The 72,089-nt window shown below is 40.1% G+C and overlaps 3 protein-coding genes across 3 annotated transcripts in view; all 3 read right to left on the bottom strand.

The window, feature by feature from the left end:
- c9orf72 (C9orf72-SMCR8 complex subunit) overlaps positions 1 to 1,434 on the bottom strand; it is a 14,511-nt gene extending 13,077 nt beyond the window's left edge. The window contains exons 1-2 of the mRNA XM_034857951.1: positions 1,194 to 1,434; positions 1 to 17 (exon numbers count right to left, since the gene is read on the bottom strand). The exon at positions 1 to 17 is cut by the window's left edge and continues 481 nt beyond it. The gene's annotated coding sequence lies outside the window, so the exon portion shown is untranslated. The remainder of the gene's footprint in view (positions 18 to 1,193) is intronic.
- A 17,187-nt stretch (positions 1,435 to 18,621) lies between these two features.
- Positions 18,622 to 52,990, bottom strand: lingo2b (leucine rich repeat and Ig domain containing 2b). The gene is made up of 2 exons (XM_034857947.1): positions 52,691 to 52,990; positions 18,622 to 22,183 (listed from the first exon to the last, which is right to left on the bottom strand). Exon 2 carries the CDS (start codon positions 22,138 to 22,140, stop codon positions 20,272 to 20,274), a length of 1,869 nt encoding a protein of 622 aa, XP_034713838.1. The 5' UTR covers positions 22,141 to 22,183; positions 52,691 to 52,990; the 3' UTR covers positions 18,622 to 20,271.
- Positions 52,991 to 67,946: 14,956 nt separating this feature from the next.
- eif4eb (eukaryotic translation initiation factor 4eb) overlaps positions 67,947 to 72,089 on the bottom strand; it is an 8,624-nt gene continuing 4,481 nt past the window's right edge. Inside the window, exons 5-7 of the mRNA XM_034857960.1 lie at positions 71,608 to 71,721; positions 68,829 to 68,968; positions 67,947 to 68,741 (exon numbers count right to left, since the gene is read on the bottom strand). Of these exons, the coding sequence (XP_034713851.1) occupies positions 68,627 to 68,741; positions 68,829 to 68,968; positions 71,608 to 71,721 (369 nt within the window). The 3' untranslated portion in view covers positions 67,947 to 68,626. The remainder of the gene's footprint in view (positions 68,742 to 68,828; positions 68,969 to 71,607; positions 71,722 to 72,089) is intronic.

Here is a 72,089-nt window from a genome sequence, read left to right on the forward strand (position 1 = left end):
AGAGAATTATAATAAACCTACATCATAAACACAGGAAACAACAGTCATCAGTTCTTGGTAAAAATTTTGAATTGAAAATGTAATTTCAAAAGGTTCCAAAGCAATCCATCTGACTTGCCGCTTGTAACTGCACAATGATCAGAAATACCCATTTTCAGCTCACATTGTACAATAAATCTAACAAACCTAAGGCTTTAGGAGGAAATGAAAGTGATCCTTTAGGTTGTTGTTTAAGTCAGCTGATACTGCTTAGACCAAGCCAAAAGCAACTTCTCTTTTTCCGACACTATTCCTTTTCAACAGAAGTAACAATGTCATGCTTTATTCATTTTGGGGCAAAATATCTGTAAAAAGGGATATCCAATTTGCCTTTTCCAATCCTTATCTGGCCTTCTGTGGAATTCCGCATTCATAATTAATATATTTACACTTAAGTTAAGTAGAAATTGTCATTTCACTTTTCACTATATGCTACTTCTCTACAGTAGGTATTAACTAAGTTAGGTGGTAACAGACCTGGGAATTTGAGGGATATGGCAGACATTAGATTGCAAGGCTAGGATAACGTTAGGGGAAAGTTCGCTAAAGGTTGCAACGTTAAGTTAACGTTAGGGGAACGTTCTCTTAAGGTTGCAACGTTAGGATAACGTTAGGGGAACGGAAGAAAATTCTCAGATTAACCAAAACACAACCAAACCTAACCTTCAGGGAACATTCCCGCAACCAAAAACGAACATTCCAAGAACGTTCTGGGAACCAAAAATGGTTAGCTGGGATAGCCTCATGTATAATACTAAATTAAGAAATACAACTGCTACTTAATTGAGAATATGTATGTCCAATTAAGCAACTACAGTTCATTTAAGGGTTGTAGTTGTTGTGTTGCCAAGCAGCTATCCGCAGCAAGCAATGCGGGATATATTGACCGAATTTGGTGTTAAATGATTTAACGTTACACAAGTAGCTAAGACAGAAGGTAGGGCGTCCGTCTCAGATTTACGTATTGTAAACTCAAGTAACAATCTATGGGGGTTAATGTATATCTTAATGGCATAATCGGTAAGCAGTAAGGAACCATATAACTTTAGTGTTTGATATTGTGTAGCCGGATAACACAGTTGTGGTGAAACCAGCCTTGCTAACTAGCGTTAGCCAAACTAACAGAGCCCAGGAATGACATCGCAATGACTTACGTGTTCGGCTTTTTGGTGCTTATTAATCGCCACGCCGCAGCGTTTCTATAGGAAGAGTTTTCGATGTTCCCGACAAGTCATCATTACATTTTTTTTGTTATTGCCAATGTAACACTTAAAGCGTGATTAGCCAGCTACAGTGTTTTCGTCTTCAACACACTTCCTAGTACGTCAGCCCTACGTCAACCACTCATAGAGCTGCACAGCGTCCTCTAGCGAACGAGGCGTGGCAGTGGGCAGTGAGTCATGATGTGATTTTCAGTCCAGTCGGCCACCTGCAGAACATTAGTCCCATAAGTTAACGTTAGGCTTAGGTTCCTCTACATGGAGCCTGGTCATACGAATGGATGTATTTGCTGCCGTTTAATTTCACCCTCATAGGGTAATTTCATTAATTAGACAGCCCCCCCCCAAGCCTTTAATCTACCACTGTAAATTACATTCACATTTCCCATAAGTAGCCTACTACTGCAGCAGGCAGACCGCCTCCAGGGGAACCTTCACTGTATCAACAGGTGTCAATGTGATTGTGTTATTTTCCTTGAGAATATATAGTATGTGATATTTTCAAATGTACAGGGTTTTTTGAAACACCCTTAGTTCTTTTTTACCTACAGAAAATTGGGAATCTACCTCTTTCACACATCAAAAGAGCACACACAAAACAGATTTGGCTGAAAGTGTGTGCAACACAAAGCAGCTATCCAGTTAGTCCCTCCAATCACACAACGGTTGAATTAGGCTTCTGTCGGACCACATTTACGCACAACAGTTATACATAGTTATCTACACACTGTATACACACTTGAGGTTACACCTAATTCACAATGTTATTGCTAATGGTCTCAGTGAGACACTAATGAGATGGCTGACGCTGTTGGCTCTGAATGGCTCATCAGAGTGAATTCAAACATCAATAATAACAAGCCATAATCATGTAACACATTTACACAGAGAGTTGAAAATTGTATTTTCAGTTGTGATACCACAACTGACGCCTAGGAAGCTCACAATGATGACAAGATTTTACAAAGTTCCCGCTCCCGGCCAAGAAATAGTTCGACACATAACGCTCTATAAAAAAACAGAAAAAGATCTCAATTTTTTGACTCATTACCCAAACAGCATGCTACGTGACAGTTAGTGAGATTTAAAGGTGCTGGTATGCGGACCTTCAGACAGAGCCAGGCTAGCTGTTTCCACTGCTGTCAGTCTTTATGCTAAGCTAAGCTTACGAGCTGCTGGTTGTAGCTTCATATTGAACGGAAACATGAGAGTAGTTCCAATCTTCTCATCCAACTCGCTGCAAGAAAGATAAAAAGGCAATTGTACTGTCTTTCGGCAAAACTAATTATATCCAGGCAGCAGTTAAAATTAAGCTTTGTTGTCCCTCCATTATTAGGAACTTGTTTTAAATAATACTGAACATTCTTTGACACATTCACGTAATTTCTATCATACCATTCTTTGTTTATTTCCCTCTATCATTTCCAAATGCTCATATTATTTCTTTTTTTTGTGGAAGTAATTTCCCAACATTTTCGGTGTCCTATCAAAGATCTGCTCTATTGCCTCCCTATCCCTCTATGACTGATTTTTCATGAGCCACAGGATTAACAAGACACTTAGTCCTCTTATTTCTACAGAGCTTAGCAACAGAAAACTTGGACAATCTGTGGACGGTCAACCTACAAATCTGCTTCAGCCAAAAATTTTAAGGTCACTGACCATCAACAGTCACTGCAAACTGTTTGCTATACCCTCTGGCCATCGTGCTAATATGATTGCACTCATTGCAGCCTTACTACTGCAACAGAGGGGAGCGGCTTCTAGGGTGAACATTTGTTAAAAGTAGCCTATCTACCTATTACCTCTGGCATATTTGTAGAACCCTTTCAAAAGTATAGGGTATTTGTTTTTAACCACAGTGACACCAGATTAAAACACTTTAAAGGTCCAACGACATGGTGCTCTTTGGATGCTTTCATATAGACCTTAGTGGTCCCCTAATACTGTATCTGAAGTCTCTTTCCCAGAATTCAGCCTTGGTGCAGAATTACAGCCACCAGAGCCAGTCCCACAATGAGCTTTCCTTAGTATGTGCCATTTCTGAGTCTGTAGCTTTTGAGGAGGAGAGGAGAGGGAAGGGGGGCTCGTTTGAAAGCCATGATGTCTCTTTCTCATGGGTGGGCCAAATTCTCTGGGCGGGCAAAGCAGAGAAAAGGGAGGTAACGTTACTCCTTTTGACCTCACGAGGAGCAAGATTCCAGATTGGCCAATCTGAGCTTTCATTTTCTCAAAGGCAGAGCCGGATCCCCAGGGATTGGTTTACACCTATCACCATTTCCAGCCACTGGGAGAGCATAGGCAGGCTGGGGGAAGGATCAATCAAATTGTTTTACATTAGAGTGCCTTTTCCCTTTCTGTTCTAATTTTTTTCATCTTCAAAAGCCCCCGTCATTTCTGGATCTTTTCAGAGTGCTTGGCTCTTTCCAGTTCACACACATGCCATTTTAGTTAATAAATAATTTTCAAATACACTTCTTCTTTCTTTGTATTTTGGGAAAAATCCTACCTTTCTTGCCATGTACCAGCCACCTGCTGTATGCTGGTATGTGTTTGGCATGATGATAGGGTGGAAGAAATACATTACATATTAGATTTACCTATTTAGGCTGCATGCGTTGGCTTTAGACCACCACATGCAATCAGACTCTCTAACCACCCACAGTCTGAACAGACCCGAACCATAACCAACTTACTGGCAGCGTTAGCCAGTGTAATGGTGTTACTTTGTTCCTTGCAGGTTTTCTCACAGCAGGACCAATGCTTGGATAATCATGTATGTCGCCCACAATATCTGTGTCTCTAAGTATCTCTTTTGGAGGTCTGTTACTTCCCACCTGCTTCAGTAAACTGGAAATTTGGATTTTCATCATCACACTAAATATTAGATGTAAAAAAATAACTGTATGCCTACATGACATTGTGCTTGGAAAGTGGGACATAGCCATTTCTTATTACATTGTTGTGGTTAAGGAATGGAACAGGAAATATGCATATTTGCTTTCTTGCCCAGAGTTGAATGAGAATATGGATACCACTCTCATATATGTTAAAAAAATATGAAGCTGGAAATGGGGAAACAGCAAGTCTGTTCATGGCTTAAAAAAATTGAGGGATTTATAGGAGCTGATGGGATAACATTTCACATGAGATTGTACCCTGTGTGACAAATATAAAATCAACTTGATTAATTGATTGATTGATTGATTGATAGAACAAGTTACTCCTCGTCTGTTAAGATTGTGTTATTGTATTACTTTTCAGCATCTCTGATTTTTTTAGCCTAATTTTTCAATGTAAACTGTTCTCTTTGACAGTAGAAAGGCTCTTTTTAAATTTGTAGTATTTTTTATCTTAGCTCATTATCCCACTTGGCAAGCAGACTTTAGTACCGTTTTCTTCATGTGCTGCCTATTTTCCATTCACAGTCTATTTCCCCCCCATTCACAATGGATGTGAAAACACTGGTCATTTATCCAAACTTCAGTAGTCCTGGCTCCAAATGATGTCGTATTTTTTGTCATGATGATTACTCAATAAACAAAACCTTCTGTTTCACACTTTAACACATAATAAGCTGTATAGTTGTAAATCCACCAACTACCAATGCTCTTTCCTGAGCAAATGATTCTATAAGAAGTACACTTAACACAGCACTCTACATATATACAGTTGACCTAATACATGACTGGAAAGTGTGTGGGTTAATAATTTATTTAGACCTACATAAACCACTGCATTACTGATCATTTTTAGGCATGTTAGTGGCATGGCTCTATGGATGGCAATGTTGGTCTTTAAGTTGATTGGTCAAGACTGAATTATCTCAACACAATTGTTTGGATTGCCATGACATTTTGTACTCTCATTCATGGTTCCCAGAGGATGACGCCTAACCTTTTTGGTGATCCCATGGTGTTTCCTTTAGCTGGACTATGTTTCATACCATATATAAAGACTTCAGTTTTCAATACAATGTTTAAATGTTGAAAATACATAGATATTGAAAACAATTCCTAATAGATATAAAGCAGCTCTGGGTGAGCATCATAAACTTTATCTAAACATCCAATGGGTTAAAAGTCCCATGGCATGACAATTTCCCTTCATGAGGTTTTACAACATTAATATGAGTTCCCCCAGCGTGCCTACGGTCCCCCAGTGGCTAGAAATGATAGATGTAAACCGAGCCCTGGGTATCCTGTACTGCTTTTGAGAAAAGGAAAACTGAGATGGGCGGATCTTGAATCTTGCTCCTTATGAGGTCATAAGGGGATCCAAAGAGCATCCAAAGAGCACCATGTCATGTGACCTTTAAAGTGTTTTTAATCTGGTGTCACTGTGGTTATAAACAAAGACCCTCGAAGCCTCTAACCTCAGTTGCAGTAGTAAGGCTGCAATGCTGTTCACAGAGTGCAATTACATCAGCAATTACAACCTGACCGAGCGAGTAGAGTGGTTATAGCTTCTTAGTCTTGTTCAACTGTGAACCTGACATTTCTGAGCAAAATCTGAAAAAACAGTGATAATGCTGCTCTTTTCTTTTGGCTTGGAGACAAATTCCCTGTGATAACACTAAATAGCATTTCAAAATTATCGTTAATCATTTTAAATTCAAATAATTCTCATTATCTCATTTTTCTAAACTTAGCTATAAGGTAAGAATGTTAAATCTTCTAGTTTTGATGAAGAGAGTCAAGACACGTAATAGCATCTTGCTAAGTCATTTCTAATGGATCTCTGATGTGTTTGGCACAGTAAATACCTTATGAATTGCTAATTCAATTTGGATTAAACACAATTCAGTTGGGATCTTAAGTACAAAGAGCTACATTGGAGGACAGAGTCTTGATCTGTGCTAAAAGCTCTGAGGTTATGGAGTCTGGCTGTGTGTGTCTGTGTCTGTGGTTTACTTCATTAGTGACAGTGTTTTTGCTCAGGGAGACGTGATTGAGAGAAGTGACAGCACAGCATCTCTTTTCATCTGACATTAGACAGACGGGCTCCTGTCTCCGCCCAGGCCGGCAGCTTGATGCACGCCGCCAACATCCATTAGGATCGGTTTAACATCAGTCCTTTCCCCACTAACCTACATGGCCACCAGAGCAGCCTCTGGGGCCTCCATGAATCCTAGCTTTCCTCATTCTGCCACCCCACTCTACTCTCTTTGTGAAATAACCTACCTTCCCTCACATACCCTGTGTCCGATCTGAAAATATCATACATATTGAAGGTAAAGGTAGACACGCTGGGTATTTGCTGTGTTGGGCTCATTGACATATAAGATTAGACAACATAAAACCCTGACATGAATACACATTGCAAATAGGGTGGGAAGAAGAACAAAAATGAAGATGAATAAGTATAAGGAATTATCACAAAGATCCAAAGTCTGTCACGCTCATATTCACAATCAGCAAAGGCTGATCCTGCCAAATCCAATTACTCCACAATTCTTACAAAAAGGGAAAAGTATGGACAGGCTACCAGGCCATAATAAGCCTGATGTCTATGTATAATTTCAAAAGCAGGATCCAGGTTTGAAACAAGACACAACAACAACAATCCATTTGCCATTTAAAAGAGAGAACTTCAAAGAACCTAATTTTCTCTTGCCCAGCTGCACTGTGGCTCGCTGCCACGGGCCAATTATTATAATGAGTTAAATAAAAGTACTTTGAATAGACAGCTGAACAGCCTAATACTGCAAGCTACTGTATGGAATCTGTTTTAAATACTGTCTCAAAGACTAATCATGAGATGTTTGGGTGATCAAGGACAGGATATTTAATGAGAGTTTATGCATGAGTATCAATACTATTAATTTAATAAACTTAATGTGTGTGTATTTGTCAGTAATAAATAATAATAAATAACATATGGGATATGATGCAGTATCAGGAACTTGTGTAAGTGATATAAAGAATCTTAGATCCCCTGGGTTGATACATGTTAAGCATCATCAAATGTAACTATGAAATGTTCCATTACAACTTGGTGTTATTAATAAGGCCAAATTACTAAAATAACTAGACAAACTAGAAAAGGCTACATTTTCTGAAGAAAAATGGAAATTTGCAGTGGCAGTTGGCTATAAAAACAGGACAAATACTGAGAGAAGCTGAAATGACAACAACAATTTAAATGACATAAGTGTCACCTTAAGTGTGTCATTTGAATTGTTAAAGTTCAGTTAACGTATTAGTTTAAGTGAAAGTGTTTTGGGTTGAAAAGTGTAGACCTGAAATGATTTTAAAATTCCAGTTTAGGGTAAATAGGGTAAAGGAGTGAAAGAGTTAGTTGAGATTTAAACTCTGAAAGTAATTGGAGTGTCAGTAAGCCGTGTCTTATAAAAATGACGAGTACTCTGAATTCTGTTTTGAGGAAAACCTACTTTTTCCTGGATTTCTTTTTACCTATAACAATTGTAATCAAAGTCCACGTTGAAAGGCTGAGCAGTGAGGAGGTTGGGGTAGAGGGACAGGTCAAACAGATGCAAACTTTCAACCAGCAGGCTGCTGTTCGTGTCTTGTGTGAAACCAAATGTCAATGTTGACTTCTTCTAACTTACGTACGCAGCCTACGTAACGTACTAAACATACTTACGCAACTTTGTAACAAATGAAGGCTACCTATTTTAATCCAAACCACAATCTCTTCCTGAACCTAAGAAGTAGTTTTGTTACGATTCACAATGTCAACCACATGATCAAACCCGCTACTGTTGCTTGAACGAGGACGTGTAATCCTGGGGAAAATATGTTTACCTTGAAACACAATTTTTGTGAAACAAGCCGATCATGATTGTTTTTTGGTTAGTATCCTGTCATCCACTGTCTTTACCTCTGTGAGTTGATTCTTAAAGACGCGGCGAGCTCAGAGAACAAAGCGACACGAAGCATGGTTCTGTTCACAATGTTCAAAAGGTTTAATGAGACACACAAGGATATCCACATTTTCTATCAATCGCTCCATTCACTCAAGATGAGAACGAGTCTCTTGGAGAGAATATGGTACAAGGTTAGTTCACACAGATAAATCTTAAAGAAGAAAAACAGATTGCTGAATAGTTAAAACTTAGTGACACATTCCACCCTTAAACAAGTCTGACAAAAGTGTACTTCTGATCTTAGATTTTTGTATGCATTGCTTAAGGTTTGATCAAGTTACACTTCAAATGCATCCAAAAAGTGATCTTTATGGGTTTTTTTAACGTCACACATACTTGCCTGTGTTTTTATCTTAGCTGCTAATATGTCTTTTAATATGTGCTGTTGTTGCAGAGGTCATGCACTTTGCATTTATGGCTCAAAGGCACCAGTTATTGTCCAGACAACACCTACTTGCTGTGTTTGTGTTGGGATTTCATGCCCCACATGTGCTCATCATGCTTTATTTGCTCTGCCTTAAGCTGCGAACCCTTTGCACACCTGCCTCTGCTCAACAACTTTGCCGTGATTATATCATTTGTTTATACTGGTGTTTTCTGGTTAGCTTCACATGCAAATATGCAATTGTATGCTCAGTTGACTATCTGTGGCTAACATTTGTTTATTCTACATCATTGGATGTGATGGTCCATGATGCAAAGGCTGTGGACATGCTCTTTTCAGCCAATTTCGAAGCTGCCTACTCTGGCTTTGAATCCCACACACTGCACCAACTCAATGGTAGACTGGAGATTACTGAGCCTGCAAATTATACCGAAAAAAATTATAAATGCCCCCAGTTTTCACAAGCTGAACACAAAGATCTAAGACTTTTACTATGTAAACAAAAGGCTTATTTTTTTCATATTTTGTTCACAAATCTGTCCAAATGAGCTTTATTTGACTTGTCATTTGTCAAGATTATCCATCCACCTCATAAGTGTGGCATATCAAGATGCTGATTAGACAGCATTATTATTGCACAGGTGTGCCTTAGGTGGGCCACAATAAAAGGCAAATTTAACACGTGCAGTTTTACTGTATTTGGGGGGGGGGTCCAAAATATCTCTCTCTCTCTCTATGATGCTCACAATCGATGGCACTTTGGAGAGCTGTTCTCTTCCCGGATGAACCCTAACCCAGAACAAAGATTCGCAATGAGACAAAACAGTTTTAGAACGTTGCAGGGAAAGTTGCAGGAACCGGCCCATCTCAGCTCGACTCCAGCTCTTCAAGTCGCAGAGGCTGGTTTTAGAATGTAAGGGACGGCATCTGTTTCAACAGCCAAAAGAGAAGTGAGCTGGTAAAGTCAGCTATAAATAATATATTATATAGAAATAAAATGACCCATAATCCATTTTATTTGTACGTTTCAAAAAACTGGTAAAAATGAGTTTTAGATGGAGTCTCAACGACTGGCCATTCATATTTACACAAAACAAATAATATAACCAGCTACAAAAAAAGCCTAAAAGTTGAAAGTTAGAATGAAAGTATAAAGAGGCGTTGTTATGGAGATGATACACCGTCTTGTCTCGTCACATTGGTTTTAACTAGCAGGTTTTAGAACGCTGCAGACCAACACAATGCAAGAAGTTTCATGTTTCAACACTTTGGTCTGAACTGGACTTTATATGTTAGTATCTACAACAATATTTAACAAAAAGTTTTTACAGTCTGTCTTGTCTTGGCTTGACAATCAATTTTAACTCAACTTGGCACATCCTTCTTGCAATACACCACCTCTACTAGGAGCCTGCTGTTTATACAGTAAGGTTGTTACTTTGTCCCTTGCAGGTTTTCTTGGGGCAAGACCAAAGCTTCCACAATCCTTTTGAACTTGTTTTCCAATTCCCTATGTCAGTGGCACTCAGTGGGGTTGCTTTACTCAGAACTCAGATCTGAGAAGTCAGGCACAGAATTCATTCCATATTCTTTAGAAATTTCTGTTGCTTTACACAACAACGCTGTGTAGCCCTACCATCAGCCCTTATCAGAGGAATTGCTTTATGTTGCTTTGTAAGGTTGGGGGTTAGGGCTAACCTAAAATAAAGAACAGTATGATTGATTATGTTTAGGAAAAGATTGTAGTTTGTGCTCAAATAAGTATGTTTGTTACATAACTTACATACATTAGATTAGTCAAGCACGTCACATATGTAACTTACGTAGGTAACGTATGGAACGTAAGTTAAAATAAGTCAATGTTGACTTTTGGTTTCACACAAGGCAAGAATAATATTCGACTGGGTGAAAGTTCTGTGTTTGTTCAACCCATCTGTCAAACTCCGACCTCCTCCCTGTGCAGAATTTGTTGCTTTTTATTTTTATCCTCCCTTTAGGGACTTTGTCACTCTTTACGCTATCATCGCACAGCCCTGCAACCGAGCAGTTGAAAGCGCTTTGCGTCTCATAGACTCAAAGGGTCGGTATTTAAGATTTTGTGTTGACGTTTTTATTAACCTAAACCACGATCTCTTCCTAACATCACCAAGTGTTTTAGATGCCTTACCTTGACTTTTACATTTATTATTGCATCATAGGTGCTATACACGTATTGTTGAAAGCAAACATTTTGATAACATATCTGAAGATTTGCAGAATCTTCCAGTATCTATGTACATCTTTTCTGAGATATGCTTGGTTTTCATTCAAGTCATTAATTCTATTATTATTGTAAAGGATATTTTCATGCACGCACAAATTGTTGTTCATTTATACCCGGTTGCTTTTATTTATTACGATTGTGCCTTCAGACGCTGTTAAATGTCAACATTGGTCTTACTTCTACAGATTCAAATTCCTCTTGACATCCTTTCTATACCGCTAAGACATGAAGGGACTCGCAGTCATTTCCAAATGGTGACAGTCTTTGAACGGCAGCCAAGCAGGCAGCCGTCTGGGTTTCCCGTGCACCTTTTATCCTGGATCAAACAGACAACATAAAACATGCAGCACCGGTACTTCTTCTGCTTATTGTTTCCTTTTTGGGAAAGAGCTGAAGAGGCTATAATGATTATTCAGACGGCTTCTCTTTATACTTGCTTGAAGAGACATTCTGCCAGCTGCAGGTTTAGTCCAAATCATATTGCAGCACCTTCCAAGAAAGGGATGCATATATTTAGGAGCAGGGGATCCTTGTTACCCCGATACTCACAGCTTTTCCAGCTCACCATTTAATATGGCAAGTGTCACCGAACATGTGGACGGGTGTTTGTTAACTTGTATAACAGATAAAACATCGACAATGCCACCTTGGGACTTTTACCCAAAGAATACCCGTGAAGCATGGAATTTAAACGGAATTTAATTACTACTCAAAAACTCTCTTAACGCTTTAGTGTGTGACTTTTTGATATTAATAAACGTCTGTTACAGTCAAGCTGTTGTCAAATGAGCTGCTGCAAAGCTAATTAAAACAATCAGCTCCACACAACTCTCTGTATTTCTCAGTGTGGCTATCTTCAGAAGATTGTGTCCTCCGGTGACTTTCCCACGCAGAAACTCAAGTAAAGATAATTATCTTTTCTGAAGAGTCCATCATGTTTTTTCAATCCTCCGTGTCCTCCTTGGCTACTAACAACTAGGTTTAGGGTTAGTTGCGCATGCACAATCTCATAAGACTTGTTCATGTGGACGCGTCGACAGTTTTGTTGTAATTACTTAGAATTCCTCGTGGGAGCGACAGAAACTACGCAACATAGCTTGAGCTACTTCTTCTTTAAACCAGGGGTTCCCTAGCCTGGAAATCCAGACCCAAATCTGAAAGATTAAGGGTCTGGCATCGAGGAATTAAAGTTGCCCATCTAACAATTGAAAGTTTCACTGCCCTCAATTGGATAACACTACGACCAACCAGAGTCTCATATGCTTAGCTACCAGCGGAACTAACTGGTAGATTAAATTGTTGTCCTCTTTTTAACTGGCCTCAGGTCCAACCTATATCAGATATACCGATGTTATTGGTGCAGTTCGGTTACAAGGGTGTGGTTAAATAGCAGCATTACTCGATGCCAGAGTAACTCACTGAGCATGCAGGGCCAGTTTACTGCTGAGCTTTATTACCAAGGGACGGATTTGGAGACTCATAGCATTGTTTTTTTGTGAGGGGAAAGGTGGGCGTGACAAAGGTGGGCTTTACCTGCCTGTTACACAAGCAAGCAAATTTACATAGTCATCATGGATATTGTCCATATCAGATTGTCCATAAATTCCCTGACAGAAGAGAGGCATTTTTTTCTGCTGTGCAGTAATAGGCCAAAAGCTGTTTGTGCGGCAAGCTTCCTGCAATTGCAAAGCTTGACCCACCTAACAGCACTGCACAATTTATTTTTACTTCAGGTGTTCCAGGGCTTAAAGTTTAAAGATTTATACTTTCATCAACGGATATCTCATGGGTTTATCTCCTCTACTTATGCCTTTCATTCTGTTGGTAATTGCATTCAACCCCTCAGGTCCCAGTCATTCATTCTGTCTAATTAGCTCTCCTGACCCTCTAAGCATGGCTGTGACCTCTTCATCCAGTACAGGCGCTGACTTCTGCCTCATCACTTTGACTGCTGGCTGACACGTGACCAGCGCTAAACGGAGGATGGATCCTTCCTGGCCCAACATGTGCAATTAGAACCCAATATTTAAAGCACTTTTATCAGAGTTTTAACTGTGCTTATGTTAGTTAATAAAAAGAAACATGGTGTCCCATTGAAAGTCCAAGCAGACTGCATGTAGGTCACATCTGTGTGGTTAAACCGACTTATAATACATGTGATTGTTGTAAAACTGACTGCCATTGGCCAGCCCTCCAGAATGCACCAAATTAATTGGTGACTCACTAACTCACATGAACACTGGTGTGAAAAGAGTTCTGTCTTGTGTAAGCAAATTTCAGTTGAACAATGGGCCTATTTAAAGCTGACTGGGAGGCTTGTTGCAAGCAGAATAATGTTTGAATTAATCAGCACCTAGCTTTGCTTTTCTTCCTCTGTGATTTAGTATCTGTGGGAGGAAATAGGGCAGGGAGTCATAACTCACAAATTAATCATTCATAATCATTCATCTCACTTGTTGGCTAACTGCAGTGCAACAGTAAAAAAAAAAGAATTAACTTGCACTAATAAGATAAACCAATATGTAAATGACATGTTTCTCTTTATCCTTAAAAATAAATGTATCTCTCTGGGGTTTTATAGGCGCAATACTGCAGTGCTGCTGAGTATAGGGCAGCTTGAACACTTAGGGTTAGTGTCCACATGTGTGGCAAGCGAAGCCCAGAGGACATCTCTGATGTGACTCTAATTCTCCATGGCCTGAGCACAAATCATACCACATGTCCTCAGGCACCCAGCTGTAATTCTTAATACACATGTAACCCTAGTTACATAAGCTCCTGGCCCAGACTCACATAGTCTCGATCACAGCGCTGCGGAGGACGGTCTGGCTAGTCCACACAACATTCCGGGATGGAAAAAAAACGTGCTCTGGTTTATTGGCATTTTTTTTAAACCAATCACAATCGACTTGGGTCCCGGAGCCTCTGCAAAATATCCTTGGGAAGGAACTTGTTCTGGTGGAACGTGTAAATTCAAGTAGTTTTAGTCATGCAACAGAAAACTTAGGTTGGACAGATGGTCTAGCTAGGTGTCTGGATTTACCCTGCAGAGATCTGAGGAGCAGTAACCATAGTCCTCGTAAATCGACCAGAGTTTAAAATAACAACACAAAGAAAGTTTGAAGGTAACAGACATCCGGGGGAATTTCCAGCGGCACCAGAGCAATCCCGGAAGTAGAACGTTGTGGATATAAAGTCTTACACAACTCAGGGGAGAAGTCTGTAAAATGACGTCACCTTCAACATTTTCTACCCCCAGAGGTTTAGACAACGTCTCAATTCAATCCACACCCAAGGGGTCGACTACTGTTGCAATGGGATTCTTTTCTGTTATTGCTCTCATCTTTCACACTGAACCGCTCGCTGACACTTGCCACAAGCTGCGTTTTAATGGGGCAGTTCCACAGAGATGAGAGGAGTGGTGCTTGACTTTGTCTAGAACAGGGTTAAATGGGGAGATGCTGGTAAGTACAGTTCTACCATCACTGACAAATTATAGTTAAATTCACTGCTCTCCAGCATGGAACATCATTACTGTACATTTCCACAGAGAAGAAAATCGCTGCGCTTACATCACAAAATGTGTTTACATGCATTTATGTGCATTTTCAGTTGAGTGGAAATGTTGGAAGTTGAAAAAAGATTAAATGTGATAATGACTGCAATGAAACAAACGTAGCAAATCAGTTAGGATTTTGAATATCTGTCACTCATTCTGTAACAATCCTCATACATGAAACAAAGAGATATTTCCATTAGGTTTTCTTTATGGTTCCCACCATCTGAGGCTTGGCGTTTGTTAATTATGTCTTTTCTGCAATTGTTTTTAATGCCACCCGCCTAGAGAATTAATGCCACTTGCCGGTTTTTGTGCTCTGGTCTACATTTGCACATCAACAGTAGTGGATGGAAACCCATATTCCTTTGCATTTTCTTTTGCAGGTTTCCTTGATAAGCGGTTCAAATTGGCACTAAATTTGAATATAAACTGACTTCGGATTAACACTGCAAAAAATCCACATCAGTTTTTACTTTAGAACCATACTGACTGTAAGCAATGGACATCCAGCACCACATTAGCCACCAAGTTACTACAAGAAGCAAACATAGTCACAAATTCCTTGAGTGTAACTTGAAATTAAGCCAGTGTGTGTAATATTACTTCTAAAAGTAACTCTTTATTTTAGGAATAATATGTTATTTCCTCATTCAAAAGGTTACATAAAAGTTTTGTAAAAGTTCTAATCTTACTTCATGAAAACATCAGATACTTGCTTCATTCTGTTATTCACTTCTGCAGAGATATAATTTAGTATCTGTGGATGCTTTAGAGGAAAAACATTTCCAACACTGCAGAAAATGCTAAGCTGCAACTTGAGGAGTTGTAAACACAACTATAAATCTGGGGCTCCATCTGTTTTCACACCATTAAGTCTGTGATTACTTCTGCTCTGAACAGGGGCCATTTTGTTTAAAAAAAAATGGCAATAAAAACTATCAGTGAAGTAAGTTTCAAAATAATTCTTAATTTCTTAGTGGTACTGTATGTGAAAGTGATAGGTCAATAACTAGAATAGTTAACATCAAGTAGTTTGTATCAGGAGAGATGAGAAGAGTGATTAATGTACCCACTGTATGTGTAGTAATGTACTCTTCATGCAAAGAAGGCTGTGTTAATGGATGGTCTGAGGAGAATTAGTTCAACTACTTGGCTACAAAGCAGTAGCTTTCAGTGCAACAGTAAAACACTAGCACCATCAAAACCAAGAGGCTAACATTACACTTTTACAGCTCCTCACTGAGGCCCTTCTGAGGTTCTGTGTGGCTTGAACTTGCAGGCGGGCTCGATTGGCGACTGACCTTTCATTATCGTCTGTCCATCATCAGCGAGCCTCGGGCCACTGGGAAGAGCCCCCGCTCCAAACTCCAATATTTTTTATGGATTCGGGCTGCTGTATAGAATACTTCAGACAGCAAACAGACAGTGAGATGATTGGTAACACAAATAAGGCAGGCACAGTCTGGTAATTGGTGATAAAGCCTGTTGTTGAATTAGATAACAAATTCAAATGTGACATTTTATGTGTACATTATCACACTGGGGAAACAAAATACAACAATCAAAGTTAAAGTTTGTAATAATAAACAACTATATACTATATCAATAGGTTCTATTTTTCAAGTTTCACACTCAAATGCTAATTTGCAGCTTGGGGTCTGTGGAAGGATTTGATGGCAGTGAATTCTGATTGGTGCGCTGAAGCACATGTCATCATCTTCTTCCAACTTTGCCCCACCCACTTCAAACCAGCAAAAAAAACTAATATTATTTCACATATGAAAAACTGTTTTAACTTCAGCATAAAATGTTGTGTTCTCAAAGGAACCAGTTGCTCATAATTAGAAGCTGATTTAAAAAAGGTGTTTTCAGGATCTTTAACATTTTTTCCATTGGAGAATATAAATACCTCCTTCCAATCAGTCAGTTCCCGTCAGCTCAGTTTTTGGGAGGTAGTACGCACTGAAGTAGAGTTGGCTTTCTTCCGCAGAAAGATGATCTCATGAGACAGGATGGATTTATAACCCCCACTGCAAAATTAGCCATCAGCATGGGAAATTTTTTTTTTCATTTCAATCACTGGCCAACGGGTCAAAGATCCCACTGTAAGATGGCTCAAACTTGGATGTCTACAGTGACGAAGCTCTTCTTTAACGACCAAGCTAAACTCACACTAATGCAGCACCCAGGCTCATAGAATCTGGTTCACTTTGATTTATGCTCTTTGATGAGGCTGCATCTTCTTTATGAAGATCTTTTATGATGTGTGAAATTATTCATTTAGGGGTGCATGGCCCTGAGCGGAAACACCTCTACTTGAGAGCCACCAAACACTCCTCAACTGTTTTAATTCACTTTAAGTCCTGGCATCGTATATTTACTGCAATAGATGCTGGTTCAGGTTTTAATCACGGGCATAAAACTAACCCAATAATACGGTGTTTTAAATCATTAGATCACAGACCACGGGAATTGTTTACATTCTAATATAAATTACACTCTGTTTGAATAAGCTGGAATCATTAAAGAACTGATTTGTAAATCCTCCATCAAAGAGAGATACGATGTGAGGAATCGAGACGTAATCTTTTCATTACATTTCCTCTCCATTGATTATAGCACTCGCTCTGTAAAAGGGAAACTACAGTGACAATAATAAAAGCCTGTTGGAGGGACTTTGATCTTCTTGATGCCTCAACAGCATCCTGAATATTCCCTGTGAGCTGTCACATAAAAGAAAGATTTCTTTTTACCATTAGCATGATCTGCTGTCTGAATAAGACACTTGCAGTAAGCCAAATGATCATTTCCTGTATTCTGATTGTCAGGTGAGGCAGCTGTGAAGTCTTAATCAGCGTAGCCTTTGGCCTTGGCGAGGTATGCGGGTATGACCATGCACGCAAGGTTAAACCATATGTGTCAGGACATGTAATGTGGTATGTTTTGCTTACAGGCTATTTGGGCTACATACGTGCTGCAGCTCAAAGTGACCCAATTCTGAGGTTTTTCATGTGTCGCAGTTTTGATGTTTTCTGATCAGTGTGAAGCTGCATGGAGTCACAGTTTTCCAATTCCCATTTGGACAATATGGGGTTAGGGTCTCCATTCTCCAGCAGCTTAAATATTAATATACAATCTAGAATTTGTCAGCACTGCCACGGGTCTGTCACTGTGTGAGAAGATCGGGCCCAAACCAGGAGACATGCACTGCACGGTGAACTGTGGACAAGAAGCAGGCAATTCCTTCGCTTGTTACCAGAGTGTACAGCCAAGCGCTGTGTGGCTTCTTACGCACAGGGGTGCTTTGAGCTTCATGCTAACGTCAGTATGCTAACATGCTCACAGTGACAATATTAACATGTTGATGCAGGTGTAAAGTTTAACATGTCCACCATCCTAAGCCCTTTTCACATTTGCACTGCAACATGGATCTTACCTAGAAATCAGGAAAACTGAATGTGAGAATGTGAACGTAGTTGGACCAGACATTAAAATGACTTTACCCTGCCAGCTCCCTAGTAAAAAGTTTGTCTAATGTCTGATTTAGAGTATTAGAGCAGTTAATTGTCCAATGAAGACGCAAACAACAATGTCTAACTGGAAAGATGACAGGAACTTCTGCCGCTAAGGGACAACGCCAAAATCGTCAGTCTTATTCAAGGAACGGCAAGAGACTTGACTGTAATGACCAAGTTACGAACCAGCTACGTAATAGCGCTGTAGTCCATGTCATGTTGGGCCCCCTGCACGCTCTACCCAGGCACCACCGCCTGTCTAAACCAAATGGAGTATTTCCATTAGATGGGGACACATCTGAAACGAATAATCTCCCGTTGTGTGCTACATGTGTGAAAGGGCAACTGTCAGAAAAATCTGGTCCAGACATAGTCCGGAGTTCATCTGAGAAAACATCAGATAAGAGCAGTAATTTGGCCTTGAAGGTCTATAATGTGGACATCCGTGGCTACTTTGAAGGCATAAACCAATTTTTCAGTCACTATGTTTTTATTGTTGTGTCTATGTACGTTATTCACCACGTTTGGTTCCTATACACTTTACCTGATGTAAGTGTGTAATGAATCCAATGTTCAAGCTTGAGTAGTGCATTAACACCTGTACCAGCCAACTGGTAGACAGCGTCTGGACAGGAGGCACAGACTGAGCTGTCAAAATAACCTGCAGAGATGCAAGAAGGAACCAGTAATATCCAAATCACATTGCCCATGTAATATTATACTGACCATATGAGTAAAAATGACATAAAGGTTGAATAGTTACAATATAATGTTTACTATATGACATGATATAAATAGCAAAATAAAGCTGGAAAAAGTCATTACTAATCAAAACAATACTCATTGACAGAGGGATATGTGTTAGAGGAACAATTTAAAATATTACAACTGATATCATTTAGGTAATAGGATTCATAGTAAAGGACTTTAAAGGAAATATGTTAACATCACTGTGAAGTCCGTCAACAAAATTTCAACTACGGGAAACTCCAATTTTAGGGGTACGTTTGAGATTTATTTCCATTTGAAAATAGACCCATAAATTTGTCATGTGAAAACAATTATACAACCTTGAACATTTTATCACAACAGTTAACACAAGTTAACACCCATGTCCCTGCATTACAAAGAATTGCCCTTAAACGGTTTCTTTTTTCTTAACATTTAAAACATTTTCGACAAAAAAACTAAACAATACAAGATTCCGCTACAACTTTCAAATGGCCATCTATTAAATACTCTGAACCCCATGGTTCCCTAGGGAAGATCCGAACACACCAGTTTGAAGTGGTGCGATCAAAGGAAAATGTGAGAGGGGGTAATTCAACCCATAAATCTGTGAAGCTCAACTTTGTCTTGTCCCAAAGAGGGTACCGGCCAGTAAATCTTTGCCATTATATCTGGCCACCAACTCTTTTATATCATATCCAGGGATTTGTCTGGCAGGGATATCTGCCCATGATTTATCATGTTATAAAATGGGTTTAACATGCCATTTCTGTAGCTGGAAGCATTTTTTCAGAGTAATAACAACACTCACCAGTGCTATTTCTCAGGAAAAATGTCTAGTGGTGCAGGTAAGTGAGCTCTATGGTAAAGACAACCCTTACATTGTAACAACTGTCTCTGCATTTCCTTGAGTTTAGAAAAATGTGTCATTCCAAGGAGAACAATGACCTATTTCAAATGTATGCAGCATTTATCTTTGCATACATTTTTAGATAATCCTCTCTTTTACGCAACAGTGATAATACTGTTGTCACAATGACAGAACAATAACAAAGGCCTGGAAAAATGCTTTGGACCCTATCATTCCTTTTAATTGTTCCGTCCCACGAGAAAGGCAATGCGTGCACATGCACAAAGAAACGCACAAATGCAACATACGCTCACAGATGCACTCTCACATACAAGCGCACACATGAACACAACACAATACCTTTCATACTGCAGCTAAGATGGGTGTTAGACGATTTAGTCCAGACATGTTGCAGCGATGATAACTCTGCTTCCACGCGAAGATGCCCCGTCACCCCCAGCGGCTCCCTCCTTCACCTTGATGTCATGGTGAATCGACAACATCATTACTCATCACATCACCACTGAAACACATGCCTAGTGCAGCACTATATCACTCCCATATTGATATGTTGGTTATAGTATTATATTCAATGCAATGTATGAGAACATTATTTCATATGAACACATCCACGGTTTTCACTTTTATATTCACATGCCCACTTTATCACTAAAACCACCGTCATATTGACACCCACTATATTAGTACGTCAGTTTCGTTTGTCACAACTCCACTGTGTCTTAGAAAAACATTTTTTTTTCAGCTGATATGTGTGCACTTTGTTGTAGACTTTGCTATCCTATTCGTCAGTCTGCTTTGTTTTCAAATCATTTTCATGTTGACCCGTCGTGGGCCACTTGTTTCTGCCACATCTGCTGATGCCCCGTTGGATTTTCGAGGGACATACTCAATATCAAAATTGCTCTTATGGCGTCCTTTCCCTCGGCTCCAGGCGAAAAGAAGCAGGAAACAGAAGATGACCACACCTAGGAAGGACAGGCAGCCCATGGCTGTAGATATAATGATAGTCTTAATGTCTATAGGGACTGTCATGTTGTACAGTACTGTCCCATTCCCCCATGTGCTGTTAGAGTCTGTCAGATAGTTTGAGCTCCTGTTGCTATAGTGAGATCTGTCCCCAATGCCCAGGCTCTTCACAGCTAAAGAGGCTGACAGACTAGCGTTGCCAGCGGGGTTACTGGCAATACACAAGTACACCCCGCTGTCATGTAGCTCTGCTGCCTTGATCTCCAGGGTACCATCTTGTTGGACTTCTACCCTGCCGCTGCTCTTGGTTGTGATGTTGCGTCTGTGAGGTGTAATCCAAACCACTGAGGGCCGAGGCGCTCCTTCTGCAATGCAGCTCAGGCGGGCGGGCTGACCCTCATCAGCCATCAGCAACTGGGTCGTGTTGGGTCCAATCCGTGGTTTGGTGCAGGTCATGTATCTGGAGACCAGAGGCTCTTTGAGGTCACGGAGAGGTTTCCCCAAGAGGTGCTCGGGGGCGCTGCACGCTGGCTGCACATCCAGAATCTGCAGAGACGGAGGCTTATGGCTATTGAGCAGCCAAAGCAATCTGCAGTCGCACACTAATGGGTTTCCACCCAGACAGAGTCTCTGGAGGCTGTCTGGCGACGCAAACACTCCACTCTCCAGAGAGTCCAGGCGGTTCTCCGACACATCCAGTAGTTGCAAAGATTTGAGGCCCATGAATGCAAAGGGCTCAATAGAAATCAGCTGAGCCCCTTGGAGGTGGAGCTCCAGCAGGTATGGGAGTTGGCCAAGCTCTCCCTGATGGATGTGCTGGATGCGGCAGTAGGACAAGTTGAGATGTGTGAGGTAGTGCAGATTTCGCAGTGCTGCGCCGGGGAAGGCAGACAGGTTAGTGTTGGTTATGAACAACGTTGTGAGGTTGAGGCCATGCAGTGAGAGGGGAGGCAGTGTATCTAGCCAGGGCCAGTAATCAATCTCTAGGCGGCGGAGACGGAATAACCTCTTAAAGGAGTAAGGCTTGAGAAAACTAATGCTCAGGTAGCGCATGCGCAGTTCCACAAGGCTGTGCAGATGTGCCAGAGCATCAGAAGGAACCACGGTCAGATTGGAACGTTCCAGAGTCAGACTTTGGAGTCCAAGTAATCCTGTAAAAGCCCGCTGAGAGATAAAAACCAGTTCGTTGTCACCCACCTCAAGGGACGTCAACCTGCGCAGATCTTGGAAGGCATGATCCAGGAGAACCACCAGTCGGTTGTGGCTGAGGTCAAGGCGGGTGAGGTTGGTCAGGCCTGACAGCACGCCGGCAGGAACCAGCTGAAGCAAGTTGCTGCGAAAGTTGAGTGAGCGGAGAGCAAGCTGAGAACGAAACGAGCCGGGCTCGACCACACTGATGAGGTTGTCGCTAAGGTCCAGGTCCTCCAGCTGCTGGAATGAAGAGAAGTTGTCTGGCGTGATGATACGTAGTTTGTTCTTACTGAGGTCTAGGACGCGTGTCTCAATGGGGATTCCTTCAGGGATGGTGGGCAGGCGTTTGCGGTGGCAACTAACCGACTTGCTTTGGGCAGAGCACTCACATCGGGCGGGGCAGCTCAGAGCCGGGCTGGCTAGGAGAAGCAGCAAGGCCCCGCCCAGGAAGAGGTGGCAGTGGTTCAGGGCTGGGTGTCGCATGTCTCTTTTACCCACGTTGCCCTCTGTCATGGCACAGCTTCTTGTCCATATAGCGCACCATCACGAACAAGCCCTGTAAGACACAATACATGGAAAGAAATGTGTGAGAATACTCCACACTCAACTTAACTCAGACTGTCTTCACCTATTTGCCCCCCTGCCTTTTTACATTTTCAACCTTTTACACTTTATGTCTCTTTAAACTGCCAAGTCTTTTCTCCCATAATGATCTGTCCCTTTTCCAGGCAAGGTGGATAAAATGGAATTAAACTCACAGCAGGGCAAGACAGAGCAAGAGAAATATCAGCTGCAAAAAAATGTGAACGTCCATCACTGTGTTAGCACAAAAGTTTCAGGCTAACTGGGGATGTTTCATTAGGATGGAAGATGTTTCAGTCCGATGGCGGGAAATTACCCTCGTTAGAGTACAGCGTTGCTAAATGCCCATGTAGAGTTGGTCTTTCTGCAAGTGTGTGATTGTGTATTTTGCATCAACAATAATGTTGTGTGTTTCTAGGAGGGTGGACTAGGTTGCAAGTAAAACTAAAATACAAACTACAGGGAATGAAATGGCAGATGTATTTGCGTCATTACGTGAATCCACAGAGTTTACTGTGGGTTTTACCAGGCATATGTATTTCTCCTTTTAGTAATCAACATACTAAGTCATCTCACTGGCTCATTGTTTTTTTTGTTCTTTTACATGGAATGGATTTTACAGTTTCTATATTTTTCATTGAAATCTAAACAAAACATTATTTTATGTAGAGAATGCAAATATGGCCTATTTAATAATCAATAAAAAAGCAAGCAATCAGCGCAAGTACTGTGAAAAAATAACAGATGCATACATTTACATAATTGACACAACCGTGTCTATTAGCTACATTGCTTTGATGCTCTATTAGTTTCTGTTACTGAAATTGACTCTTTAGATTCTATATTTGTTGTATGACTTTTTTTCCAAATATGGTCGGGCTTTTCCAAAGCTGGCTAAATCCCAATATATACAATATGGTAGAGTAACATCGCTGCAGCCAGTCACTGTCTTGTCTCTGTAGCACACAGTCTCAGCTCATGGTGACAAAAAGCATATTGGCATAGTAGCACTTTCCACTTTACAAAACAGGATAACTGAACTTGTGAAAATCAATAAACAAAATGACAATGATGCATATTCATTGTTCTTTAGAAGTTTAACAGTATTTTAGAATATGAGGAAATTAATCTATGAAGTTTGCAGTGATTCTTGAAATATTTTGGATTGCTTTTGTGATTGTTTTTATTTTTCTATGGTCATTTCTTCTTCTTACATTTTGCTTTTTTTTTGGAAAGAGAAGATAACGGCTGGGTGATGAGGGCACAAATCTACAAGTCAAACATGAAACATAAAACAGTATGTTCTCTGAGAGACATGTTTCCTCATGGCTCGGAAAGACACAGACCTTGACAGAAAAAGCACTTTCCAGCAGCAGCCACAGGTTGTTGAACTGACAGATGGCTATGCAGACAGTGAGGCCGACCGTAATTGCCTCATTACCAGTAGTATCTGCATTCTGCTCATGGCGATCTTTGCCAATTAGGTGTGTACAATGTAAGACGCAGCTGCGAGCGCTGGAAATTTAAGTGCACATCATAAAAGGCAAAGCAAAATACTAGAAATATGAAAGGTGCCTTTAAAAAGACTTTTGACTGCTTGCAGAGCTCTGTCAGTCACTGCAAAGCAATCCAAGACAAGCACATCCAGCCAAGGTGAGCAGATGATGAGCATGCAGACAGACACATACCTTTACTTTGATAGTGAAGTGAGTAACGTTCAAAAATAAGCCGAGATGAGGCAGAGGGAGCCGGAGAGCGCACACACTCACATTGTCTCTTTCACACAGCACTCACCCCACCGACCGGCTCAGCAGCTGCACTGCTCTCATCTCCATATCGCTCCTCTTTCTCCCTATCGCTGTTTTATCTGTCTGTCCTCCTGTTCACACATCTTCCACCTAACTCCTTTTCACTCCCTTGTCCTTCCTGGCCTGGCAAAAGCCCCAGTCTGTTCATCAGTCCCTGCAGGCTGGGCTTTTATCGATCTCAGCGCAGAAACATCAGATGCCAGGAATGTAGCCTTTAACAAAGAGCAGGCCGTTGCCACAGCAACTACAAACCCTTACTCACATCCGCTCTATGTAGTGTGTCAATCACATTAATGAAAAAAAGAAGGAAATAGAGTAAGGAGGTTGACGTTATTTTTTCATATTCCTTTGGTCTTTGCAGTAGGGTAGCACACATATTAAATACATACCTGGAATTTCAGTTTCATTGGTTTAGCAGAGACGAGTTTAAGGTGTTTCCAATCTGTCATTCTGGACGCCTTGCTATTTGTCAACCTGTCTTGTTGCCCATCAATCTGGTGCTCTAGTAACTATCTCTGTCTGTCTACCTTATTATCTGTCCACAAGCCTGCTTCTGTTTTTGTGTATTTATCTGTCTGCCTTTAGCCGTCAGCCTCAGTACCTCTCTGCCTCTCTTTTCAATAATTACAGTCCAGTTGTCTGTTGCTGCAGTGGGGAACTGGTCTGGTGATGTGTTGGAGGAGAGTTGTGTGTCAGGCAGCGTGCTGTCTCACCAGGGTTCTGCTAAGAGAGTTGGTGCGGACATGAAAACATGACAGCCTTGTAAGTTATTTAAGCTCATGACAGAGAAAAGAAAATGCTAAAATGGTTATTATTTGGACCTTTTTTGATGTGTCTGGAGTTAAACCTTAAAAGAAAGAAAGTGAACACTAAACACATTTAAATTCTAAACTGTGAATGTATTTTAGTTTGCAGAGACTTTTCAGCATTGTAAAGCTGTAATCCTAACAGTTCTGACATATTTACATGAAATATCTTAAATCAAAATGTGTCCAGATCCAGGTTTCATGGTGGAGATAAAATAAAAATGATTCCCCAAATTGTGTAAATCATAGCTTGAGATCAAAACACCATTTTAGCACATATAGGTAGATAAGCTTAAAAAACAACAGCTTGATACGCCGAAGACCAATCCATATGTGGCATTCAAAGCCCATTGTTTTCCAACTGCTTTTCATTTTCAGGTTTTCAGTACAAGACATACAGACATGTTTCTCGCACCACAGAATGACTGAACGGACAGCTGATAAAGGTTGGCAGAATGTGAAACAATTTAACAGCATGTGATCCTTCAAGTCTGAAGTCAAAGACATGGCAAATGTTTCAAACAATGACAGTTACTGATCTGAACAGAAAATCCCTAAACTGTAGCTAGCATTTTAGCAAATTCTTCTTCAAACATTAAAATCAATATGTGAGGTAATTGCCGAAAAGAATGGTGGCTTTCGCAGCTTATATTTTCTTTTGTTTCATGTGGCACCTGTTCAGCGTTAGCTGGAGATTTAGTAGCTTGTTTTAACGAGGCCTGTGTTTTTCCAACTAAATAGAGCTAAAGCTTTTCAGACTTTCTGGCATTGGCAGATGGTGGAAGGAGTGAATGGCAGATGGAAATTAAAATCTCTTCCAAAATGGTTAGGAGTGAGAAATGAGGTATCAAATTTTAAAAAACAACAACAATTACAAATGACATATGAACGATACCAAATTTCTACTCTTTGATCTCATTAATAAGTATCACATCTAATTGCACATTTGTAGACATTCCAAATGACTTTTTAGAGCTGCACCAATATCTGTATATTTACAATAAAGAAAATTACTACATAAAATGTGTTGCTCCCGGTAATCATGATAACGTAACTCTGCAATTAATGAACATTTTAGACTCTCCAGCATTTCTGATAAAAAAATAAAAAATTTGCAAATTATCTGCCTATAGCACTACATGGCAGACAGACAAAGCTAGCAGCCAATGGTAGCTGTTGAACATAATTGGAGAATGTAACTTCTAAAGATCCAGACATTTCCCTCTGGAGTTGGTGGCGACCAAAACAGAGCTGGAAGAAGAGTGACTGGCTTGGATTGATTCGTTAGGTGGACAGAAGCTTGACTCCAAATCAATGCTAATGTTGCTCCGTCTGTAAATAAGCTGTTTGCCAACATGTTCACAATATCAACTTTACAAGTTGATAATATAATTGAATGGAAGTTGGAATGGAAGAAATAAAGAATTTACAGACTTTAGAAGAAGTTACCTATGGCACATTATTGGCTCATGATTGTGTGGCCTATGTTTCAGATTGGAAAACATGCAAGATCCCACAGAATTCTGGGTAAACGGTAGTGGTGACGGGGGTCATTGAGAAGGGCAGCCTGCAGGGTTGACCGTTTTGGGATTTGGTTCTGAATTGGATTAGAGTCAGTGAAACTGTAGAAAATCTGACAGCCGAAAAGGAGCTGTAGGGTGATGCATGAGTCACTGTGAGAGTGAGAGCAAGAGAAGGAAGAAGGATGAATAAAGAGAGTGCCGTATGAGTAAAGCAGAAATACATGAAGAAATGAGGAAAACCAAGCTTATATGAGATTAGATAAAAACCCTTGTTTGCTCGAGTTGACTGTGATTTCTAATGTGAATTTAACCGAGTAAAGCTTGAGAATCTGCTCTTCCAACAGATCTCCGGAATACTCAAAGCAGTGCTCGGTGCACATGTTTTTAATCTTTCAAGACAAACACCATTAAAGCCCTGTTCATTATCACACCACATCACATTTGGCAGGAGCAGAGCAAATGCACTTTAGACGAAGAGAAGGACTTAATTGGACTGTACCAATTAATGTTTAAACTACTCCAAATTACAGTATTGATTGACACAAAATTATCTATGAATTAATAATGGTCTTATTGACTTTTCTTTATGCCCTAAGGTGTCCATTAAATCAATGCTTTGTGTTGTATCTTTGTGAGAAGTACCATCTGCAGTAGAGGAACCTTTGAGCTAACGTTAATAGCACGGGTACCCTAATGTGTGTAGTTAGAGGTATACAACATTTAAAAGCATGGGTGGTTTTTGTGGTGCATAATAATCTTGGCTATAAATCCTTTCTTCCGCTTTGCACAGCGTTGCAAAGATGAGACTTTGAATTCACTGGATGCAATTATTTTGCACCCAGCTTCCATGGGAAAAAACCCATTGTTATTTTCCTCAACATAAATCATATTCAAGACAGCCTCTGCAAAGAAGTTAAATACCCATTTTACACTTGTTTGCTTATTAAAAAAAAAAAATATATATATATATATATATATATATATATATATATTCTTTTTTAATTTGTCACTTTGGATAACTGGAGTCGTACAAAAGTGCACAGTATTCATTCATTCTGATGTTTTCCCTTGAAATATTAAACAAAGACCTGACTGTTCTGCTTAGCTCATTTCCAGATTTAATAGTGGAATGAATAATGGATTTATTTCACATGAGAAAGTTCACATGTATGCGCTTATTGACGCAGTGTGAGCATGTGATATGACATAGACCGCAATTGACCTGAGAGGACACATTGTTAAATTGATCAATCTTTTTGCATCTACGCGTTGTTGAACAAACAAACGTGCGTGCAAAATATGTTTAGGACCCACAAGCAGTGTTTAACATGTGATTCAAAGGGGGCCCTTGATGTGTAACACTGAATTAAGAAAACATGAGGGTTACAAATGAAAAAAATAAAAAACTGTTGATTTTTATGTCCGAACCATTCCATTATCCAGAAGATGTAGAGAAAGAGAAGCAGGAATTTTAAGCTATGAGACAACCGAGATGTGCAAAAAGCACAACTGTCGGTGTAGCCCCAGCTCATTTGAATGATAATTTACTCTCTATTCACAACAAATGCTAACAAGCCAAATGTGCTTTCTATTCTGGGGAATTGTGGCACTCTGCACACCCACTAACCACCCTGCAGAGTGCAAAATGTCAGCGGAGTTTTCAGAATGCTGTTGGGAATCGGAGGTTGAACCGTGTTCTTCGTGGCTAATTAGTGCTTGTGCATTCAAACTCTGCCAATTAAGCAGCTCCTTTCTGCACCACTGGCCATGTTTCCTCTGAAGCGGTGCCTTGTTGAGCCATCAACAGTGTATCCTGTCTTCCACCATGTGGCTTGTTGTATGTCTGATGTGCTGCAGGCTCACAAGGGATACAGCTTTACCCTGCAGTCTCTGGATTTAGAAAAGTCCAGTTAATACTTAGTCAGTGTTTGCTCAAACTGAAAGACAGAGAGAAGAATGGTCTAGTGCTTCGAAATTACAGCCTCCAGAACTGAAACAAAGAGCACCACCACTCCCTGCCAGAGCCTCCATGCTGTGGACATGAATAATGTGAACATAACGTTTTCTCCACCAACTGAATTATGTCACAGCAGCAGGTGGCATTTTTTTCTGTTAGTTACTTTTAAAATTGTAGTAAAGGATCTTTCAGATATGCTTGTCATTGCATAGATACTGTACGATGGAAATTTTTACATGAGGGGCTCATGCCTGAATAACCACACAAGTCACCTTTATGTACGGGTTGTGTGCACTCTCACTCCCTCAGACCTTCGCAACTCTGTGACATGGCACCGTCGGCACACGCCTGAATCAAATGGCGTCAGATTAGCAATGGATCAAATGACTCTGTATAATGTGATAGGTGTCACTCGTAGTCCCAAACCCACAGAATGCTCATCCTAAATCTGCTCTATTTGTTTACCATTTGGGGTTTCGTTTCATTGCTGTGTTCAAGGTATACTGAGTAACTTTTGCACATTAAAATGTCTTTAAACAACTAGACCTATGTTATATATTTTGGTGAGTCGTACATTCACCCAAATGTTTCCAGCAATGTTCAAACCCAGAGAAATCTGTAATTTTAATCAAGGTAATACCTTTCAATGGAATACCCCCCTTTGAGCATGCATCAGCATTGTTATTGTTTGCCAGAATCTGTCCTAAATTGACTCTTTTCCAGTTTTGAGACACATTTTTCCAATACACTTTTAGTATCTTTGTAATTTAAATTATGACGGATTTTAGTCGTCAGACATCTGGAGCTTAAGTTCAGCTGAGCCACTTTGGTTCGTCTTCTGCCCGCCAAATAGCATCGGAAAAACACTGATATTTATATTAACAGGGTTATTTATCGTTTTTACCTGTTTGAATCGTTGGATTAGTTTGTTTTGGAGAGGAGGAGGAGACCCCTATGGATGATTTAAAACCTTCTGAACGATGAACACTGAAGGAATCCTAACCGGGAGAAGCTGACTGCCACAATGGCAGTGGTGGTGAAGACCATAATTCCCCTGATCCTACGCTGCTTCACAACGTCACCAAATTTAATCTTTTGTTATTGTTTTGATTAAGAGACCCCTTAGCAGCATTTTTAAATCTCTTTTTCATCTTACAATTACATATTGTGCGTTTAAGATGCAGCAGGCAGCTGTTCACCACAAAAAGCCCTAAAAACCTTCTGTACACAACTTTCTCTGCACCAAATGTAAGCTGGTGAACATACTGAAGACTTTTTGTAGCTGAAGAGCACAGATAATTCCTTCCAACGTTGGTGGAGACAAAAACAGAGCTAAAAGGAGAGAGGAAATATTGGACTTAAATTTGGTAGATGCAATTAAAGCTATATGGGGTGGTTTCTGCCGCCCCCGATGAGGAATTCTAAACAACGACAAAAAAAACTGTTGGCGTGTCCACATAACACAAGCCTTACATTATTGTGCACTGCCCCCCACCCCTCCTCCACGCAGTTACTAGTAGCCAAGGAAGACACGGAGGAGTTGTGTGGAGCTGTTAGTCTTATTTAGCATTATAGCTAAGTAACTTGGCAATGGCTTGAATGTAACGGATGTTCATTAATATAAAAAAGTTGCGCCCTAAAGCTTTAAGACTACACATTAATGTTTTTGGCGCACAACCCCTTTAAAGGGCTGGAGAAATGCATTAAAGCAGGATTAATGTCTTGTCATTTTGTGCTCACGCTGGTCATCAATTAAGGCTCCAACAGTAAAATATGTTTTAAAATCCATCGCTGATGCAGAATTTTAGAGAACAGAAAACATGCAAGTATGAAACTTGCAAATACTGTGGCTCTTTATTTGATAAATAAAAAGTCATTAAGCTTGTACTTTTAAATGTCAGAAAGTAATGGATTACTGTCTTTTTCCTTCAAATACCAAAAGGTAAAGGACCCCAAGTTAATTAAAGGTCCCATGGCATAACAATTTCCCTTTATGAGGTTTTTTAACATTAATATGCGTTCCCCCAGCCTGCCTAGTGTGCCCAGTGGCTAGAAATGGTGATAGGTGTAAACCAAGCCCTGGGTATCCTTATTTTACATTACAAGGTTACCATCCCCTTTCTCTTTGCCCAGAGAATTTGGCCCTACCCCTGAGAGAGACATCATGGCTTTCAAACAAGCAAAGTGGCAGTTGGTCAAGGCCAAACCCCCAGCCTCCACCTTTCCCCCCTAGTGGCTGTAAGTCTGCACCAAGGCTGAATTTTGGGAAATATACTTCGGATATGGTATTAGGGGACCACTAAGGTTTTTATAAAAGCATCCAAAGAGCACCATGTCATGGGACCTTTAAGGTCTTTACTCATTTTCCTCATTAATTAGCAACGAGTTAAGTAGCTCAGTTATCAGCTGCTTGCCAAATGATCCCACTTAAAATGTATTCCCCTAAACATTAGCATGCACCCACACTCAAATCTGTAGCGATTGGTACAGAAAACTGTGTAGCAACATTCATACTACATTGTACATTTGATATTCTACCTCGGCACCTTTGTAATTGAAGGACAGTCACACAGTAATCATATTGTGTGAAATGATTGCTTAAAAAGAAGCCATTGCTTAATTTCAATGGCTGCTCTGGTTTCCTCCAAAAGGAATAATCAGATTTCCCACCGTGTGTTGACTGGCATTAGGCTTCTCTACCTATCTTGCCGTGTTTTGTGGTATAGCACTCTCACAATGTCTCTTGTTGTTGCATATAAATCCCAGTGTTACTTGAAGGACACTCGCCATATTAGGTTCCTGTCTAATTTTAGTCTCGAGAGGTAGAACTCATCCATTTTTCATGGTAAACGTGTCCCACCACTAATTCAAAGGACTCTTCCCCATTCACCAAAACAAGATTTCTCTTAGCATTTCCCGCTCCCATTCCAATGTTACCTTCTGCAAACAAATTCCATGCAATGTGTTTCAACACTACATTATCGTTTAGTTCCAAGTTACAGCCGTTTGTAGGAGTGCCAGCCAAGGTTCACTGCAGCTGGGCATGGGATTAGCTTCGGTTAAGCGTGTGTGAAATCCTAACAACCATATTGAAAACACCAAAATAGCCCACATACAAGGTTTTGTACTTGACTGGAGAAAATATACACAAAATGTCACACATGATTTTCTTTTTCAGTAGCTGAAGGACCTCTGTGGCTACAATCAATTTCAGATTACGGCAAAAAGGAGGCGCCACTTTAAAAGGTCATGTGTTAACTTCCCTTTCCTTACCTCTAGAAATAAAAGGGAAAAAAGGAGCCCATTGATGTTAGACGGTGTCTTCTTGTCAACATTTTTATGTTTGCCACAAAACTCAGGGGAGACATTTGTACTGTCCTAGTAGGGGCCTGTTGCAATTATATGGTGCCCACATTGATCCCAAGCATTGATTAAAGTTCGTCCTTGATTTTAAGATTCAACAGGCGCTTCTCTGGATTTCAGAGAACATGAGAACAATGGAAACAGCTCTCATTTGAAAACAGCCAGGGACCTCATAAATAAGGCATTTTAATTGACTTTAAGAAGAGAAACATTACTTACTACATCTTGTGTCTGTGATGTGTTCAAGAGAACGGAAGCATTGATAAGAATCAATATGAACATCTGGAATTAAGTATTATGAGAATTAAGCAGATGCGATGCAACAGCCTTTTTTAAATCAACTTTTATAGTACAGATGTGGATATTGAAAAGAATCAAGTTTAACCCATCACAGCACTAATCCATGATTATTTTTGTGTGGGTGGCTTTTCGATGACTCATGGTCCTTAACTGCTTCTAATTTTAAGTTTTTAGTCTTGATTACAAAAGGATTTGACTTTGCTTTCTCTTTGCCATACACACGACAATCACTGCAGTACATTTTGGTCGGTACTGCTGTCATAAATCAGACCCTGGCAAACCTTGGCATTTCTGCCAATTATCCACTTTGTATTTAAATGTCTTCTTTTACTTTTCTTTGACTCATGCTCATCTTTTTGTTGGTTGATCGTTTCAGCTGGCCTCTTTACCCCAGTAATGGGCCGCCACATTGTTAGCTAAAATCCAACAAAATGGCGTACTTTGTAATGTAAAAAACAAAAACAAAAAACTAATCAGTCATCTCATTGGCTATCTGACAATGTTAATTTCAGGCTACGGGATCATTTACAGAAATGTTGATTAATGTGCATTGTCCTCATCAAATAAATACATCTTCCAAAGTTTAAATTCGTACAATCTATCTCTTGGCACGCAAGTAAAAAGGCTTTCTCCCAAAATGTCAAACCATTTCTTTAGGTTTGTCCGTTTCTACATGCATTCTCTACCATCAAAATATGTTTTTAGACCTTTTTTCAAATCAAATCCCTCATGCTCATTTCCTCCCATGCTTCAGGCCTCTCATTCAGTCAGAAACGATGATTCATCTCTGTGAGCGAGAGGCCCAGACTCAACAATACTGAATTGCATCAGAGTGCTAATAATTAGGTGATTAACTCATGCGGTTTGAATACAAGTTTCCAGTTCATTTGCTGTGCTTGGGGACATACTTTCTTCTATTTTCTGCACACTACCTCTGGGTCACTGCATACCTCATTTCCTCTTAAAAATAATTTGTTTAAACTAACGGTAAACATGAGATATCTCAAACTAAAGGAAGATGCCCCTGAGAGCTCTATAATTAACACTAGCTTTTAAAAATCATTTCCTATTAGCTGCCAGGGGGTTTGCATCATAATATGCTCTCATTCCCAATTCTTTCCTCTTAGAACTTACACTCCTCTCATTCCCTGGAAAGTCTCCTCCACTTACAAACTATGTCAGCATGGGACCTGGTATTTTCTCTGTATAAAGCTTCCCATTTCTAAGTAGTAATTTTGCCTGTTACCAATTATTAATAACAAAAATCTGATGAAAGCCTGAATGCTGGCTGGATCTCTGAGCAGCTAGTTTCTCAGACAGATGTTTGAACTCATATGGACGTTTTGTGCCAAAGCCGCAACATGTTCTCACTTGCTTCAAATCAGTTTGTATTTAGCAAGGGGGGGAGAAAAATAAGCTGCAGCGGCATCACTTGCAACAGTTTTACATAACTCACACCAAGCTTTTTTAAATCCCACAGAAGCCCTTGTTACCCAAAAGTCATGATTTCTATTTGCCTGAGGAACAAAACGTCTTCACTCTGCTGTCAATCATCCCATGAATAGGTTTTGGGATGAGAAACAAAAGATATTTACCACAAAATACACCGAGCAGCAGTAAATATTGGTGGTGTTAATGTCAGCGTGTACTGGAAGGGTGAACTTTCTCCTCTCATTTTCCTAGAGAGCTGTTTAGTGAGCGTCATGTCTTTTTACATTAGACCCTCAGCGAGGGATTAGGCAGTCCTCACTTGCACTGAATAACATGGGAGGATTAGCACTTTCGCCTGTCACCAAATCGTTGTGACGGATTAGCAATATCCACCGTCACTCTCGAGAATTCACTCCGACTCCAAACAAATTCCAGTCGGTGTGACATCCAAGGTGACATTGGAGTGAAATGGGGTGAGTCATTTTTTTTTTCTGGCACCATGCTCAGCATGGACAATGATGGCGTGATGGACATTTAGCAGGAGAATGAGTATTTAGGTTGGCTTCTATCATGGGCGAAAGTTTTGTCTGAAATGTGCTGGAGACAGAGACGGATTTGGAAGTGCATTTTCAGAAGTGCTGAGTACAATGACTAATCGATTTCTTTTTTCTCTTTCGCGTCATGTTTTGAAAGACCCCGTCCTATTACTTACTAATGTAAATGATTAAAAATGTGTAGACAAATGTGATGTCAGACACGTTTAAGGAAGAAGAGAGCTTTAAGTTTTCAAAAAGAATCAGACATATGAGCCACCATGTTCTGCTACATGTTTCCATGTACCATGTTGAAAATGTGACATGACATCAGACTCAGACAGAGGAGCTACGAAAGGAAAAGAAGCGTGTAGCGAGTGCAGCAGCAGAACGGCTGTGTCCGTGCCTGCCCTGTGGGATAGAGATTTTTGTGGATTTACTGGCATTTGTCACTCAAGAAATATGTGTTATAAAATTCTTTTTTTTTTAAGCTCGAGGTGTAAAAAAAAAACTCGTTTGTTGTTTGTGGAAAAGAAAAGAAAAAAATAAATAATATATATATATATATATATATATATATATATATATATATATATACACATATGTAGAAGTTCACATTTAAGGTATCTGGGTGGAAATCTAAGTTTAACAGGAAAGCCAGTCTCTGTCCTCACTGGGGGTTTCGACATTCTCCAAACTCACCAAAATGTCTCTACATCTGTATTTAGAAGAGCTCTAAATACAACTGGTTCTCAGCATCTGATACCGACGCAAAAGGCACCCTTTAGTCTGTATGAAACGCAACAGGCTTTCAACTCCAAAGCAAAACCCTCCGCGGAAATATTAGACGCTCAGAGCAACTGCTCGAGGGCGGCGCTGTGAGATGACTTATTATAAAGAGCAACAAAGTCTGTGGGGATACAGACGTGATGGATGGATGGGTCAAACAAACACAGGATTTTCTCCCAGAAGACCGCTGTTGGTGTCCCACGTGAAAGAAAAAAATCAACGTTAACTCAACAAACGTACTAAAGTTTTTTATCAACTATGTTTTGAAGTTTATTGTAATAGCCAGCTTGTTAACTAAATTATGCTAAAGGGGTACCCAAAGAGTTAAAAAGTGACACCAAGGTGTCCCGACCAAGCGTCCGTCTGTGAAGTTGGAAGTGAGAACATGTTAATGCATAAGATTGTATTACCAACTGAGTAAAGTGGGCAACGGCCTATGGGCGCCACCCTCAGGGGCCCAGACAACCCCAGCTTCACTATATTCCAGGTCCTAGTATGTAACTTGGTTATTTGCCTTTGTCTGGGATTTTGCACTGCAGAAAACAGCATAATATCAAATTTAGGTCCTAGGTCCTACCTAGTCATTGTGGCCCTTTCTTTGTTGTGTTAAATCACATTGCCTCAAGCTAACTGACACAGAAAAACAAAGATCATTTGGTAAACCATCAGGTGTTGGCTGGCTTCTTGGTCTCTATGTGCATTGATAAGGGGGGGGGGCAGGGGCCTTGGGGTCAACCATTTCACTCCCACACTCTTAAAAGCCTTGTTCCCTAGCCAGTAAACAAAAGCTAAGTGAGTTATTTAAGTATTTGCAAGATGATTACTGCTTCGGTTTGCCATGTTTTCACAAAGGTTTGCATAGTGTCTTTCAGAAATAACACATTTTTATATTTAAGACAGTTTTCTCAACACCACAATTTAAAAAGAAAAGTAATTCACAAAGACCAATAAATCACCCAATGTGTCTGCATCAATAAAAAGCACTGACTGCAGTGTACTGTTTGTAGATTTCTACAAAAATTGTGACAGAAGCCTATGGCTCACTCTGAATTAGACACAAACTCTCCTCCTGTGATTTGTTTACGCCAGAATGCAAACCCTACAGAATTATTGTAACGGCGTCAAATTAGTGTGTCTGAGCTTATCGAATGCTTTTGCAGGATATTACCTGCCTTTTATACCTGCCGCTTAATTGGCTGTCTGCAAACATAACATAGCCAAAAACTGAACTCTTCTGGGAATGATGCAGGTTTGGACCACTTAAATGTGCTTCAATGCACTGAAATCCCAGGCTAACACATGTTCACATGCATGCATGAATATTCCCAAAACATTATGTACAGTCTAATATCCACTCAAAAGCATTGTGAGACGGAAGAATGCATCCATTGCAAAAGGACTTGAGTTCATACTGTCTTCGCTCAAAAGAGTTGTGGTTTAGATAGAGCTTGGGAAATTATATCATATGTTTCAACAGTGTTTCCCTCATGTGGTCATCAAAACGACTGATATCTTTAAAGAGACATAAAATTATTAAACCCGACTTCTTTGGCAGAGTCAAGCCACGCTTTTTTTCTGCAAACTCTGTCTATAACTCCGCAACTAATCTGTCCTGACTGCTGAACATTTTGAAGCTTACAATTTGTACCATTCAAGAAAACCAATACCAGGAAAATATCATAAGGAAGCTGAGTACAAAAGGCCCTTTGTAGCAAAGCCGGTGTCTCACACAGGATGGAGAACAACTGGTGGCTTGCATCCATTAGCAGCTCATCTATTTTCTACCAATGGAACACAGATCAGAGTAGTAAATAGTGGCAACTTCTCCGACAAACCAGAGACATTTATAAGCAATAGATACTGTACTACATTTTTCACTTATTGTTTGAAATCTGGATCTTAATACGTTTGTTATTAAGATTCAGTTTCTTTTTCTTCATAGGGCCCGAATCAGGTCACTGTACAGGCGATCAAGTGGGAGAGTGTACTGTGCTGTGGCATTCTGGGTGTTTCTTTTCCTAAACCAAAGCTTGGAATTTTTTGTCATTAGCATTGACATTAGCATTTTGAAAAACATATTTTAAATGAGATGAGGTTCCATGCATGTCACTGCTTGTCTGTCATCCTCATGACAAACCAACTGAATATTCTTAAACATTTGTTTTTTTCCAGTAGATAACACTGACTACGTTTACATGCACATAATATCCAGTTTTTTCCCCCTTATTCGGAAAAGACAATATTCCGACTAAGCTGTCAACGTGGGTAATGAAAGTAAATATTTAACTAATATTCCTGTTTACATGTAGCCATGCAAATTATTTATTTTTTTCAAAGTTTACCAGCGGTGGCACACTTGTTGGTCCATGAAAGCACAGTGTGCGGCTTTCCTTCATTCAACCAGCTTCTTAAAAAGGTCGGCGTAGTAATGTGGCGCATATCCGACAACCTGTTGATACCTTTGATAATATTTAAAAGTAGGTGTGTTTCTCCTCCTTATTGGGTCTGCTGCTTTACAAACTGTTGGCTGTTTGGTTTGTGAAAACCAGAAATCTAAGTCACTTATTTTGGGATGGAAAGCATGCAAATAACACATGAAGAGAAATTGATTTTAGAGACATGAGTGGCTTTGCAAATTAAATATGGCAAAGCCCAGTGATCGAGGTCCTGTCCATGTGGGAATGCTGAGTGCACTTAGCACATGTCTTGGCAACCTGAGTGCACCCTGCTAGTTCCCTCTCCGTTAATGACCCATTAAAATAAATGGCCGGAAACATTTCAACCACTTAGATGCTCACAGAAATAGTATTCTTCCTTTTAGAGAGCGATCAGCAACAACTTGTCTTATTAATTTCTTTCAAGCTTTTGTAGCTCAACAAGCCATGTTCTATGTATTTGTTGTGTTTGGCTAAGGTTAGTGTGCAGATTTCCCCATTTTCAAATTTGACTCAATAGACCACAATGCTATGCAGCCACAGTATTTAAGCCACAAACGAGGCTTATGCGGGGATATTTTGCTACTTAACTGCTGCGTGTAGACCGAGGTGTAAAAGCCAGCTGAATGCTTTTATGATCATGTCGTGTTTCTGGGAGGAGACAAAAGGCATTCAATGAACATACTTACTTTTTGAAGTAGGCAAGGTGGTTTAAAGGAAAGTGGGTAGAAACAAAAAGGTAAATTACAACACTGTGTCAACAACAGAAATCCCTTAGGGCACTTAACAAGAGAACAATGGCATATTGTGCAACACAGAAAATGTCCGAGGGAGATATTGGAGGCAATCCTCTCATGACAACTCTAAAATTTAAGTGAAGGAACAGAATTGTTCTTAAGTAAAATACTCCAGCAATCATTCTTCCTCTAATGAAGCCCATGGTGAGTTACAAACAAACTGTGTCTCCGAACAGAGGAGAGAAGGGGCTGTTTCCCACACCATCTTCTCAGTTAATTAAGTTGATGGTATCTGCATTTAGAAACTTTGAGCACATTATTAGGTTCTGTAACCCACTCAATTTACAAATCTATACCAAGGTTTTAGAATTGTAATGTGTAGTCCCAATTGTATGTTAATACTGATACTATTTATTTTTATATAAATAAGTTCATATAATTTATTGATTTCGCAAATTTTGAAAGACAGCAGCAGTTGAATGTACACATAGCACATAATGACATAATCACAACTAAACTAACCGAAGTGCTGGACTCAGAGAAAAAGTAGCAGTAACAAATCCATTTGTTGTGCCATGGATTTATCAATTCACAGCTAGGCTACTGATATCTCAGAACCTTGGTCATAGTTGTTAAGCTGCACAAACCTCAGTTAGAAAAAGGATCAATGAGTAGAATAGACTAGACTAAATAACCCCTCTGTCGCTGCACTCTCTCTGCTGCTAGGGGAGTGATGGGGTATGGCAGTTAAACAAGGGTCATACATTTTATTCATGTTCCTCAAAAGGTGGATGGCACCCCCCCTCATCCTCCCTCAAATCGCCTAGTGCCTGAAATGAATTACTGTTTAAAGTCTGGTTTTACCCCATATTTACGCCTGGTATGAGAAAGTTACCAGGTTTTTCAATGCTATAATCAAATTGTGTCCAGTTTTGCTAGGCCAGACTTCTCTCCACAGGGCTGGGGTCTGGCTAGACCCACAGGGTCTGGATAGGAGAAAAACGTGCTCTGGTGTATTGGCATTTCTTTAAACCAATCAAAATGGTCTTGGGCGGTGCTAAGTGCCGGACGCAGCGGTGCCTCTGCACACTAGCATCGGGAAGGAACTTGCGTTGGTGGAACATGTGTACGTAGTGAGGCGAGCTATATAATTGAAATGGCTGATGAGAATTTTACTCAAAAATAAAAAAGATAAACATAATTAGGTTTTCAGTTGTAGTTCGGAGAATGTTTCCCAAAACGACCGGAGTTTAGAATGCCAACACAAAAAAAGCGGAAGGTGAGGGACATCCGGTGGGACCTCCAGCAGGCACCAGAACTATCCCGGAAAACGCCATTAATGTAGACTAAATTGTGTCAAAATACAAAAAGAAATAGCATCCTAATAACACCTTTACACCTGATGTTACACTGACATTGATTACTCTTCACTAAAACGAAGAAAAACAAAAACATTGCCACATAGATCCTCTTCTAAAGCAAGTATTTTAAGAACAAGAGGTTAGAAAGGTCACAGTGTAGTTTTACAGAAAGGTGCATTCAATATTACCAAGTGCCTGTTTGACACAGGTAGCACCATGATGTCAGCTGTCTCTATCTCTCATTTTCTTAAAGCTATTTCTGTGAGAGCGTGATGCTGGCCCACAAACAGTGTGCAAAATAAGGGACAGTCTTATTCTGCAGTGGATCCATTTCCAACACTGCTATGCTAATTAATCTCCAAAGCAGCGGACAAACACAGTAAGGTGGACTGCTTGCACATTTTGCAAGATTAGCGAAAAGCAACACATTCAGAATGTTCTCTTGTCAGACTGACACTGTCCCAACAGCAGCTCTCTGTTCCCTTACCCACTCCAAAGTGTGACCTTGAGATTGCTCGGCAACATTTGTTCTGCAAAATCTGGCCTTCGCCAAACACTTACTGCTTGTAGTGCAGGGTTCTACAGTCAGAAGCTTTAATTCAGTCCCGTGTGTTTGCCAGCTGGATTGCAAGAATCTTACAGCTTTACAGCAAATGCACTTGTTTTGGCAAACAAGCATACAATTACTTAAAATTCACAGAGCTTGCCTTAATGCTGCACTCAGCAAGATGTAGAAACTCAGCATCTTATCAGTCTGAATGTCAATGTGGAGTTACAACGTCCCATTTGCAAAGCTTGCACTCTTCCTAATTAGGCTAATACTCTTCACTGTTGGTGAAGGTTTACAGGTCTCAGATCTTTCATAAAATATAATCTTTTAATTTTTCATAAATTAAATTCATTGGATTTCTTTTGTTCAGTTTCAAATGGGTTTGATTTTGGGTTTGAAAAGAAACATTTAGATTTAGTTCACTTTTATTTAAATTCACAGTTCAGTGACAACAACAAGAATCATTACTTTATGTTTTCAGATTTTTTTTGCAGTTTGTGATGAAATTGATTCTTTTTTTCTACCCAGGGAACATTTCTGCCTAGGTTTTAAAAGTACGAAAGATAGGTTTAGTCAATGTTTGTGAAAATGTTTCCGTTAACTTAGTTTTTACATTAGTTTCTTTACTTTAACAACCCATGAAAATGTTGTTCTTGCTGACTCTGAGTGGTTTAATTTCTGTCCTAGCTGCAGTGACATAGAAGTGCAACAGAACACACAATGAAATCACTTATTTACTTTAGTCAGTTCATTTTAAGCATGACTCATTATTAATAAAGCAAAGTTTGCAAACATTTAAGTAACAAGCTTTTTTTCTTTCACAAACCAAGGCTGCGGGCTGTGTGAAATCTGCTTGTGATTGCCGTGATTGGCCCTGGCCTGGACTGTGGACATGCCTGCTTTAAACCAATTACGATTGTCTTTGGCTGTGCTAAGCCCACAGAGTCGTGGCGCCGCTGCAAACTAGCCTCGGGAAGGAACTTGTTTTTTGGTACATGTGAACGTTCTAAAGTTGTTTTAGTCGTGCATCAGAAAACTCAGATAGATAGATATAGATATACTCAGATAGTCTAGCTAGCTGTTTGGCAACGGAAAAATCCCAGAAGTGGAACATCGTGAATATAGACTACACCTACAGTAACAGAGCTTCAATGGGTCAGATCACCCAAGTATTCTCCCCAAAAACACTCGTAGTCTCTAACCGCGGCTCGGCTCCAGTCTCAGTTTTATTTGCTGAAGTTTAGAGATGACTGCTGCTGAGATCTGACACTGCAATATAGGGGAGGTGAATGGAAATTGAATGAAATTACTTCTACTGGTCCTTTGTCATCCAGAAATACTTAGAAAATGATTGAAGAAAAGTCCTCTGTGGCTGTCGGTAGAACATCAGTGCAAACCTTTGCTGCCACCAAAGTTCCAGTCAAATCTCTTTTACTAAATGGAGATGTGAAACACTTTAGAGGATATCACAGGTCACACTAACTGGGAGACACACTGGGAAACAATACACAAAACACTTCCCTTATGTTCTCTCAATGGAGAAAGTCACATAATACAATAATAACATAATTACATAAAACTTCCCAATATAAATTACTGTAACTCCTAGGTCACCTATTCTTTTCCAGAGGGAATTAAAACAATGCCAGATGCCAAGGACAATTTGTAGCTGCTTCTTGCCTGGAGTCCTTTGCACATATGGTGCATGCACATTTCAACAGTGAAGATAAAATTAGTCAGCACAGCAAAGTAAGCGAAGATCGTTGTATCTTAGCAGCGCACTTATTATTCTAACCAATAATAAAAATAACTTGTAGAAGAATTTTGTGTAGGTTTCACACCTTTTTGTAACCTCTATTTATGCCTATAACACTACAATATGCCACCAGTTGAACCACCTAAAAAAGTAACATATTCAAATATATATTAAAATCAATTACAAAACTAAAACAGAAATCTATAAATTATAGTTACCCTGATTGAGAGGCACCTCTGCACATTGCCTCTGGGTCTGATACTCAGTGTGGCAGCAGCCCACAAGGACCCAGCTATTGCAGAGCATGTGGCGGTCATGCTGTCATCCTGAAAAAGTAACTGAGGCTGTGGCTTTGGCCAGCAACCAGCCACATGGCCCCACGGCAAGGAGTGTGCTCTCAGACAGAGGATCAGCCGGAGAGCTGGCATCAACACAACAGGACAGCTGAGAAGCCACGGGCTCCACAACTGGAAACACGCAGGCCCTAGTGCTACACTGTGGGTTTAATGGCCTTTGTGTTTTTTGAATTGCTTTATAATGACAAGGAGGTGAGTGCATTAAGGCTACAGCTCGCTGGGCCAATCGCATTGACAGGTTGGGCTACTAAAAGTATTGCAGGTGTTCCCTGGGAGCGGCGCTCTGTTCTCTGTCTAAGCAAACAACCTGTTTGTATCTGCACTCACTGTTTTTATTTGTGCTATTACTGAGCACTCCAGCAAAGCCATCCTGCATCCTGTCAAAGAGGTAAATAAAACCATATTGACCATCCTAGATTAGAACAATATTTGTTCCAAAATGTGCAACAGCAGGCCGTCATTTTCCCTCTATTATGACAGGCAATCAGCAGTTGTTTTTATTGCTGTGCATTCGATGTCAGGAAATCAGTTTGATTTGTGTTTATCTATCACCTGGTGTCGTTTATTACACTGTGGTTGGTCCGGCAGTATCTATTTATACTGGAGTTCTTTTCTAGTAATGAAAATATTATACTGCACGATGTTGCTTTATCTTTACTTCACAGGTCAATGAAATGCTTAACTATATAGCATGTCATTTGTCTTCATTGCTGCTGCAAATGCATGAGAATTCAACACACCAAATACATGATACAAAATAAACATGAAAGCAAAAACAAACAGTATTAGTATTGCAGTGACTGCACACTTGTACATTGGCACTGAAACATGGTAAGACTCAGAATGGAGGACCGTAAAGATGTAATTTGCTTTAACATAATGCTTTTAAGTCAAAACATCTCATTCCGATCACTCGCCTTAATCACCTACAATTGGTCTCACTTTCAGTTCCGGTATCAGATTTACTTTATTGTATGCTGTGCCGCTCGTGCACTTTAAAATGACATTTCAAAATTCCTCCCTGTTGACTTTTGGCATCTTTTCCACTCTATTATCCAATTCAGTAAGGTCTTTATAACCTCCCCTTGCTCATTTTGGTCTCCTTCTGTTTTAGTTTCACAAACCCCTCTGGGCTCACATTTCTATCATCTGCACAATGTGTAATCTATAACCCTCTATCATTTTTTTGGACTGTATATGTGACTAAGGTAAAACTGCTGTAGCAGAGATGGAGGGAGGCAGCGGGAGAGAGGTCGGGGGAGCTAATGATAGAATATGGGCCAGATGCAGACAGAACTCCAGGAGATGCAGAGTTACGGGCCTCACTGTTGAAATTAATAAATACCAAAATGGAAAGAGCCGAGAGTGGGGGTGGAGGGCCGGCAGATACTCTGACATTCAGATATCAAATCTGCCTCTTGGCTTATGTCACATTTAATTCCTCACCTCTCCAATCTGTTTCCACAATAGTCTGCCTGCTGCTAAACCCACTGAAACAGAATATATAACGGAAAGTAATTTTTTTTCTGGCATTATAAAAAGCTTGACTTTTTGGCACAAAATATGTCTGTAAGGTTATGTTTACACTTGGCGTACTTTTTGACAAGGAAAAGTTGATTAGGGCGCTTTTGTTGCGAAAAAAAGGTAACAGCTGCTAACAACGGCTACAGTATCTTAGCAAAGTGGCGTCCATGCCCACATGTACAGGTCCTATCCCTTGTCCAATCGGCTATCCTGACCTTAACCCTTCGAGGTCAATGCCTAACCCCAACCAACCCCAACCAATCAAGCTGCTACTGAAGCGCGGGTCTTAGCGAGGCCGTAGCAAGATTCTTGTTATTATGAAAACAACAGGCCTTGCTACTATTGACATTGGTCGGCTGTAAAGAAAGCACTTGATGTAGGCTGTTTTTTTTAGAAAAGTTAAACTTTTTTAAACTTCAATATGACGCTCCAAGCTGCAAAAAAAGAAGTCAGGAGTGTTGTCAAAAAAACACTCAGGACTTTTTTGAAAACACGGTTTACTCTATAGGATTATAATGTAAAACAGATGCTGGCAGCTTAAAAAGAAGACACAAAGTGTGAAAATAGCCTAATTCTATACCAGGATCCAACCAGGGTCCTTTCTGAGACTTGTTAAATTATTAATTGTTAACCGACACAATTCACATAGCTTGGGTATCATGTTTTTCATTAAAACGTAGTATTAAAGGGATGGTATGGAGTAATTTCACCCTAAGGTCATTTGCACCATGACTTCTAGCCAACCTCCCCGCCCCCGGAAGCTTCTATCCCTTTGTCCAACACTGGTTGAGTTAGCGCTATCAGCCGACTGGTCAGGTCAACACTATACCAAATATCATCCAGTTATCAATACAGTTCTATGGAGTGTTGAATTCACTAGCTTTTCCCTTACACTTGTGAGTTTTGCAAAGGACTTTTATGGGTTTTTCCCAAATCACGGAAGTGACGTGGACGCAGCGGTAGAGGTAGCAGCAGAGAGAAGCCATTAAGTGTTATTTAAATAAACTCCTGGTACATTTACAAACTTTCCAATGCCTCATTTTATGCGTATAAAACCTATTTGTACTACTGTAATAGTTTGATACCATTCCGGGCATTATTACTGGGGTAATTTATGAGACACACCTTTGATTCCTTTAGCGCCTGCACTAAGCCATTCAGCTGATAGCACTAACTGGACATGGGAGGGTGTTTGGCTCGAGGTCATGTTGCAAAGGACCCTAGGGTGAAATTACTCCGAACCATCCCTCCAATAATGAAATCAAGATGGATTATCCAAAATAACCAGGACATCGTTTCTGGAGAAACACACTGAGGTTAAGTTAAATGTCATTTTTCAATCAAAGAGTCATATCGCAAAAGGCATAGAGCTAAAAAAAACTGTCAGAGTCGTTTGGTAACTTTTGAAGTTAATGGAGTAAATTGGAAAAGTAAAAGAAATCAATACAATACTACTAGAAATTGATGTAATTAAGTTTTGTGAATTAGCTAACCTTAGGCAACCATTAGGACACCATAAAGCCAAGCAGTGCGTCAGTGTATCCACTCAGCGCTGGGCTTCATTGTCAAATCCATTTCGCTTACTTAGGGTTGTTGTCTTCCCGTCGACCATGCAACTTGTTGTTCTCCTGGGTAAAATTTGCAAATTAACCCATTATTTGGGGCTTTTTTTCACTACCACTGGACACATCAACTTATTACCACTAGTTCTACACATTTTTGGGGGATTTCATTGTCAATGAACCTCATTTATATGAAATTATATCACATTATCAGTTTAAAAAAGGCTAAAATTATAAATCATTTGGACAAATAGTAAAATCACAGACTGTCAAAATTTAGTCAGGATACAGTTCTTTTTCCTTTTTCAAATGCTATAAATTGTAATAAAACACCTCAGGTTCAATTAAAGTAGGGAACTGATCCAACATTTTAATAACTTTCTTAAAGGAACACGCCACTGTTTGTTGGAATAGGGCTTATCACGGTCTCCCCTAGCTGTAGATAGGTGGGCCAACGTATTTTTGGTCTAGTCTTAATATGCATTGCTATTTGAACTCATTGTGAACGTGCAGGTCACAAGTAGTAATAAGGGTTATTTTGGCTCACATTTGCTCACAACATGCTAACCGGCAACATAGGATTCCATTCACTACGTTAAGCTAACTAGCAACAGCGCTGCCATTGTTGCACCAGACTAAAACAATGCATGCACTCAGACAAAAAATGTGTTGGCCCACCTATTTATAGCCAGGGGAGGCCGTGATAAGCCCTATTTCAATAAACGATAGCGTTTTCCTTTAAAAGAAACACAATTTCTGATGTGGCGCCTACCAGCCCAAACCCCCGATATTATCTAGTAACCTTACCCGAACCTGCCCGACCTGCAGGTTGTTAAGGCGACCCGTGCATCGCTGGTAGTGGAGTGCTTCTCAGTAGCGGTGATGCATTCATTTTTGTAAACATTTGTGTAAATACAGCCACCAAGGTAACTGGCTAACAACATCATCGAGCTTTGAGATGTCCTGGTGATTCATAGCAAAACTGATTGGAAGATGAACATAGCTTATTGGAGAATGCCGTGGGGCACTGTGACTACATCGGTCCTCTCCAATTCCCCAGTCATTCATTTGATTAAACAGTAAAGGAAATCATTTAACAGAAATTGCAAGCATAAAAGAACCTCAAGTTTGAATGAACAAGGAGGTCACTGTTAAAGATGGCTCGGAATTAGTCATCAAATCAATTTCTCTATATGTGCTGTATAGTATTTTCAAATATAATCAGGGGCCAACTACTTCCTCTGGATGTAATTACAAAATGTATCCATCATTAACTCATGCTAGTATCAAACCACCTGTTACCAGAATTCAGGAAAGAACTTTAAAAACATGAAATGTTTCTGGGGGAGGACCTCTACACCAGTGCTTCCTATGTCCTAATGAGACACTGGATATAGTCAGAACTATAGGGGTCTATAAAAAACAATGCTTTCTTTTAAGGTTGTGAAAAGATGAAATTGTTTGGATATTCAGTTCATTAGCCATTCAGGAGAACAATACACTGCATGCTAAAACTCCTCGTTAGCTAACGATGACACAACTTGCATTAATTTAAAAGCTCAGAAAATGTCATTCAGAGGGAAGACAAAGATCTTACTTAACTAAACTGAGTTAATGAATGTACTGCTCAAAAAAGGGTACCCAGCTCCTTTTACCGACAGTGCTCTTAAACAATCTAAAAATAGGCTTCTGGGAAACAGCTTATGCCAACCTTCCTCTGAGTTTGTGATGATGCCAGAGGAAGGGAAGCCCATACTAACCTGAGAACTCCATTGTGCTGAAAGCTTTTTTTCCCCTATTTTACCGGCTTCTCTGACAGGAGTGTGTCCTCCAGAGGGATGCCTGTTGCTTTGATCACTCATTTTATGATGGGAATGATGCATGCCATTATGTGCTCTTGACATAGCTGAGGGCTGATTTGTATAGCAGCAACAGTGACAAGGACTTATAAACATTTTTTACTTTTAGCCCTTTAAATGGGTTTTCAGATGGGAGCTGTTTCCTCTAGTTGATGGACTGTTCTTACATAGCTCTTTTCTAGTCTTAACGACTACATAGCACAGGAACCAATCATCATTCACACACATTCATTCACCGATGGCGTACTACATACGCTCTTATTGGTAATTAATGATTTTTTGTCTGAGCAAAATATTCATTGCAACTACATGACCTCCCCGTAACGCTAAGTCAGTAATCTACAGTGGGCATTACAGCACCGTAAAGTAAAGATCTTTACGACAGCAGGTGTGGTAAAAACACTACAATTTTTGTCCTGAGCGGCCGCTAGAATCAAAACAAACTGAAAGTTACAGACAACCACTTTTAACTAAGTGGTAGTGCTTCTTCCACCCTCTAGTAGCAAAATATCATTCCATCTGTACATCAACCAGCTCCACCCACGATCAGTGTTCATGTTCAGCTTCCTGCATGTGTGTCTGTGTAAATGGAATTATATATATACACATGTGTGTGTATACAGTAGGTTGACACCTATCAAGTATTTACATTTTCTGATTAATGACCATGATACTACAGGCTATCATTAAGATAAGCTTCTAACTGTTGTCTATGGCAATGGATATGATGCAGTTTGATGGATTACATATTTATTTTTAAATGGATCAATACTACGCTGGTTGCCTGCGTGAGGACCGTGCCCTGCATTAATTTTAATGTAACATGTCAGCAGGATTACGCAACTATGAATAATGGTTTTATTGTTATGCGGTTATGCTTAATGGGCATATCTGTAATTATGATTAGTGTTGTGTTTATTAATATAATGATGACTGTGCTTATGACTATGAATTTAGTGCAGGATTATAATAATTCGAGGTTTTCAGCAGTGCTGTGTCTTTGTCTTTTGTCTCTCATTCCCAGCAATGTCCTCATTCACATTCATACATTCATATTTGATGTGGAATATCTGAAGAAAATAATAGCTGTTGGCAACTTAGAGATGATTTCGGCTCGGCCGTTGAAAACACCCTTGTGGGTCGAGCCCTTGTGTGTATTTATGTTTGAGAGAAAGAGCAACAGAGCGTGCTGTGCAGGAGGAGGTGCATCATACCTGAGCAAAAAATAGGCTCTCTTATTCTGCTCTTGTGAATTTCCCACGCATAACAGTTACATTTTAATCATGCACTGGAGAGGGGGGGGAGGGAGGAGAAACCTTGATTTTGTTGAAACTGACGCCTACAGAAACCTGCATCTGCAATGCTAATCACACTCCAGCAAAGAGCCCCACGGACAAGCCTTATCTTTTCCTGTGAAACTAAACAAAAATGTGTCTCCAATAACAACTAAGCACTCTTATATCTCGTCGCTTGGCTAATTTTCTGCAGGGCTACATCTGGAGAGAGCCTTCACTGTCCTCTTACTTTGGCCAAATCTTTATTCACAACAAGAGCACGGAGCTTAAATGAGTCAGCCTACAGTACTGTCTGCTACACGGGGTATCATATTCATCCCACCATGATGCATGTATGTTTCAATTTATTTTGCTGCTCTGTGATGTTAGATGAGTATGTTGCCAATGTTCTTGGTGCTTTTTTATTAATTCAGACATCTGTGAATCCCTTTGTCTGCCACCTTCTTTACATAACTCAGGTTAAACCTCAAAGTGTTCACAAACATTGCAATATTCATAGACTTTTCTTGCTTTTATGGAAAGCTGTCTTTTAGCTTTTTAGCCATTTTGGCAGAGCACCTGCGCCTATTTTGAGAGTACTCTCAGAAAGCTCTTAACTTCACCTAAAAAGCAGTTGCAGTTCAGGAATGGTTCCATCCCTGCAATTTGAAGCACTTTATCACGTCTTTGTAATGCAGCATTTGGATGATTTTTTCCCCCTCTTTTTGTAGCGTCTTCTTCTTTTGATTAGAAAATCCATGAGCTAGATAAAACTCCCCCTCCAAAGCTTTTATCTTCAATATTATGTCAGGGAAAAATCCTCATACAACATATTTCTGTTTTTTGGATTTCACCACTGGGGCCAAATAGTGCTTTGTACTATAGTAGCTTTGTAAATATTTCTCTTCAGGTGTGGTCACTGTTTCTGCAGAGAACATTTTTTAAGAAAGGGGAGCTTTTTTCTATGAGCCTTGAACATTGCTCTACTGCCTAGACTGCTTAGAGGAAGGGAGTTTGAAACAGTTAATTCTCCATTCATTTTCTAACTACTGTCCATTAATGTGAAAAAAGAGAAAGGCTTTCTGTGCTGAATCATAGCCTACACACGCTAAACATGGCGGTACCTTTGCTGCTTTAGGAGCTGATGAGCCAAAGGCCTTTTGTTACCGAAGTCTACAAAGAAACCTCCAGAAAAGGAGAAAAGCGCAAAAAAAAGTACTCGTTGCTGGAAGCCTAGAAGACAAACATGGCTGTTGTCCACTGACAATCACTTTGCTCTTGTGTTTTTCTGTAAAGACTTAACTTGAGTTTCTACATGTTTCTATAATACAAATGAGATATTCTTTACAACACTGCAGAACACTTTGAAGCACATAGCTGTGTTGCAGACAGTGCAATGTATCATCCAATCAGTACACTATTTAAAAAAGGTTGATGAGACTTCAAACTTGCTCGGCCTTGGTAATCCATTACACTCTACCATATCATTCCATTAGTTTGCAATTAAAAACGTGACACATTTTTGGTTAAGTGCTGATTTATGGTATGGCATGTTCACATGCTGGTGGGAAGCTCCAACATCTGGGATACCCAAGATGGCTTTTGGATTTTATTTATTAGTTATGCAAGATAGATTTCATTTATTAGTTATGCTGTAGGAAAATTAAACCCAAAAGATAATTATTAAAGCAATTAAAGTGTGTGTGTGTGTGTGTGCATGTGAAATGTTATGGTCCTTGCATTAATAATGGCGCTGTTCAGCAGCCAGCTGTTCTTCTGTTGTGCTGATAATAGTTGATAGCAATATAATAACTTAAAAGCGTGCACTAATAGCAGCATGGGGTGTAAGAGCCACAAATAAGAAAAGAGCTCAAATTTGTCTGAATACAAATCATTTTACTCTCTAATTTAGCTCATTCATGCCATTCTTACTTTATCCGGCACAATAAAACAGGCACCGGTAGACTGACAGCTCATCATTAATTCTAACTAAAACGATGCACTTAAACACAGTGGACTCCTGCTTTGTACGCCTCAGCAACATCGATATGTCAGTGCAATACACCTCGCATTTCTCAGCCTTCAAAACCTCCATTATGTTACCTTATCCTGTATTCATATCATATGAGAAAGACACATTTTAAATAGTCTTGTTATGTGTAAAACGTATGCGGCAATGGACTATTCAAATTCACTAAGGCTTAATATGTTTAACGTCTGTGCTAGTAACAGACATACACATCAAACATCTGGATCTCTAGGTGACACTTGTTGCTGCAACATCATGTGGCATCTGTCCTTTGACAATAAGAACAGATATTATGGATATACCGTATATATATATATGTTCATGCCTAAATTCTAACATTTGGCTTAAGATTTCCTTGGATTTTGGCTGCTGGTTGCAGTTTGCAGTGGGTGTGTCATGTGGATGTGGCCAGAACTGAGCTGTATTGTGGGTTTTGCGTTGAAACTAATTGCCACAGATCATGTAGGTCCTAATAATACAAATAAGGCAATAAGTAAACAGAGCTAAACACTGAGCAGAGAAAGTCCAAACGCTGGCATAGCTTCTTCACATTTCTGGCATCCTCTGAGGGAAATAAAAGTGCCAAGAAGTGACCAGCTGGTTGGTGCACAGCTACATGGATGGGATGTTAACTCATCCGATAGGAGTGACAAATGCAGGGGTTTGAAATTGACCAGTGAGGCTGTGGAGTTCAAGGTTTTGGATAGTATGACTTACTAATGACACACCAAGGAATTGTTTAAAAAAAAATAAAAAGTCAAGAAATGATCAAGAACTCGAATGAGTTTCAAACACTTTCATGTATTGATGAAAATGAAGAGCCTCCAATGTAACACAAGCACAGCCTTGACATGGCCTGCCAGTTACTTCCAAATGAAGAGAGGAGGTGGCGTGAGGGAAGGAAAGGAGGTCCGTGAGGACAGCACAGCCCAGAAAAAGAGAAAAACAAAGGGGGTCGGAGACAATCCCACCTTCCCCGCTTCCCTCCATTATCGCCTTCCCCATCCCCCTCTCACCCTTAACGAGGGATAGTTTTCTCCTCGCTTCTCATCTCTCCTCCCCTCCTTTCCTCACCGTCTCCAGGGACCAAACACACCCCTGACATGTTGCCATGGAAACGCCTCACACACTCACACTTCTGCACATCTTGCAGACTCTCTCTCTCTCTCTCTCTCAGCGGTAACGCCTGTATCCTCTCTCTCCTCTTTTAGCATCTTGCTCGGAGACAGCAGGGGCGGCAGTTGTCGGAGGGGGGGGGGGGAAACCTGACGTACGGCGGAGTACCCTGCGCCTGAATCCATTTGTCACGAGAAAAAGTTATAAACCTTCTTTGATATTCTGGATTGATGGTCGCAAGATGTTACAGTTTTGTCAGTGTGATAAATCATTTGACACGGCTCACCAAACTGTTGTTCTTGAACGCCTCTTTTTTAATTCTATTATTATGGCTTTCAAATGCATTACAGGCAATTTCCCCTGAACTTTGCTCTCCAATAGGAAGATAAGATATGAACAAGCAAATTTAATTTGCACACAATCACCGTAGCCATGCCATACTCAATTAATGCCTGCCGAAGTCAGACAAGAGACAGTAGCTGAGTCCCTTGGCTGGAGCATAACTCATTTATAATTCAGTCCTGTTTCTCATACTTAAGGTCAGGATAGAAGTGTGTAAAGTGAGTTTTTTTAGTTGCAAGCACTCAACCGCATGAAAGGATACATCTACACTATAGCTCACCCCCCAGGCTTTTAGAGATCCTGGTCCACTCTGGGGGGTACAAAAAAAAAGTACTGTGTTCCTGTGGCACTTTGACTCACAGCAGAGCACCCGCTGCCAGCTTCATACAGGGCATGTGTCATCCCCGCTGTGCAGCTCGGGGAGGGCTTTTAATCCACCTTGTGAAGTGTGTTGGTGTCATCATGTCGACCAAGGCACAGATGCAATCTCCATGCTGCATCTATCTTTGGTGAGCAAAAAAATTAAGATATAGTCACATCCACCGGCGTCAAACCATTCGCCCGGGGCAAATTTAACATATTCAACAACAAAAAAAAGTAACATCACTTAATTGATTTCCTTTTCATCCCACAAAGCTGCGGGGAGGGAAGTGTCGTCATCCACCCAAAACTCACACAGTGAATGCACCACATTTTCTTCCCTCAACACCTACAGTACATCACTCCCAAACTGAGGCAGAGCTTTTTTTTTAAAATCTTCATTCTCATTCATCACAGGCGCCATGGGGAGCTCATAATTTCTCTTGTTTATTTATTTATTTATTCATTAACTGAATTAAGCTACTTGAATCCTGCCCACATCCTCGCACCTCGCGCCCAGATAGGGACTACGCCTATTAGTCTGCTGATGAAACCAGGTGTCAATATCTTTTTCCCCCCCACAGCAAGTTAACATTGACTCGTGCAAGGAATTATTTTCATTCATCCCGGCAACAGCTTGAAACCAACAGGAGCTCTAAACTGGAGTGGGAAAGCTCCTCAGTGCCCATGTGAAGTGGCGTGAGTCTTACCTTTTACCTGCTCTTCCACATGCCAAAATCCACCTTCACGTTTTACATCACTGAGCGGGGAGTCCGAGGCACGCACTCTGACTGACACGCTCACACACTTGCACCGACTGTGATTGCAGTCCTCTCACCGAGTTGGTTTCCTTCCACTCGGTTTTCCATGAAAAACTACCTTTAAAAAAAAAATCTGTTTTTTTTCCTTTCTTAATTTTTCCACACACAAAAAAATCTGGTTTTGTCTCCGGTAACCGGGCAGCTCATCCTTCCTGGCAGCGGCTCCAGGTTTGACGAGGTATCGGCACAGCGCTGGATGACGGAGAGAGAGAGAGAGAGAGAGAGAGAGAGAGAGAGAGAGAGAGAGAGAGAGAGAGAGAGAGAGAGAGAGAGAGAGAGAGAGATGTGTTAAGGCAGCAGCCACAGCGAGGCTGACGTGCTTGCCTTCAGAGTAAAAGCCTAAAATAGAATAGGCCATAACTTAGCACCCCCCCCCCCAATATAAAATAAATAAATAACGAAAGACAAGGTGGCTGACGTCACTTGTGTGCGCTGCAAACGTTAGCATATAGACTTAGATCATAGAAACATAAACTGCTCATTATCCAGAGATCCTTGATTGTGGTTGCAAGACTGCTGTGCTCCTGATGCTGTGGTATGGAGGAGTAATTGATAAAATTAGGAAATAAATACATTGAGAAAATAAAAGATGTCATGTATGTGTCTCGTAAGGTGTTGTTTTTGCTCAACAGTTCTCTTGCAGCAGGAAGTTCCTTCTTTAAAAAAATATTCAGTTTAAAAATGTGCTTAAGTGATTCCAACCCGATACATTAATGTAACTATTTTAATGTAAACCTTTTATGTTCAAAAGTAGCCCAATCACATCCATCACTGGTCCATTGGCATCTAATAAATGCTCACAGATCGGCTAATAACAAATCCGGGACAAATTGTTTTTGTTTCTGAACTGATCAAAGTTCAGTGGAAGTTTTAAGACAATACAAGAATAATCAAATTCCTACGTATTTCTTTTGAAGCCAGAAGCGAACATATAAGGACGAGAGCGTGAAGCTGGGAAGGAGGTTGCCATTTTACAAGGCAGGTAACACTAGCATAAGCTAGTTAGTTGGGTTAGCAAGGTGTGATTATATAGTTCAATTTAACAAATTAATTGGGATGGAAATTTTGGCTGAAAAAAGGCCTTAAAACTAAATCTCCCTTACCGGAACAAAAAACATTAGACTAGTTTGCATAATTTATATTTTCTTTTGCTAGCATTAATATTTACACAACTAGTCTATACCCTTTGCATTCCACTTCCGGGATTGCTCCGGTGCTGCAGGAAATTCCTCGGATGAGTGTATTTTTCGTTTCCTTTGTGGTGGAATTTGAAATTCGGTGGATTAATGATTATGGTTGACTGCTCCTCAGATCTCTGCAGGGTGAATTCAGACACCTAACTAGACTATCTGTCCAGTCCGAGTTTTCTCTCACATGCCTATTTTGCAGCGGCTCTGTGTGAAGTTTAGCTCCGCCCATGACGACTGGTTTAAAGAAATACCATAAAACCAGAGCACGTTTCCCTCCCCTCCCAAATGCTATGTGGAGTATCCAGACCCTACTTCAGAGCACTTTGGAAGAGGGTTTGGCAAAGCGAGACTAACGGCAGCCTATCTATGTTGCCAGATCTTGACAGAGTTTGTTCCTAACACAGAAGCAGGCCTTGTGACATCCAAAGTTCATGGAAACCTAGTTGGTTCTAAACTGTGAGTGTGTTCATGCGGAGTAGTGGCTGTCTGTCTCAGGATTTGTGAGGATTGGACCTAGAAATGCAGGGACGAGGAGGTACAGGAAGTTAAAGAAGATTTATTAAAGAAATGGCTTACAAACAAAAGGTGTCCTGAAGCAGGCAGGCAGGCAGGCAAAAGGGAAGTCCAGAACAAAATCCCCAAAACACTTGCAAGACTGAAGACAAAGAAGGCAAAACCACAAGGACGAAGTGAGGCAGCAAACAACCCTGGGAGACACGGCGCTGAACCGACAAGCGACAGAGAAAGCACAGAGACTAACCACACCAAGCAACGAGGGTAGTAACGAGAGACAGGTGACATGAGGGCTGATGAACAGGTGGAACACATCAGGGCGGGGCAGACAATCACAGAGGTGGGAAAACACAAGGCAGGAAGGACAACAAGACACGATGCAGCAGAAACAGACACCACAAAGTAAAACAGGAAACTGAAGCATGAAACATACACAAGGATAGAAAGGAAAACAACGAAAATGGACGTACCAAGAAACAGAGAACACAGGAACACTTACCCTACACAACAAGGAAACAGAATGAATGAATGAAATGAACAGTGAAAATCCCAACAGAAAACCACAACCATGACAATATGTATTCTACTGTATGTCTGCACTATGTTATGATTTATTTCCTTAACAGCAGTACTGTATGTGTATGTGTCCAAGACAAATTTCCTTCAAGACATTAGAGACTATATTATTATAATGTATTACTATATTATACTATTTCATTTTATCTTATTTTTAGTCTTTCAGGTGCTGTTAGTCTTTTTGTCAAAATCTAATACCCACGTAGATCCGAGCATATCGCGAACGGTTCTGATCACATTTGTTAATTTTTATATCTTTGATCTTTTTACAGGTCTATTTCCTAACACATTTGTTGGTCTTAGTTCTATTACCCTATTCTATTATTTGTCACATTTCAAGTTATTTACTGCCTAACATATTTCACCATTTATTCCTCCATCCATATATTTAATTATTCATTATATAATAAGTCAGTGTTGTCCCCTGACAGTACATATGACCAGAGTGGGACAAATCAACACATTGGCCCTAGCATGCAAAGCAAGCAAAATCACTATGCATGGGATACTAAGCCTCTTGTGTCAACCCCAAATCTAGAATAATGAGAAGCACTAGAAGACAATGAAGAAGACATGATGGTGTGTGTCTGTTTATGTGTATGTGTGTGTGTGTGTGTGTGTGTGTGTGTGTGTGTGTGTGTATCAGCTTAAAATGTCACATTAGCACCAACTGAAAGGCGTCTCATGGACGAAACACCACAGATCAATTCTCCAATCAATTTCTGTTGAAGCAAATTAATGATTACGTCAGAGGTGGACCACGCAGTATTCAAGTTGAGCTTATCTGGGTTTTAAAAACAGGTCGATACCTGCAACACAGATCACTCAAACCTTGATCACATCTTTTGTAAGCAGGATGGGATTTTACGCCTATATATATCTAGCGTGTCCAATGAAACATGTATAACAAGTATTTTTTTTTATAGTATTGTGATTTCTAGTCTATACCCTCAACTTTGTAGCATGGATGATAGCCAAATATAGCCCCGCCCACAACATTAGAGGTCGGGAAGTTCGGTCTGGACTTAATCCGTTGTGGAGCAACTAGGTTCGAACAAGAGCTGCTCCACAGCGCTGTGGTGGAGGAAGGTCTGGCAAAGCGAGACTATGTGATTTCTGATGAGGATTTGTTCATACAAAACTAAAATGATTTTTATGAAAAACAGGCACATTTAATGTTTTACTTTGAAGGTTTCGTAGGAAGTCAAATTTCACATTCTGGCTGGCTTGCCCCTGGGATGGTGGGAATCCATTCTTCCAAGTTAATCAGTCTGCCATTACCAGGCGAAAAAGAGAGGAGCGCCTGTGGAATGCATTTAGTTTCTACCTCCACTTCTCCTTTTTTATTTCTTCTTTCTTTCTCACTCCGCTCTCTGCAACTTTTATTCCGAGATCAGCATTAAGTCCTTTCTTCCCTTTATCCATATACAGCACACTTCCTCTTATCTTCCCTGTATTTTAATCTTCTGTGACATATACTCATACTGTGAATCATAGGGGACCCTCCACCCACATGTGACATAATGAATATATGAGATGTGTGTGAGAGTTTTTTTTTACACTTTAATCCTTTTGAGGACCAAATGTTCTCACAGGGGCAGCAAGGAATGAGAAAAATCCTTCAAAGGGAGAAAAGGTTTGATGTATTACAGCCTACAGGTTTGTTTCGGGGTCGGTATTTAGATTACGTGCCAGGAGGCGTTAGTTTAGCTTGGTAAAAAACTAGCACGTTATCTATCTAGTTTGTTTAATTCATATAAAAACAAAAAGAAAAATAGCAGCAAATTGGGGCTTTATGGGCTGTTTAACAAGATATAATGTGTTATAGCCAGCTTTAGTGGTGCTGGTGTAGGCATATTTCTTTTTAACTTTTGGAAGAGCCAGGCTAGCTGTTTCCTCCTCCTTTAAGCTAAGCTAACTGTCTTCTAGTTGTAGCTTCATATATAATTGACAGATGTCAAGGTGGTATTGATCGTCTCCTCTAGCTCTCGGCAAGAAAGACAAAAGGTTTGTTTCCCAAACATTATTGGTCTCTTCACATAGCTTACATGCAAAACATGTAAAGTAAAAAAAAAAATACATGTTTGTATACAAAATGCATTCTGGGAAATATGGAAAAGAAATTAACTTAATTATAAGAGTCATTTTAAAGCAGTGTGATCCCCAAAAAGTAATGAATGCAATGAATGAAGTCAATGGAAGGTCCACACAAGTAGACTATAGAAATACAAACGTGTGTGTGTGTGTGTGTGTGTGTGTGTGTGTTGCTGTGGGGAAGATGACAGGAATATTGATTCCACTGTCTTCATTAGCATGGACCTGTGGGTCTCTATGGGGTTCTGGCTAGACAACCTAACACTCTGTTTCTGTCCCTGTGGTGAACGACTGGCTTGCCGCTCCCCTCCTGCGCCACTGGACTGAGAGGGGGACCAAAATAGAAGCAGTAAGTACAGAACCAGAGGCCAAAGGGGAACACAGTACTGGCATCTATGGCAGCCATGCCTGAGGAAGAAATAAAGCCTAAACTAAAAATATAAAACCTGTTGCTGTTCACACTTTTTATTGCTCCATCATTCATAACACTCCCATTACTTGTGATGTTAACATGAAGTATTACCTCTCCCACTTTGATGCATTGACCTCATCACAGCCTTGTCCGCGGTAAAGCAACTTTAATTACATTAACTAGTATGAGGCTCTATAACAACATTTAATTTGATGGATTGAACATTACTGTAACACCTCAATTAAAAGATTAACAACAAAACCATCATTAAATTAACAGAATGTATTCCTCCTGTTGCTTTTGCCCATGACAATACTTTGATTTATCTTGCAGAAAACAGTTCATTCTTAAACGATTTGACATTGGACAAACATTTTGAAAAAAAGAAATGCTACACGCTTAAACTGTATCCTGATAAAAGTGTGTTTTGTACCACTACATTGGAAACCAGCAGGATCCTGAGAATTATGGAGGTAGATACAGTACAGGCACAAATATTAATCTAGCATTATAGAAGGTAACCAACTCATGTCTGAACAGCTGCTGACTGCTGCCAAAACTGACAGAATATTTTCTCGACTGAAAGCAAATAATGACAGAGGTAAGGCTAAGCAGCTTGCATTTTGACATTTCGGATTGATAAACGGGAAATATTATTTCAATGTATTAATATCCTTAGTGATTAAAACAGAAGGTCCGTGACATTTCAAGTTTTATTTTTTCCAATCGAACTCAAAAGGTCAGACGAGGAGACTGTGAACTTATTTTGAGACCGACAGCCCTTTCATAAACAAGGAGCACAGAGTGCCACATCTGGAAGACATTCATTGTGCCTTATGAAGTAAAAGTCAGTTTAGCAATCATCCAATTTGTCCTGAATACCTGTGTTAATTAATATCTGGTTGCTTCACCAACTCTCTACAACAGACATGTTATTAGGGAGATGAGCCTGGGAGAAAAAAAACAACCAAAGCCAGGAAATGGGAGAATGAGAAAAGAAACGACAAAACATAAGATGCATTTATATAGCTTGTATTGTGTGTTGAACTCATGGTCTAACCTAACAGCAAAGGAAATAATAAACCGGATTTAAAAGATCAAAGGGGAGAAAGTGACAGGCTGCACGTCGGCCCCTCCTCTCAACACGGCTCGCGCTTCCCCGGTCCCAGAGCTGGGCGCTGGTGGAGCCCTAAGATCACAAACATCTGGCTTGCATCGTAATTGTCGCCTGTACTCTCCAAGAGTTGTGCAGAAAGACAGAAACAACAGAGACAGAAGGCACACCGTTTGGTGCAACACCTCCAAGGCCTTAAAGAAAACTATGATGCCATCTTGACTTATCATTCCAAAGGTATTTTGGGACTGGGTAAGCACTGGGACGACGCCAGGTGTCTTTGCTGGTATCATAATGGTACACTTAGTACATGGCTATACTCTGGTATTAGCAAGGCAATCCATGAATACACCACTGTTGTGAATAGAGCCTGAAAAAACGTTACACAACCCTTTACAGCTTCCACAAGTCCATAGTGGCATCATGTCCCTCGTAGTCTCACATTGCCAGACCTTACTCCACAATGCTGCAGAGGAGGGTCTGGCTAGAACTCACAGCGTCCCTGGATTGGAGAGAAACGTGCTCTGGTGTTTTGGTATTTCTTTAAACCAATCACAATTGTCAGGGGTGGCTCTAAGCAGCGGGCAGAGCCACAGTGCTGCTGCAAAATATCCTCGGGAAGGAACTTGTTTTGGTGGAACGTGTAAATTCAAAAGTTGTTTTAGTTGTGCAGTGGAATATCTAGATTAGACAGATAGTCTAGCCAGCTGTCTGGATTTAACCTGCAGAGATCTAAGGAGCAGTTAACCATAGTGCTTCTAAATCGACAGCAGTTTAAAATGACAACACAAAGAAATTGGATGGTTCTGGACATCCGGCCGAAAAAGAAAGACATCCGGCAGAATTCCTGGCGGCAACCGAGGAAACTCAGAATTGGAACACCGTGGATGTAGACTATGTCCCTAGTTGAGCCTGACCAGCCTTGTTTTGGGGCGTGTGAAGCACAGTGGGTTGCGTAAGACCTCGGAACATGCAGCACCTCCAGCTGATGAGCTCCGCCAAAGTTGTTGCTGCTGTACAGGGGTTGAGTCAGTTTGTTTATCGCCACTCTGAGCAGTCAGAAATATGCTTAAAGTTCATGCTGCAAAATAAATAGAGAACACAGATGAGAGCTGTTTGGTTTGCTCCGGCTTACTCCTTGCCAAAAAGTCAAATTTTATTTGACATTTAGTAACTGCTGAATACTGTAGACTCATAAGAAACCGTTTTCTTGAGTCTGTCAGGTCAGGGTCTTTTTAAAGGAATACTCATATTTTATGAAGATTTTACAGTTATTTGCTTTATTGCAGAGGGATGGATGAGAAAATTGATACCACTCTGATGTTTGCACACTAACTAAATATGACACTGGAGCCAGCAGGCAATTACCTTTGCATAAAGACTGTAATCAAGGGGAACGGCTATTACACACAAAGGAATCTGACAAGCAAAAATGAAAGGTTGTAGTTTTACATGGGATTACATGTTGGCACTATTTCTTGAGTCTTGGTTTCACTGTGAGGTTGCCAGGCAACCAGCGGAGACACCAGGTAGTTACTGGTCCTCATAAGATAGGGTAGGATTTTCCACCTTAGGAGACCAGTTATTTCCGCCTGCTAGACGCTGTGTGTGTGTTTTTGTGTGTGTGTGTGTTTTTGTGTGTGTGTGTGTATGTGTGTGTGTGTCCAGTTGCTGGATATCATTTAATCCACTTTAAAATGATTTAGTTTATAATCTGTAACTGAATAATGAATATAGAATATTAAACAGAGACTCATTTCAAACCACACAACACAAGAGAACAAACAAAATTTCCAATGGTTTGCTACTATCACCTGCACAATTTTAAGACTTTGCCTTTAGGGTAAAAGATGCAGGAAGGATGTTGGAAATATCCAGTTAGCACAAGAGGCAGGTGCATTAACCATTTTATCAAACACCCTGAGTCTTAACAGCACTAGCAAGATATACTGGAATATCTATTCCTTTTTAATGTGTTGTGTGAGGCAAATTGGTCAATAGAGAGCAGCAAGACCCGGTGACCGCTGTAATAACAAGCAGCTGCGTGTTCAAGACGTGTAATGAAATCATTTTACCACCAATACATGGCTGATGAGAACATGGAGGCAATGATCAGAGGATGAGGATTCAGACCACAGAGCTATAAACAGGTCATTATTGGAATGGCATGGCCGACAGACTGAGCCTAAAATATTCAGCATATTATGATGATTTCAAGATAACTGGCAAATGTAATGCTTTTAAATGTTATGTCTAATCAGTGAAAATGTGTTTATAGAACAACAAGATACTAAAACCAACATAAAAGATCAAATAACCGTCATTTAGTCTTCCTTCCCTATTGCAACAATGTACGGCAGGGTTTGTAATTATTTTAAATATTCATGATCCTGAGTTAGGCTCAAAATATTGTATCATTTGTAGCTGTAGTCATGTAACTAATGCACAATTCTGTGCCGTAAACTCCTCAGAGAAGCAATTAAACCAAAGGAAAAGCCGATTTATTTTGCACATTAAATTTACACGAGCCAATCCTTTATACAGTCATGCACAAATGCACTTGTTTGGAGAATTACTGAGTGATAACAACCATGAAAAAGTGACAAGTGGATCTGAGGTGGGTGTTGAATTGCTGGATGCTGCGTCAAGTGCACAAAGGCAGCAAGTGACTGCAAAGTACTCATGGCACCAAAAACAAGCAGCAACATCTAGCTGTAACTTACAATAAAACAGGTGTTGGTCACAATACCTGTTTGTTCCTCAATTACAGAAAATCATGTGTTCATAAGTATAACGAATGTCTGCTGATTTACAGTAAATTAATGAGAAACCTTGTTTTTCAGTACATCCATGTTTTTTCCACAAAAGTATCAACAATATCTTAGTCAGTCTTAGTTGTCTAAAGTATGATATTATTTCTTCATGTCAACTGTTACGACGTTCCGTTTATTTTCTGTAAATATCTTGTGTACCAACTATATAAGGAGGCGATCTCTTTTTGAAATGCATCACAGGGGGCTTCTTCTATCATTTCAAGCACACCGGAACAATAGCTTTGTCCCAATTCTTTGAACTTTTTTAAAATTTAAAATACTAACTGTATACACTATGCATCATATGTTAATTGTCATAGTATAGTGTTTTGAAGTTCAAAGTAAAGGTTCTTTTTTTTTACTGAGAGGAAAGCATGGGTGCACCAGCAGACAGTCAAACTGCAAAACTTCACAAAGAGAAGCCAGATGTTTTTCAAAGATTTAAAATGTAACTTTTGTTTTCTTAGATATTCATGTAGCTGTCTCACCACCACCTGCAGTTAGTCTAATTGTTGTGCAGCTCTGAGCGGCGCATCTATTTCCTTTGTCCATTGGATTGTGGTTACAGTATGTTTCCCATAATAATCCTACATAACATTTTTCTGACGTGAAACACAGAGTACCTCAGGGCTCTGTTTGTGTTTGTATGCTTCATCTCTATATTTGACCTCCTGGCCAAATTACACAAAGTCATGGAATTCATTTCCACTGTTACGCTGATGACACTCAGCTGTATATATAGGCTACCTTTACTGGCAGACTTCATTTCCAAATTATTAATAAATTGTCTGCTGTGAAAAACTGGCTGGCACATTATTTTTTTGCTGCTGAATTTTGATACAACTGAGATGCTGGTAATTCTATGCAGTGCCTTGTTCGTAATAGACACCAGTTTGATAAAGTAATAGTAAGTCTAGATAAAATCCCAAAGTCACAGCCAAGAATCTTCATGTTACATTTAAATCCACCTTCTCTTTTGATCAGCACATTAATTCCCTAACCCTATGGTGTCATATGCTGTGCAAAGCCCCTTCAAGGTGAATTCGTGATTTGTTCCACTGGGCTAATAAATTGAGTTGACTTGTCTGCATGGTGTCTAAATAAGACATTGTTTGCTAACATGTTTGCCGTAGCAACTTTATAAAGTTAGAATATGTCAACGTTCAGCTTGATCTCAAATGGCCATGAATAAGTGGTCGATGCACCTTAGGTTATGTAAAAAATGTGCAATCCTCCTCAACCCAGCAAACTACAGGTTTGAAGTAATTTAGGAATATATCAAAAGTACATAGATGACTTTTAATCAAATTAAATGTTAGGAATATTCACCTACTGAACCGAGGCAACACCTGACACATGACTTCTGAATCTCTCGAGGTAATTTGTCACAGATGAATGAGGCAGGGAGTGCACATGGGGTTATTATAACGCATTATAGTGCAAACACTGTGAAACTTCACAAACATCCACGCTAATCAATCGCCAGCTTGCGTGAACCCTGCCAGTTGTGACCTCACCATACTTCGAATGCTTGATGATTGCACAGCTCAAATGAATAAGAAAGTCTATTGATTAAATATCTTTGAGCTGCTATGAAAGTGCTCAAACTCATTGAGTGACCCACATGTGTTAGCAGAAACAGCCTTTGAAGTTCCCCCCATCTTGCTTTCTTTTCAATGCAGTGCTTTTCCATGCTGTGGTTTTACAGCCCTGCTGGTTTTTATACCAGCAATCTAATGAGGGACTAAATGACACCTGCAATGCCAGGTGACTGTGATTAACTGCAATTAACCACCTGGTAATATAGATAACCAGCAGCACTGCAGTAAATGTCAACATTTCAATTAGCAATGGAAAAACTAAAAGAGCAAAGAGGTTTGTTGCAATGATTAAATTAGAACAAGTCAGATTTTGAAACGCACAAAATGACAACACAACAAAGGCAGTTGTGAGTCCATGTCTTATTTCTTTAAAATTATAAAGCAGGTATAGGTGCTAGATAAATAACATGAAAGTATCACCATAATCCTACACACACACACACACACACACACACACACACTCCTTGCAAGACACACAGTTGGAATTTTGCTGAAGGGAACAGAAAGCTCCACTCCGCCCTTATGATCTCACAGACAGTTGAAATTAAAGATAAATACCTAAGTGCTCCAAGATGTGCCTTAGAGGTGATCAATAAAACTATAAAAAAACTATCCCACATTGCACTGTAAAGCGGCAATGTGAAGCTAAAATGGGGATAATATGGTGTTTCTTTATTTGGGACTTGTACACATTACCGACACTGGCTTAGGTAGTTGTACAGGGAATTTAAATCAATACTTAAAACCCCACCATGTGTACAATGACTGCTTTACACTGCACAATTGTGTTCTGTGTTTATGCAGTGATTGTCTCTCATGGGTTCTTCATATACTAGATGTATATGTGTCCAGGCTTAAAATATAATCTAAGCATTCTCAAAAACAAGGCTGTATAAACTAAGGCTAATTGCCTCTCTGATTAATCTCTTCTTTCATTTAATCTGGGTTAACAAATCCCACCATTGATCCCTATACTGCTGGGAGAGATATAAGTGCCCAAATAGACCCTGGGGAAATTGATCAGCCATATAAAGAATGGTAAGCTGATAAAGCACTGAGCTTCACTAATGGCCAAGGGTTAGCCTTAGATACAATGCAATGCAATGTCCTAATTAAATTAAATCAAAGCTGCTGGCAACATTATATGTAGTACACATTTCTTTTCTGTTAAATGTGTAATCTCATTCATAGTATACACTGTCTATAGAAATCATTATACACCCACTACGCTGCAAGTCATACCACTATACAAAAAGGTTTATGCTTTTATCGATTGTCTGAAATTCCCTCTTCCCCTCTGCAAACACAATACATTTTTTTCACTTTGTGCTGCTGTCTAATTTCTTTTCCTCTGAATTATGTGCTGCCACCATTAACGCTCCAGATAAGAAATACTCAGGCAGACAGACAAGACCACAGTGTAATCCACACAACACTGAGCCCCTAAACCACTGCCTTTTAAGTTGAAAGCCTGCAGTATGTAGACTTACTGCTGTAAACAAATCCTTCCCAGGACTGCCTACTGGCCTCACAAGCACCAGTTTAAAGTTATATTGGGTTGCAGCTCCCTCCAGTGTATGGACGTGATGGACAGCAGTGAAATGATTACCTTAAAAACCTGCCTGGATTCATGTGTGCATCCAGAAAGTCGTGGGCTTAGGGGTTCCCTTTTTCAGTCGTTTAATCCCATTAGGAGACCCTAAGCTAAAAGATGGCATTGCTTGAGTTGAAGCAGAATGGGTCCAGACAGCTATTATGATTTGTAGGAAACTGCTAGTCCAGCAGTGAAAGTCAGCTCATCCTCCCAGCAGTCACGGATTAGTACAATGCCCTGACTACAGTTGCTGCATACGAACGAGTATCCTTCACCCAGCTGGACAGGTTTGATTGGCATTCCTTTAAATGGCAAAATTTACATATAACTTTATAAAAATATATTTAAAAAAATATTGTTGAATGGTTTATTTTTTATATATAACAATAAATATAAGATTCAATGTATAAATGGCCTTCAGTGATGAACTAAAGGCTCATCCCCCTCTTCCTACACAATACAGGAGCTCTCTGGTTCACATGTCTAGTGCAGCATTCTCCATATGTGTCTTAAAAAAAAATCTTTATTATTATTGTGTTACAGTGGTCTTGCCTGTTGTCTATATAGGCATAGATTTTGCATACATGCACTGATGCATGAGTTGCCCTATGTATGTTCAGTTGAGGTGTGTGAGGAATATTTCCATGCTTCTTATTTGGGACTGGTAAGTTGTAACCTGTGCTAATGTTTAAAACCAATAAAAAGTTAAAAGAAAAAGATGAAGAAATGCAACAAAAAAAAACCTACCTGTACCCACAGCATAAACAGAAATGGCCCAGTGAAGCCGTAAAACAAGTAAGCTGGCTAAATATTGCAGTAATACTATTCTGTTTAGGATCTTTTTTTTTGCAAGATGAGGTCGGCATTTGATGAGATTGCTTTAGCAATACTATTTCTGTTGGAAGTGAATTCTGATTTTAACCTTGATGTCATATTTCCCCAGATAGATTATGTCCTTCTGCCTGATGGATTTGACCAGTTATCTCACATCGGAGGGTTTGGGATTTTGTCTGTGACTATGATTGGAAACAAGGAGGTCCTGTGGCAACATGGGTCCGACTGGAGACTGTGCTCAATTCAATTTACCACCGATTGCATTCATTGCTGTCAAGGTTAGCCTGTAACCCCATTTAATAAAGTGACCGTGTCAGTGGCCTTTTGTTTACCTGTCTGCACAGACTGGGGCACGTGGTGTTATTACTATTCATAGCAGAAAGATATTTATATAGAGAGATATATATCTATATATAGATATACAGATATGTCTTTATTAGTGGACAGTTTTTAATGAATGCAAGATGTGGACAAACCTGCATTTACTTCTTTATGACTGTTGCGAAACCCTTTACTAATGCCGTTACTTTAGGAATAAAACCCTGTTTAATTGTATTTTCTAAAAAGTATTTTTGTCAAAGATGCAAAACCACGGCTCCTTAACAGTGAATATGTACATGCAGGTAATTCAATATTTTGTCCATTCCATATATATCAGCACCACTCTGTCTGACACAATTCAACATCACAACTACAGCCTCCAAAAAAAACAAATCAACTCCTCTCAGCTTTAACAAAAATATGTATAATCCCCTTCATGAGGGTAGGTCTCATTGTGTCATTGGAGGGCTGTTGTGTTAGACTGCATCAGCTTAAGACAGGTGTACCTGCTGTAATATTTACATACTTTATTAATCCCGCAAGGGAAGGATTTTCAAGACAATTACTAAACAGATGAATTCATTATCTGATATCCATTCTGCATTCTAAATGAATACCAATCACAAAGGATGAGAGGCATAGCAAAGCAGATGAGTTAGTTGATATTTCAATTTTTAATATTTACACTTCAGATAACATTTTGTAACATTATGGAAATTAAGCGATCAGATCCGACATAAAAACATCTCTAAAATGGTGTTTATTGACAAGAAACTGAATGGTTGTTATTTTGTATTAATGTTGAACACATTCACATTATTTGGTTATGCGGGTGTTAACTAACATAATCATTTCAGTTGGGATGTTAGTTTGTCCAATTAATATGTGGACTAGTTTTGTACGCTCTCATATTGCTTTGATTTTTTCTGTTGCTTTTATTGTGAGGCACTTTGTGAGGTCTGCTCTGGAAAGGTGTTATAAACATTCATTTCACTCACTAGTGTGTTTATCATCAGTCTATGCGTGCAAAAGATCTTACATAATAGATCAGCTGGCCTTTAAAGGTTACTACCACAAGAATTGCAAAACTTCAACAAGACCCAATGAAGCTTGATCATTCACTTAATGCTTCATCTGATCAAGAAGGATCTAGTTACAGATGCTTTGCCTGCTGGCTTTACCAACGCCGATCCTTGAGAATGTGATGACATTTGTCATGTTGAAGTGACATTTCTTAAAGTGGCAATGAACGGAGATGGGAAGCCATGTTGCCCAAAGTAACCTTTTCTTTCAGAGTTCTTGTTATACTGACATTCTAAGGGATCTCAGGATGGTGGGCTGGAGGTGGGTAGGTTTGAATTTGGCACTTTCACTAAGCCAGACGGTGAATCCCAAGCAACTTGGAAGCTTAGGAAGGGACATCCTGTTTCCCTGAGATTGTCTCTCCTTTAGTATTCTTATTTTCAGCTGGTTCTCTTTCACCGTTTGTATTTATAACTTCAAAAAGTAATGCACTATTAGTATATAACCCACATAATGATGAGCCAGGAGGTGCAGGGCTGCCACTAAAGTGGAAGTCAGGTGACGTAGTATAAAGAGCGACAGAGTGGAAGAATGTATCAGACAAACACAGGACTTTTATCCAGGACACCGCTGTTTGTGTCCCGTGTGAAAGCAAAAGTCAGCCTTGACTTATGATAATTTTTATAGCATAACTTATAGACTTATTTGAACCCCAAGCACAATCTTTTCCTAAACCTCACAAAGTAGTTTTGTTGTCTAAACAGATTCTAAGTTGCCGGGGCTTGCGCAGGCGCACTTACCGCTCATGCTGATGGACATCGGATAACACAATTGCGCATTATTTTTCCTAAGATATCATACAACCTGTTTTGATATTTTATACAGAGGGAAAGTAGACCATCGGTAGAAAACTATTCGATGGTCTACTATAAATGTCCTCAGCAACCAGAAGTCTATATCCTACAATACAGCATCACTGCAAGTCAAAAGGCAAATCATTTCTAACAAGGAATGTACCAGTTACAGGTTGCAAAAAAGTATTACACAGTTTAACAACTAATAATTGCAAAACCAATGTTTTAATTATATTAACACTCAAAAGAATATGAGCCATGAAATACTTTTAAAAGTTTGATTACGTGCAACAGTTCAAGGCATAAAAAGCATAAAACAAAGGTCTAACAATCTAATCATATGCAAGCAAATTATTAATAAATTAGTCCGGCTCAATGTATATCACAGGGATAAAGCCTGACTTCCATCAGATGTCCCTTCCGCTATCCCCCTATCTATTTTGCTAGATAGATAAGCGGTGTAGGTCTGGCTTTGCCAGACTAATAATAAATTAAAAGGGTTAACTGCCATTCAGTATTATAGCAAACCAACAATGCTGTAGTAAATGGGAAGGAAATAAACTTTCTTTTTTGCATTTCAGGATTCGGATGTTAAAGAAAAAAAAATTAACATTTCTTTAGAAGAGTATGCAGCACTCTTAATCTCATCCACTCTCATTACCTCTCATAGTTAGTGTTTGGAAGATACATGTTCATCTGTTTTCCATGGTTTTTATGTGGTTCGAGTCCTGGGCAGGCCATGGAAACTTTTGGCACGCAGACTTGGATCGTTTTTTTCTTCTTCTTTTAGATTGCATTCCGCAGAGTCTTTGCAGCAAAGTAAACATACGAAGGAACAACAAATAAGACAAGAAAAATAAAAGAGGCACATGCGGAGGCACATTTCTCAAACGACAAATTTGTTCTTGGTGGTTGAACCGCTTTTGGTAGCTGTGTCTGCGTGAGATTGGTAGCCAATAGTCATCTTCAGGGGAAGCCCCAAGCGCTCCTTATAAACTCTCCTGTTGACAGGAAAGGACACCATAAGAAGATGCAGAGAAAGCAATCACCTGTATTTTTAGTACTTTAATACTGAAGACACGCCTCACCCTATGTGTGTTATAGCTTCCCGGTTGTCATAGTCTGATGTCCAGACGGCTATTTTATCTCCTTTTGCGCGGATGTTGACCACAGCTCCGCAGACCTGATCGCTGTAGTCGTCAAAGGCCTCTCCGACTAAGCACAGGAGCTGGTGAAGGGATGGAGAGGATTAAAAGTCATTGACATATCATGATGATTCACATCTCAACTTGGACTACGCAGTATATCCTCTATGTTGATGGTAATCTGATCTGCCACAGTAAAATATCTGCCACCATAGTATAGGGCAGACGCACAACAGGGTTTCCGCTATTTACACCGCGGTTTATGAAAGGTCATAAAGTCGCAATTACACAACTCTGCAGAGCCGTCTCCTCTACTAAACTCAAGCGGACTGTCATTCGCTCTCTTTCCCCGAGCAACTGGAACAGTGACAGGACGTCATCACTTGCAAAGTCATGGCAATCAACTAAACAACAGGGGTAGTACTACTTGTCACTCAATCTTAGGCAAAGTGACAAACCGCAACCAAAAATCTGCACTAACGCGGATCCCGTGACATATGACAGCTACAGTTTATTGGAAAATAGCATTGCGGACAGTGAATTTGATGAATTCACTGTTTATCAGACCCCAGACAAGACAAGAAGCTAACGTTAGCAAACACTGCGGTCCATCTGCCTCCCCGCGCAAACATAGCTGGTAATGTAACCCAGCTTTTTGTTTTGTTGTTAAACTGTTTATAGAATGAGCAGTGACATTAAATCACTGGTTTCACGTAACCTCCCTACGGTACCATCTATTTTCTGGATGGTTTCAAGGTAACAGTTGGTAGCTAACATTTGCAGATAAGCCCTCTGACAGCGACGTTCTTGTTCCTATTTTGGCACGTCTCTGACTGTAGTGGTCATAGTGACTAAAAGTGTGATGGGAGATGCTAAAAAGAAAAACTACACGCTGTTTTCAGGTGGGACGTTCAACATCAACATTTTTATAATCTAAATATAGTAAGGACCAATAATTCAAACTCATGATATCCCTATGGAAAGCACTCCTGACGGAACCAAAAGGTTGTTGCAACACATAGTAGGCTAGACAAGAAAATAAAAGCCATGCACGGGACTCAGACTGACTAAAAGTACAAGAAGGAAGATCAGCCCCACCATCCCAGATCCAGGACTGAGTGCATGGATATCTGCCAGAACCTAGACACTTCAGTCACAGATCCACTCATGAAATTAGTTTGGGGAAATGTGGTATGTTAGTATGTTGGAAATGCAAACTCATTTGGCTAGCAGGGAAACATCTTAAACTATAAGCTGGGCAAAAGCGGCTTCAAGATGCTGCAAAGGAGCAAAAACGTAACATTTCTCATATTTTCCTTGCCCAGTGGTTGGTTGCAGCATTGCCAATAAAGCAAGTGTCTGCTAACTGGCAGGTCTATGCTTGCTAGATGTCTGTATCACTGTCAGTGACCTTTAAAGCTGTAAGAGAGCTCGGCACAACACTGGACTGGAGATTTAGCAGCAAGCAAGCCATTTTCCAGTTGATCTCATTGGACTGTGGTGTGGCCCCTTATCAGCTCAGCAAACGGTCAAGGCAATAGTATATTTTTGTTAGATCTGTGGCTCACTGCACTGGTATGATGAATATGTAATCATCACACATTTCAGCAGTGTATTGATAGTAGTACTGAGCGTTTTGTATGACAGTATTTTTTTGTAATTGTGTGATTATTTTGGCGTGGTCTTTAAAACATTAGGAAAATTCTTTCTAGCATGTGTATTGACCTGCCTGCTGTGTTGTTGATGCCTCAAGAGAAAAAAAGGATGTCATTGAGATTTTAAAAGGCAATGATATCATTCATGCAACATTCAAATTACTAGACAAAAAAATTATATCCGAGATAAGCGTGTCAGCGTTGTTCAGCAGTTGTCGGGTATGTGTGCATTATGTCGGCAAGATAATTTAAAAAAACCAACCCAGACCACAGTGTGCGTCCGCCCTATTTCTGTTAAAGTAGCGGAAGGAATATTGCCATGTCGGGCCGCCACAAAAAAATAAACAGAAGACACTGCATGTCAAGTTAAACTTTTCATGTCCAATCCTATTTGTATTTGTGAGAAGTCACGCTGTCCTGAGTTGAAGAAAAGTCAACTTTACAGCTTTATTATCGAGTTAATAAGGGTGTGTTTGTGTTGGCCGATTTCCATTTACTGTGGGTCTGAAATGCAAACAATTTTTAACTTTTTTTTTTTTAAAGAGCGCGTGCCCGTGAACACCCACAGGGGAAACATAAATCAGGGCCTAGGCTCGCAAAAACAATTGAGACAGAGCCAGTAAAGTGATCCCAACTGGTCCCGGCTAACACCACCATGCTAACCCTGCTAACTGCTAACATTACCGGAGGACTAGGAAAGCGGCTACGGCTGTTTACAACGTGTAGCCTGTTCAGCGGCCGTAGCCGACAACAGTGAGTTATTTGAAGCCAAGAGAGGGGGGTTGTGTAACTCTGGAAGAGAGGGCCATGAGTTAGCAGTGTGTTTAGCCATTGTTGCCATCATTATAAGACAATAAAGTGTGTATTTCAATCAGGTGGTGAAGGATGGCATGTAAGTGGTATTTTTAGCATTTCCTACTGTAATTCAAAAAAGTGTGTCTGTCAGTTGAGTACAGAGCTCGTGAACACAGGCTTTTATGATTGTCAATACAGCCAGCCTCTAACGTTAGCTACTCCACTGTGCTGTGGAGCAGGATATAAAGCACAGCAGCTTTAGCCAAACCTACAGTTTCCAGCCAGAAGCGGTCCAGGTCTGATCTCCTTTGCTGCTTGTTGAGTGTGATCAGCCATCGCCCACCACGCTTGTTCCTTTCGTCCTCCCACATGGGTTCAATGCCATCCTGCAGCAATAGTTTATATTATCAATACACATCCCAAACCACTGCACCAAAACAACATTTCATAGTGAGGTTTCAACACTGCCTGAAGAAAGACATCTTTTTCAACTGATGATTTGTTAAATCTAAATTAAAGGTTTGCAGCTGGAGTACTTAAAAGGTGGCAAGAACTTAACATGTGTGCAGTAATGCTTCTATATGGGGTTAACGTCATTTTCTAAAGTTGCAGTTTTTTTTATTTTTAAGACTTTTTGGGGGGCATTTCATTGACAGGAAGACTGAAGAAATGGGGCCCGCTGTGTCAAGGAGTACAACTCTATATATGGGTGCCCGTTCTATTAACTGAACTATCAGGGCGCCCTAAGTTGCAG

This window comes from Etheostoma cragini, chromosome 20, assembly GCF_013103735.1.
Source record: "Etheostoma cragini isolate CJK2018 chromosome 20, CSU_Ecrag_1.0, whole genome shotgun sequence".
NCBI classification, from domain to species: domain Eukaryota; kingdom Metazoa; phylum Chordata; class Actinopteri; order Perciformes; family Percidae; genus Etheostoma; species Etheostoma cragini.

What these genes read in the sequence shown, in the direction of transcription:
- lingo2b (XM_034857947.1), bottom strand. Translation starts at nt 22,140, where the DNA reads ATGACAGAGGGCAACGTGGGTAAAAGAGACATGCGACACCCAGCCCTG.